Below are 72,089 nucleotides of genomic sequence, written 5' to 3'. Positions count from 1 at the left end.
GTACTTCTGTTTTTAGTTTTTTGAGGAAACTCCATACCGTTTTCCATAGTGATTGCACCAATTTATATTTCCACCACCAGTGCACAGAGGTTCCCTATTCTCCACATCCTCACCAACACTTATTTCTTATCTTTTTGACACTAGCCATTCTGACTGGTATGAGGTGATATCTTATTGTGGTTTTGATTTGTATTTACCTGATGATGAGTGATGTTGAGCATCTTTTCATGTGTGTCTTGGCCATTTATATGTTTCCTTTGGAAAAATGTTCAGGTCCTCTGCCATTTTATTTTTTAAAATATTTTATTTATTTATTTTATTTTAGAGAGAGAGAGAGAGGATGAGCAGGGTGAGGGGTAGAGGGAGACAGAGTCTCAAGCAGACTCTTCACTGAGTGCAGAGTCTGACACAGGCCCAATCTCAGAACCCTGAGATTATGATCTGAGCCAAAATCAAGAGTCAGACACTTAACCGACTGAGCCACCCAGGTGCCTCAGCCATTTTTAATCAGATATTTTGTTTTTTTGGTGTTGAGTTGTATAAGTTCTTTATATATTTGGTATACTAACACTTTTTCAAATATATTATTTGTAAATATCTTCTCCCATTCAGTAGGTTGCCTTTTGTTTTATTGATGGTTTCCTGTGCAAAAGCTTTCTATTTTGATGTAGTCTCAGTAGTTTATTTTTGCTTTTGTTTCCCTTGCCTGAGGAGACATATCTAGAAAAATATTTCTATGGCCAATATCAAAGAAATTATTGCCTTTATTCTCTTCTAGCAGTTTTATAGTTTCAGGTCCTACATTTACATCTTTAATCCATTTTGAGTTTTTTTTTAAAGACTTAGTTATTTTAAAGCGAGAGTGAGAGAAAGGGCACACATGAGCTGGGGGAAGGGCAGAAGGAGAGGGAGAGAGAATCCCCAGCAGACTCCCTGCTGAGCGTGGAGCTTGATGGGGGGGCTCGATCTCACGACCCTGAGATCATGACTTAAGCCAGAATCAAGAGTTGGACGCTTAACTGACTGAGCCACCTAGCTGCCCGTTGAATTTATTTTTGTGTATGATGTAGGACAATGGTTCAATTTCATTCCTTTACATGTAGCTGTCCAGTTTTCCCAGCACCATTTGTTGAAGAGACTGTCTTTTCCCCATTGTATATTCTTGCCTCCTTTTTTTTTTTTTTAATTTTTTATTGTTATGTTAATCCCCATACATTACATCATTAGTTTTAGATATAGTGTTCCATGATTCATTGTTTGTGCGTAACACCCAGTGCTCCATGCAGAACGTGCCCTCCTCAATACCCATCACCAGGCTAACCCATCCTCCCACCCCCCTCCCCTCTAGAACCCTCAGTTTGTTGGCCTCCTTTGTCTTAGATTCATTGACTATGTAAGTTTATTTCTGGGCTCTATATTCTGTTCCATTGATCTATGTGTCTATTTTTGTGCCAGTACCATACTGTTTTAATTATTACAGTTTTGTAGTGTATCTAGAAATCTGGAATTCTGATATCTCCAGCTTTGATCTTTCTCAAGATTGCTTTGGCTGTTTAGGGTCTTTTGTGGTTCCATGAAAATTTTAGTATTATTTATTCTAGTTCTGTGAAAAATGTCATAGGTATTTTGGTAGGGATCACATTGAATCTATAGGTTGCTTTGGGTAGTATGGACATTTTAACAGTATTAGTTCTTCCAATCAGTGAGCATGGAATATCTTTCCATATTGTGTGTGTGTGTGTGTGTGTGTGTGTGTGATCTTCAATTTCTTTCATCAGTGTTTTATAGTTTTTGGAGTACAGATCTTTCTCCTCTTTGCTTAATTTTGAGGAAAAGTATTTTTGAGATCAATAGTCTCAAACTAGAAAAAAGGAACAGTTGTTGATTTGTTCCAATAAAACAACCACAGCTGGAAATACAGCTCCAGTTATGGTTACCACCTAATTAAGTTTATGATAGTACACTCTCATGTTTCAAGACCCGTCTTTCTTATCCATAGGCCAAACAGATGAGTTGAATGGGGATGTGGTAGGACTCTGTCCTTGATGGTCACAGAAATCTTGGCATTCTCTCCAAGAATGTGCTATTGCTTTTTTTCACTACTATGGTGGAGAGTGGAAGTTCTAGAGACTCCTATTTGACATTTGCTACTGTAATCATCCTTAGTCCATAGGTCAGAGATCCAGTGTGAGGATTCTGCCAATTGCTGAGTGTGTCTCTTCCAACTATGCTTTCCAGAGTAGAGGAAATATAGGGTAATTTGGGGCACCCATTGGCTTCACTGTGAGACTGATCAGAGCCAAACTGTCATTGATGATTAGATCTCATTTCTCTTCCTTAAACCTTATGTAGCCTGGTAGATTACAGTGGTAGTTTGGATTCTCAGGGAATAGTCACTGTCTAATAAACACTGAAAAATATGATTACTTATCTTTCCCCAATGTGTATCACTTTGTAAATTGGTTCATGTCCTTTTGGAGAAAGCTAGGAGGAAGATGTGTAGTTTAAATTATTGAAAGTGTAGCAGGATCCCTACTCAGGTGGACCCATCCTCAATTTCTATAAGAGGCTCTAGGTCTATAAACAGGTTCAAGCCTAGAAGTTTGTTGAGGAGCCATCACTCTTTTATGGTGATTCAAGAAAGAGTTAGTTTTATCAAACTTAGAACTTTTCTATTTAGACAAATGAAATATGGCTTTTTCAGGTTCCCTACCTATTTTAGTCCTAGAGACACAATGATTGGTCAATGCCAAAGAGCTCTGCTGGTCAAATAATTCTGGCTACTGTTTCAGTTCTGTGTTGTTATTTTCTTTTAATAGTATCCATGCCTATCCCAGGTGCTTGAAAAAAGTGTGTTCACTATTCTGTGTTGTATATTGCGGTGTTCTCTCTATGTCAATTAGATACTGTTGGTTGGTTGTATTGTCCAGTATGTCTGTATTCTTGCTGATTTTTGTCTAAAAGTTCTATGAATTGCTGAGAGTAGAGTATTAAAGTTTCCAGTTGTAATTGTGGTTTTTGTTTCACTGTTTTGGCAAAACATACATAGCCTCCCACCCCTGACACACACACACACACACACACACACACACACACACACAACTTGTACTCCATGAAGAAAATGTTACTATTAGTAAATCAGGAAAAGTATGACTTGATGATTGTTGAAATTCTGAGTTTTTGTCATTTTCTTTCATATTTTGAAAACTAATGCAGATACTTTGGTTCGTGTATCACATTCCATAATTTATAATTTATTGATTCTTTGATTTGAAAATTTATATTTTCTTTTTTTTAAGATTTTACTTATTTTATTTTATTTTATTTTATTTTATTTTTTTAAAGATTTTATTTATTTGACAGAGAGAGCACAAGCAGAGGGAGAGAGAGGGAGAAGCAGGCTCCCTGCTGAGCAAGGAGCCCGATGTGGGACTCGATCCCAGGACCCTGGGATCATGACCTGGGCCGAAGGCAGCCGCTTAACCAACTGAGCCACCCAGGCGTCCCAAGATTTTACTTATTTTAGAGAAGGGGGGGGAGGGCACGCACACACATGGTGGGATGGGCAGAGGAAGAGAGAATCTCAAGCAGATTCCATGCCCAGTGCAGAGCCTGTTGCAGGGCTCAATATCATGACTTTGAGATCAGGACCCTGAGATCATGACCTGAGCCAAAACCCAGATTGTGCCACCAGGTGCCCTGAAAATTTATATTTTCTAACATACTCTCAACACTTTCTAAAAATACCAGGATAAATGAAGTCTTGTAATTTTTGGCCTTTTTAGTCTTTATTTTATGGACGAATATAGAAAGCTATGGTTATTTCCCTGGGTGGAACACACTGTGGCTTTTAAATGTATTAAGATAACTTTGATTTAAAAACAGCGTGTCTTAATATCTGGTCAGGCAATAGCTATGAATTCATAGTTTAAGCCAATTTACCCTTCCTGTTGAATACACATAGCAATGATAAGTAAAAATACATTTATTTAAAAATTAAATGCAGGGGTACCTGAGTGGCTCAGTCGGTTGGGCGTCTGCCTTCAGCTCAGGTCATGATCCCAGAGTACCGGGATCGAGCCCTGCATCGGGCTTCCTGCTCTGCGGGAAGCCTGCTTCTCCCTCTCCCACTCCCCCTGTTTGTGTTCCCTCTCTCGCTGTCTCTCTCTCTCTCTCTCTGTCAAGTAAATAAATAAAATCTTTAAAAAAAATAAGTAAAAATTAAATGCACATAGCTTTGTTCAAAAACAAGATAAATATTTTTGTAGAAAAGAACAGAAATGGCCAGTAGTTAACAGAAGGCTAATGGTACATGTTTCTTGGGCTTTAGGGACCCAAAAGGTGAAAGGCAATGGGAATTCAATTGTTTTGGACTAATGTCAGTCAATATTGCCTTCTGTTTGTGAGTAGTTAGAGAAAAAAGTTGATGAATGAAAGTTGGAGGCTGTGGCTAGGGTTCCTTGCCAAGGGAAGCAGGCTGAAAAAGGCTGCCACAATTGCCTAGCGTTATACTTTGGTTGGGATGATAGGAAAGAGAAAACAGTCATGTAACCAGGATCTGGATCATGCTCTATTACGGTCTTTGATATCACTCCAGTACTAATGTGAAATAGGAGCCTTGAGGTGCCATTATAATACATGGTTGTAGATTGGAGGTCTTGAGGGTACAATGTAGGCAAGCATAAAACTCTTAGATACTGAAGAATGAACACAGAATAAGAAAGGAAGCAAAGTAAACTACCACTAAAGATAGGCATGCAAATTAAAATTTTAATGCATATGAGGAAATCTATTTCCAAGACATGACCATCTCAAGGAACATTTGGGACATGAGTATATACATGTCCATGAAATTCAAATAACAGAATGATTTGAAGATGACATTAAAATTAATATATTTAAGATCAAAGATAGAAAAGTAGAAATACTAGTTAAAAAGAAATTTATGAAACAAATTCAGACTGATAGGTATTTCTGTAAAACAGATGGAGATAGTAAAAACCAATTAAAAATCCTAGGAATAAAAAGTATTGAGAAAAGAATGAGCTAATTGGAAAATTGTACTGAGAAGTCATCTGGAACCTAGCATCGAAATAAAGAAGTAAAAAAGATAAATGGGTATTTAGAATGATGGTGGAAAGTAGATTGAGGGCTCCAACATATGTCTTATAGGAGTCCTAGAGTAGAGAATTGAGGAAATTGTATAGAATAACAGCTACAGTAGTTTCAGTTGTGCAGTAGTGGGAAGAAAGAGAAAAAGAAACAGTTAAAATATGTGAGTAAATGTTATTAACTACTCTGTCTACTTTTTTAAAAATTAAAAAAAAATTTTTGGGACTATAGATCTAAGCAACAACAACATGGAAAATATAGGTGGGGAAAGGGTATTTGTGGTAAGATTTTTGTCTTTTTTGGGGGGGAGAAAAACATATTAAACAATTTTAGGACTTCTTAGAAAAAAATATTTTCTTAAGTATGCATGTTGAAAATGTAAAGGTTATCACTAAAGAATAATAATAAAATTTATAACTTCCAAACCGTGAGATGTACTGATATACATTTTAAGTCATTTTTCTTCAGCTGTTCTACTCCTAGAATAGAGTCATGACCTTACTCGCCTTTCCCCCTCTGATGTCCTACTGGGACTTCTCACTGAGTAAACCCAATTGGATACCAGAGGGAAAGGAAGCTGGATGATGTGCCCATATAGATCAACATTTTGGGACACAGAGTAGAATGAAGAAGTGGGAGAGTTGATCTGAGGATTTAAAGAAACATATCTGGTATGACCTCATTGCAAAAATAAATCCCAGATAGAATAAAGGCCCATATGTGAAAAGCACAACTTTGAAATTATTAAAAGATAATATGAGACTATCTTTATATCAAGGGGTATGGGAATATTTCTTTACCAAGATCCCAAAAACATACATTGCAAAAGACATACGGATGAAACTATTGTAAAATTAATTTTTTGAACAGTAATATGCAGAACAATCAGAGGTAAATAACAAACTACCTATATAACACACAAAGGATGGCTATCCACGATATGTAAGTATTATGAACCAATAAACTTGGCCAAATAACCACTAGAAGATGTAAACCATTACATGGTAGTTAAAGTGAACTGTTTGGATCTTTACATATCAACATGGATAAATCTCAAGACAAAAATACTGAATTAGTGTGCCTGGGTGACTCAGTCGGTTAAGTGTCTACCTTCGGCTCAGGTCTTGATCCCAGCGTCCTCGGGCTCTCTACTAAGCAGTGGGCTTCTTCCTCTTCCTCTGCCCCTCCCCCTGCTCCTGCTTGCATGTGAGCGTTCTCTCTCTCTCTCAAATAAATAAAATCTTACAAAGATATTGAATTAAAGAAAACTCATGAGATGATTAGGTATGAAATACATTTATTATGATTAGGAATGGAATAATTCCATTTGTGAAAATTAAACTAAAACTACAATACATGCTATGTATTGTTTTATAGATAGATATGCAATAAAAGTACAAACAGATTAGTTATAGTAAAGAAATCACGTTAGTTACTTGTAACTAGGATTGGAGGGGAATGGGAGTGGGGAGTGTAATGTAGGTGCTTGAACGTAATCTCTAATGTTTTATTTCTTAAAACTTAAATATGACAAAATGCCAGTTTTACTTAATTCAAGTATAGGTACATTGCATTATCTTTTTTTTTAAATAATATTCTGGGCTTTAAAACATCTAAAAAATAACAAAAAGGAAGAACACTCTATTCATGCAATACAAAAATACTTTCTCAGATATAGGAGAGTGATTAGGGTCATCATGAGATCACTAATTTTAATTCTGTAGACTGAGTTCATGATGAAAGTTAAGGAATTACCTTTGTGCTTTTTCCACTCTCACTGTTTCTCTGGTAGTGGATGCAAACAAGCAAGAAGTATTTCCCCCCTGTCTTTCCCTCCCGTAGCAAAAGAGTATTAAACATATTCCCAGGAGTTCAGGAACTGAGCAGCCAGAAAGTGGTTCTTAATTCATGCATAAGAGTTAACTGATTTTTTAATTCAATAAGCAACATGTACAAAACAATATTCTGGGCTATGTAGATAAATACAGAAATGATCTTAGAGGAAAAGCAGGTGGCAGGAAGTGAACATTCACCAAACACCTCTTGTGTGGTGGGCCCTAAGCAGGAATGTAAGTGCACAGACTACTAATGTAGAGTCCTTTAAATCTGTTTTAAAATATATACTTAGTATTTATTTAATTTTGACAGTTAGAAACTTGTTTCTGATCAATGAAAATGGAATTCTTATCTTCCAAATAGGGGACTTATTCCATAAACTAATTACCACAGCACTGAACTTGTTTGCAGTTGCGTCTGTTTTAGTCTTTTGTCGTTCACACTGCGGGGAAAGAAACACCTCTCTTGGACGGCGGCGGGGAGCTTCACATTTTGTTTAGAGTGTATTTGAAATTTCTTTCTTCTGTCTTTTCTGTTAGCAAAACATTTCCTATTATTTGTGGGATTTTATTCTTTCTCCAGATTTCTTTTCTTATTTTCTGAACTGTAAAGCTAATTGGGTGACATCAAAACTAAAAGCAAGATTCTAAGGCTCAATTCTTGATTTTGTTACTTCCTGTTTGACCTCTCTTGGGCAACATACTGACTTTTTAACATTCCAGTTGCCTCGTCTGACAATTGAGATGATAATAATACCACTTAGCTCAGAGAGTTGTTGCCTGTGGATTAAAAAAATAGGAAACAACACATCTACGTCACTTCAGCAAGGAACAACATTAAACCTGCAAGTGAAACTGATGATTTTTTTTTTTAAGATTTACAATTTAGATGATAAAGCAACTCTTTTGTTCTTGGAAAATAGTACTAGGCCACATAGCCCTGTGCTTCAGATTTTGTGATCTGACACCTGAGGCCATGTCTGCTGTTGACTCTCCAGCCTGGGGTGTCTTTCCACTTGTACTATGCCATTTTCATCCGGCTCAAAAGGGGCCCATTCTTTGGAGAAATGTCTGTTCATGTCTTATGCCCATTTTTTGACTTGATTATTTGTTTTTTAAGCATGGAGGACATCAGGAGAAGGAAGGGAAAAATGAAGGGACGGGAATCGGTGGGAGAGATGAACCTTGAGAGACTATGGACTCTGAGAAACAAACTGAGGGTTTTGGGGGGGGGATGGGTTAGCCCGGTGATGGGTATTAAGGAGGGCACGTACTGCATGGAGCACTGAGTGTTATATGAAAACTATGAATTGTGGATCACTACATCAAAAACTAATGATGTATTGAATGGTGACTAACATAACATAATATAATAAAATTAAAAAAAAAGTGGCCCATTCTCTAAGGAGTGCTTTTTAAAACTTCCACTTGAGGGCACTGTCTACTTCTGTGGGAATTGGAATACCACAAATGTCCAGTTATATCAAGAACCTTTTTTTGGATGCTTGATTTAATTCATGCCATATTTCCAATGTATTCTGGGGTCGTGTTACTTCTCCTTATTGATTGTTGCCCCAGGCGGATGCCATCCTGACCTATGCTAAGCACTTTATATTAGACATTTCATTCCATTGCATTAATCTTCTCAAATATCTTGAGGGGAATACTTGTCCCAATTTTATAAATGAGCAAATAGCCTGAGAAAGGTTAAGTAATTCTCCCAAGTTGTCCTAACTAGTGTGTGTAATAAAACCCAAACTTAAGCCTCAATCAGTCTAACTACAAAACTAGTTGACATTCTTTCATGGTGTCTCTCTTTTTAATGTATATACATGTTTACAAATATGGGTGTGTATGTATATATATAGATTATACATCTATATGTGCATATATATGTGTACATGGGTGTGTATTTGAGCATTTGTGTATATATTTATAATGTAAGTGTAATTTAAAAATTTAGTGGGCAAATATTATATATAATTATATTTAGACTACATTTTAAGAAGTAAATTTAGATTATACTTTAAAACCAGTCCAAATTAAGTATCCTAATAAAGAAAATACACAGATACAATTGTTTGCCTGCAGAGGAAGTTCTGTTTTCTTGCTGAATAATAATGCAATAAATGTGCTAAAGCAGGGCCAGCACACCCAACTGTTTTATCACATTGTCAAGCTATAATAAAACACCAAGTTACTGTCTAGAAACAAACAATATTGTTATTGTTACCAAGAGTTGCTTTAACTAATAGGAAAGCATCCTGGCCCATTTAATAGGTGAGTTTTCCCCCCCATTTCTTGTAAAATTGAATTAGGTAAAAACTATAATATTATTTGTGTTTATAGAGAATTAGTTCCTGGAGCAGACTAAGCCACTAATTCACATAAAGTTAACTATTTCCCAACGTAAGTAAAAGCAAAAGACATAGTATGCGTTATTATTCCATTTGTATGCAAATATGTAAAAATTCCTCCAGGTAACCTGGTTGGTATTTGCCACCTCTCCTTTTTTAAATGGTGCCAAATCGAATGCTCTTTTTTCAAAATTTTCAAACTTGAACAATCTTATTAACAGAAAGGTGACTGAGAAGAGCATTGAAATAATTATCACAATAATTATCACTTGAGCTGTATATAAGTGAGCAGTTTCTTCATAACCAATAATAAGCATTTATCGAATGCTTGTTGTGTCTGGGGCATTGTGCTGAGCAAGTGTGCTGCCCTATTTGAAAGGAGGGCTTCATGTGGGAAGAATAGAAGGTATTCCCCGTCTGAGTTCGGACTATGGGATGAGGAAGGTGGACAGCAGAGAAAGGGTAGGCCCTGACTGAGATGTCCACATTTCTCAAGACTTTGCCTATATGATGCTTTGTTACATGCAATATAGTTAATATGCTCCAGGCATTTCGAGGAGAGAAATGGTCCTAGGTAGCCACAGAATTGCCTTTCTTCCCATGTCTTGGTAGTTTAGCAAGAAGCTTGGCTCAGCAGCTCTGAGTTAGTACAAGCAAATGGCTGATGCTAGAGGCTAAGGGCCCCTCCCATACCTCATCATTTCTAATAGGATCGCTTCTCTTACCAGGAAGCCACTATTGGTTTTTGGTAACCTGTATGTTGCCTGCAGTACTGTTTTGTCCTCTTTTCCTGTATGCAGAGGATTGGGAAGTTAGATTCCTTCTCTGGAGCTTTCCCATGTTGCATGCAATATAGCTCTGCCTGCCCTAAGCACAGCCACCTCTGTGCGACAAACAAGAGTTTAAGAGATTGTGTATGTTCTGCTACTTCTGTGTTTTTTTAATTAAAAGGAACCATCATATTAATGCTGCTGATGGTGCTAATGGTGTGTGTGGTTGTGATCTCTTTACATTGACACATTTATTTATAAAATGCCATGTGTGAGCAGTTAGGGCAAAGACCACCAAATCAGTTATAATTAGAGTCACAACAAAAATAATCTTTTCTTTGAAGTCTGGCCTATCACCTGTGCTCAGAACCAAAGGACCAACTAATTCACAACCTGTGAATTTGTCTGCATAAATATTCCAATGAACTGACTGTTCTGTCCATGCTTGTTGTGAAGGGACATGTTGAAGAACCCAGATTGTGAAACAGACTTTAATTCAGGCAGATCAAAGTGGAAATTTTTTGAGAATACATCAGCAGAAGAGTTAATGTTAGATAATAGGTTATAAATTTTAGCAGTGACCTTTAACACTCCAAGAGCAGGAATTGCCGGAGGCTTGCTACTGTCTGTCGTTGCCTCAAGTTCTAGGTGAACAAGCTTTCATTTGGTCCTCCAGAGGGACTACTGATGAAATCGCTTTGAGAATGTCAGAACCGGATAGAACGTTTCACACACATTACCCCTGACAGGCAGACCTGGTGGGCTGATGTCAAAAACATAAAACCACATCCTAGACTTTTTTTGAAATGCTTTGTCTGTCCCCTCTACAAATATAGAGCCATTTAAGATTAAATTCCTGGCTGAGACCTCGATGCCAGAGGACACGTAGGGTTGATAGCATTGGTCACTGCTGGGGCTTTGAGATGGAGATGTTGTTTTCCAGAACCTGGAGACCAAAAGGGAAAGTTATGACATTTACTTTCCGTAGAGAGAGATATAGTTCTGTGAAAATTTGAAACACAGGGTCAAACCAAAAATAAATATGCAAAAAAAATTGCTTGGATTGTAAAGCCTCTTTGGCAATGACAACCATTTTAGCTCAATGAAATATATAACTGAGTTTTCCCGCCATTTAAAAATGTACTTGTTTAAAAAAATTAAACAACATAAAAAGACATATAATAAAACATAACTGTCTTGCCTCCTTCTCTTAGTCCTTTTTATTAATTTCTTTTGTATACTTCCATAATTTTTTAATGCAAATATAAGCAAATAGGTATTCTATTTTATTTTTATCTTCACCCTCCTTTTATATGATTCGAAAGGTAACACCTTGTTTTATTCATTTAACAATGTATACTGTATATTGTATATTTCCCTATCAAACTCAAAGAGATTCCTTGTCTTTTCCCTTCCTCCCTTTTAAAAATAACTCCATAGTATTTCAGTGTATGGTTGTAACAATTTAAATAGTTTCTCATTGAAAGCAATCTGTGTGGTTGCTAATTTTATGCCATTGCAAACAATGTTGCAATGGATAACTGAATATATGTCATTTTGCTTGTGTACAATTATATCTTTAGGATAAATTCTGTAAAATTGAATCCAGGTAATTTATAGTTTTGAAAGATCTTGCCAAATTGCTCTCTAGGTTAAGCTAATTTTTGGTCTCGGCAACAATTTATGAGCATCTTAACACAGTGTGTTAGAAATATTTTGGTTTTTAATAGATATTTGAGGTATCTGGATAAAAATCATATCAATGAAATTTTGATCTGCATTTCTCTTAAGGAAGTTAAAAACCTCTGTTCAGATGTTTAGGGGCCATTTGTAGTTATTTCTTTTTCTATGAACCATCTGTGCATATACTGTGCTCATTTTTCTATTGGGTCATTTTTTTTTCTTATAAACTTTTTGTAAAGATTTTATTTATTTGACAAGAGCGGGAGAGAGAGAGAGAAAGAGAGTGAGAGAGCTCACAGGCAGGGGGGAGTGGCAGGCAGAGGGAGGGGGAGAAGCAGGCTTCTCGCTGAGCAGGGAGCCCCATGTGGGGCTCAGTCCCAGGACCCTGAGATCATGACCCGAGCCAAAGGCAGACGCTTAACCCACTGAGCCACCCAGGCTCCCCCTCTTATAAACTTTCTTAAGAATTCTTTCTATGTTAGAAAGATTGATATTTTATTTCTGATGTATAACTTTTTCATCTATCTTTTGACTTTACTTAGGGTGATTTTTTTGTTTTGCAGATTTGTTTTTAATTATAATTTTTATATGATAAAATACATTAATCTTTTCTTCTATGGCTTCTGAACTTAGAGTACAAGTTAGAACGTTTCCTAGAAGGGCGCCTGGGTGGCTAAATGGGTTACGCATCCCACTCTTGGTTTTGACTCAGGTCATGATCTCAGGGTCTTGAGATCAAGCCCTGCCCCAGCTTCACACTGGGCATGGAGCCTCCTTGAGATTCTCTTTCTCTCTCTCTCCCTCTACCCCTCCCCACCCTGCTTACTCTCTCTCTTTCTCTCTCTCAAAATAAATAAATAAATAAATAAAATCTTTAAAAAAACACTTCAAAGCAATAAAATAATTGTCCCAAGTTTTATTCTACTGGCTTGATATATATAATAATTATAATTATTAATATATATAATCTTACGAAGATATTAAAATAAAATAAGATATGTATATGTAAATGTAAATAATATAAAAATAAATGTACAGATATAAAATAAAACATAAGAACACAAATAAACTGGGGCACCTAGATGGCTCAGTTGGTTTGGTGTCAGACTCTGGATTTTGTCTAGGGTAGTGATCTTGAGGTGATGGGATGGAGCCCCACGTCACATGCATGCTAAGTATGTATTCTTTCTAGTTTTTAATATTTATTGTTTTTTTTTGTGTGTGTGGCCTAATAATGTTCTACTACTAATATATTTCAAATTTTTGCTTGTATCTCCTGTATTATTTTGTGCTTTAAAAGGTTGTCATATTATGCGGTATGTAAAAGTTAATGACTTTAATATATTCATTGTAATTTGTATTTGTTAGATTTACAAAGTATCCTTTTTAACTTTTTTTTGGACTTTTAATACATTGGCTGGAATTCTAGTTCATCTGATTCATCGATAGTTATATCACAATCCCTATCTTTTCTTTTTTCCTGCATTGTGTGGTTTATACCTTTCACTATACTTTTATTTTCCAAACTTTCTGAATCACTTGTTTTAGCAGTATCTGCACATACGGCACAGAAGTAAGTTCATATTTGTAGTTGGATATGAAGATTGTGTTCTGTTTTTCACTGAGTTATAGACTTTTATGTTTGTTAAAATGGGAGATATATTCGGTTTCATTTTAGCTAATTTTAATAAAATCTTTTGATTTAACAATGACTACATAAATGAATTACCTCTAGTCTGACTTTGAGGCAGAATAGAGAATCACTGGCCTTGGTAGTAAGAAAAACTATGTTGAATCATGTGCTGGCTTATAATAAACCTTTCTGCCTGGAAATTTTCACTCATATTTTATTGGCGCAAGTAAATTATTACCACATTGAAGTTGAAAGCAGAGGGAAGGGGTGAACAATCTTATCTTTGACCTGGAAACATGAGACCAGGAATATTTGTGCATAATTTATGATTACCATCTGAAGTTGTTTGACATTTTGATTTGTGATTTTCAAGCTGACTACATAGGTAGGTTATTTAAGAGGTCTTGGTTTGAGGACTAAAATATACAAGAGGAATATGGTCTAAATACTTTTTGACATTTTCATTCTGTCAATGAATGACTTGTATTATATTCTTTACATCTGTGGACAAAATATATTTTGGATATGGAGAAATTTTGAATTTCTAAAATACTTGGTTAGTGGGAATAGTGATGATTATAACAATGATAACAATGATGGTAATAATAATGGAGAAGATAATGATAGGAAAAATATTGCCTGAGAAATGTAATTGTAGTATGGAAAATGGCAGAACTTCATTTAAAGGCCAATAAGATTTATTTTATGGCACTAGGAGATAATCTTTTTGGAATAACAGCTTGGAGCATTGACCAGAATGCTTTTACTCCTGGTTTATGGAACAATCTCTTTCTTTGGGCTCACTTTCTTACAATACATAATTTATGTTTCCAATTCACATTTTTCTTTTTCTTATTATTGTAAGTACTTTTGTTGGAATTTACTTGTTAGTATTATTTTAAACACAAGAGCCGTTAAAACTGTACATCTACAGCCTTAAAATTTTGGTAACCTTAAATAACACTTTGCATGGTACCTTCACCACAGTAAGTGCTCAAATTTTATTTGTTGAATGATTCCCTGTAAAAAGGAATTTTATGACTGAAGAGGAATTGTACTCTAGGTCTTTTGTCATCTTCCACCTAACAGATAAACCAGCAAAAGAACTAAAATTTCAGAGAAAACATGTTCGTACCTTGTGTTCGCTAATTGAAATTAGTCATAATGAAATTCTGGGTTAGGTCAGACTTATGTAATGACACAGAAAACTATTTTTCTCTAGTGAACCTTAAAGAAACTGAGAGAAAGTATCAATTTGCTATTATTGATTGAGCATTTGATATGTGCCAATAATTTTATCCTATTGATAACTTAATGAAGTAGGAATTGTTATATTTATACCCGTTTTCTGAAGAGAAAACTTTCTTGACTATTCAGCTAGCAAAATAATGGAAGTATGATTTGCACTCAGAAAGTCTAACTCCAGAACCCATTATGTGAGAGATGACCTTGCCACCATGACTGAAAAAGTTTGCATTTTATTCCAAGATAAAATTTACAAAGCTATAAAAAAAGAAACACTATGGGGAATAAGGACCTTCGTGTTCACTTTGTAGGTTTGAATTTATAAAGCTAGCTGTCTGTTTTTTTCCTGTGTGTTTAACATGCAGTAATATCTCAGTGCTACCTTAATTATATACCAATTGCTAAGCTCCTGATAACTAAGAACCTGATTAGTTTAAGGGAGTATCATACTTTTTCACTCACTGAGACTCTAACCTAGTAAATTGATATCTTTTATTGTTTATAAACTACTACATCTGAAAAGATTATATACATTTTATTGCAGATGTAAAGACTGGGGAACTACTGTCAGCTATAGTAAACAGTGGATTCAACTTAATCTTATTAGTCTTTTCATGCCAGAAAAGAGTTAATTTTTGTACATGGTATGAGGTAGGGGTCCAGCTTTATTTTTTGCTTGTGGCTATCTGTTTGTGCCAGCACCATTTGTTGAAGACTATTCATTTCCTATTGAATGGTCTTGACACCTTTGTAAAAAATCAGTTTACCGTAGGTGTTTGGTTCATTTCTGGATTTTCAGTTCTATTCTATTGATCTGTATGTCTGTCCTCATGCTAGTACCATAATGTTTGATTACTGTTGCACTGTTAATCTTGAAATTAGGAGTACAATTCTCCCTTCTTCCTTTCTTCTTTTTAGTTTTGTTTTGGCTATTCTGGGCTTCTTGCAATTTCATATGAATTCTAGAATCAGTTTGTTAATTTCTTTTTTTTTTTTTTTAAGATTTTATTTATTTATTTGACAGAGAGAGACACAGTGAGAGAAGGAACACAAGCAGGGGGAGTGGGACAGAGAGAAGCAGGCTTCCCGCGGAGTAGGGAGCCCGATGCGGGCCTCGATCCCAGGACCCTGGGATCGTGACCCGAGCAGAAGGCAGACGCTTAACGACTGAGCCACCCAGGTGCCCAGTTTGTTAATTTCTAAAACAAAAATCAGCTGGTATTTTCATAGGAATTGCCCTAAATCTGTAGATCAGTTTGGGGTGTGTTGCCTTCTCAACAATGTTAAGTGTTCTGATCCATGAACATGGATGACTTTCCTATTTATTTAGATATTCATTACTTTCTTTCAATAATGTTTTATAGTTTTCAGAAGTAAGATATGAGTTTCTTTGGTTAAATTTATTTTATTCCTTTTGATGTTATTGTAAATAGAATTTTTATTTTCACATTATCTGTTGCAAATATGTAGAAATATAAATGATTTTTGCTTTTTGATATTATATCCTGCAAACTTGATGAATTCATTTATTCTAATAGTTTTTTAGTGGATTCTTTAGGATTTTCTCTGTATAAGATCAGTCTGTCTATGAATAGTTATTGTTTTACTTCTTCCTTTGCAATCTGGATAGTGTTTATTTTTTGACCTGTGAGAACTTCCAGTATAATGTTAAATAGAGGTGGCAAGAGCGGGTACTTAGTGTTGTGCCTGATCTTGGGGATAAATATTCAGGTCTTTCATCATTAAGTATGAGGTTAACTGGGTTTTTTCTAGATGCCGTTTATCAGGGTGAGGAAGTTCCTTTCTATTCCAAGTTTGTGTAGTGTTGTTATCATCCAAGGCATTGGATTTTGTCAAATACTTTTTCTCTGTCTATTGAGATGATGGTGTGATTTTAAAAATTCTCTTAATATTACATACTACATTAATTAATTTTCAGATGTTACACCAGTCTACTGTGACGGGATAAATCCCACTTGACCATAGTGTATAATTCTTCTCATATGTTGTTGGATTCAGTTTGCTAGTATCTTGAGGATTGTGCATCTGTATTCATAAGAAACATTGGCCTATGGTTTCTTCTTTTGTGTAGTTTTCATTTCTTCTTCTTTTCTGCTTTCTTTGCCTAATTTTATTATCAGGGTGATCCCTTTCAAATGAGTTGGGAAATGCTACCTCCTCTTCTGTTCTTTGAAAGAGTGAAGAATTGGTATTATTCATTCTTCTTTGAATGTTTGGTAGAAATCAGCCATATTGGCTTGGGCTTCTTTGTGACTAGTTTTTTTTTTTTTTTTTAAATTATGGACTCAATCTCTTCACTTTTTATAGATCTATTCTGATTGTCTATTTCTTGTTGTGTCAGTCTTAGTAATGTGTGTCTTTCTAAGATTTTCTCTATTCTAAGTCATCTGATTTGTTGATGTGCACTGTTCATAGTGTTCCTTCATACTCCTTTTTATTTATGTTAAGGTTGGTATTTATGTGATGTCTGCTCTTTCATTTCTGATTCTAGCAATTTGAATCTTTCCTCCTTTCCTTTTGGTCAAACTAGGCAAAGATTAGTTAATTTTTTTGTTGATCTGTTCAAGGAACCTGATTTTCTATTCTCTGTTTCATTAATTTCCATCCCAATCTTTTAACTTTTCTCTTGCCTGCTTTAGGTTCAGTTTCTCTCCTCTCCCCAATATCTAAAGTTAGAAGTTTAGATTTTTGATTTGAGATATCTGTTATTTCTTTTTTTAAAATATAGGCATTTATAGCTATAAATTTCCCTCTAACAATTCCTTTAGCTGCATCCCATAAGTTTTGATATGTTGTGTCTTTATTTTCATTCATTGCAGGGTATTTTTGGATTTACTTAATTTCTTCTTTGACCTATTGGTTGTTTGAGAGTGTGTTTTTTGATTTCCATATATTTGTGAGTTTCCTTAATTATTTTTAATGATTTTTAATTTTATTTCACTGTTGAGAGCACATTTTTAGTATTATTTCTATCCTTTAAATGCATTGAAGTTTCTTTTATGACATAGCATATGGTCTATTTTGGAGAATGTCTCATGTGCCCTTGAGAAAAGTATATTCTGTTGTTGGATAGAGTGTTCTACAGATGTTTGTTAGATCTAGTTGTTTTATAGTGTTCAAATCTATTTTTTGGTTGATTTTCTCTTTAGTTGTCTTTATTATTATTGAAGGCAGGATATTGAAGTCTTCAACTATTATTATTGAATTGTCTATTTCTCTCTTCATTTCTGTCACTTTTTGCCTTATATGTTTTGGTGCTCTGTGATTAGGTGCATGTACATTGATAATTGTATATTCCTGTTAGATTGACCCTTTTATCATTATAAAATATCTCTATCTCTAGTACCATTTTTTAAAGTCTATTTTGCTTAATACAATAGAGCTACTCCAGTTTTTCTGTGGGTTGCCCTTTGCATGATGTATCTTTTTCCATCATTTTACTTTTGTGTCTTTGAATTTAAAGTGCTTCTCCTGTAGACAACATATAATTGAATCATTTTTTTAAATCCAGTCTGACAATCTCTACTTTTTGATTGGCTTGTTTTATCCAGTTACATTCAGTGTTATTATTGTTACAGTTGCATTCATGCCAGCTATTTAAAATTTTGTTTTCTATGTGTCTCATGTCTTTTTGTTCTTTTATTTCTTCTTTTGCATTGAGTATTTTCTAATGTAACATTTAAGCTTCACTATTGATTTTCTCACTATACTTTTTGAGCTTTAGTGATAGTTCTAGGGTTTACCATATATATATATATATATTTAAACTCATCAGAATCAGCTTCAGGTTATGCTAGCTTAACTCCAGAAATATATAGAAAATACTACTCCTATGTAACTCTATTTCTTTTCTCCCCTTTTTGTGGTATTATTGTTATACATGTTATATCTATTAATGTTACAAACCCCAAAATACTTTGTATTAATTATCAGTTTAGCATCTTTAGCTATTCCTTTAACCTGTAACATTTTTGCTCTCTTCTACCTCCTCTGTGTTGTTATTAGAAAATATATATTACATATATATAAATAATTATAAATAACATATAAATCACATATGTATAAAAATTGGTTTTTAAAATCAGTTAAGAGAGGAAAGAAGAAAAGAAGTAAGAAGAAAAGAGAAAGAAAAGAAGAAAGTTTAAAAAATATGCAGTAGTAATGTCTTTTACTATTCTATAATTACACCTACTGGTACTCTTTGTTCATATGAATGTGAATTACCATCTGGGATTACTTGCTTTCAGCAAGGCAGTTCTGCTAGAAACAAACAGTTCTGGTATTTTTTTTTTTTTTTATTATGGAAAATCTTCATTTCACCTTCATTTGAGAATAAGTTTTGCCAGATATGGGATTCTTAGTTGACTTTTCTAACCATTGCCTTTTGACTTCTGCTGAGATTTTTAGCTGTTAATCTTATTGGAGTTTCATTTAAGTGATGTTATTTTTTCTCTTGCTGCTTTCAAGATTTTCTCTTTGTCAGCATTTTTAGTAGGGTGTGTCTGTGGATCTTTGTGTTTCTACATGGAGTAAGTTGACCTTTCTAGATGTGTAGGCTATAGTTTTTCAATAAATATAGAAGTTTTTAGCCATTATTTCTTTGAATATTTTTTCTCATTTCTTTCCCTCCTCTCATGATATTCTTATTATACATATTTTAATGTTCTTAATGTTGTCCCACATTTCTCTGAGTCTCTATTCATTTATCTTCATTTTTTTTCCTTCTCTGATTAGCTTGCATAATTTCTGTCAACCCATTTTCAAGTTTGTTAATTCTTTCTTCTGCCATTTCATATCTGTTGTTGAGCCCCAGTGAATCTTTTTTATATCAGTTATTGTACTTTTTAGCTCCATAATTTCCATTTGGTTATTTTATTTTTTATAATTTCCGTCTCTTTATTGATACTGATATTCTTTATTTGATGCAACATTGTCATTATATCTCTTTTTATTTCTTTAATCATGCTTTCTTTTAGTTCTGTGAACAAATTTTCAATGGCTACTTTGAAATCTTTTCTAAGTGGTGTAAGTCTTTCATTGGCTGGGCTGTTGCTGGGCAAGGAGAAAATCTTCCTCCTCCCCCTCCTCTTCCTCCTGGTAGAAAGCATAGGCTTCTCCCTGTTTGAAATGCAAGGTGTGCCTCTTCCTGTTGATTGTGCAATGGGCTACAAGAGTGGGATGGCATGAGAGCTCCCCCTTCTGGCTTCCCATCTCCATTTTAAATGAGGTTTATTGTATTCATTTCCATAACCACAACCTCCATTATTCTTGAGGGCACCCTCAGGTTTAAACTTCTCCATGTGCAGTTGCAAATGAAGCCAGTTCCTCTGGGAGGAGATCAGCAGCCATCTGTTTTACAGTCTGTTCTTCCCCCAGACAAAATCTCTGAGTCAGCGCTCTGGAGCTGGTAGTGGAGATGGTGGAAAGTGTTTCTCTGAGTGACACTCTTGCTCTTGGAGCTGAGTGCTTGGGTCTGTGTTTTGTGGGGTGCAGACAGCATAGAGATGCAAATAGAGAATATGGAAAGCAAGGGGGAACTCTGTGGCATTGGATCAGAATTACAAATATGAGGGTAAACATCATATACACACATATTAATACACACACATCCCTATACATACAGGTTCATTTGTTGGTTTTTCTGGTTCTGTTCTAGTTTTGGAACTTCAGTGAGGCAGAAGAGCTCCTATATAGTTGTAATAGTTGGGCTAATAATATGTGGCTGACTTACTTGATGTATTTTGCATTAAACCAGAGGCAAAAGCTAATTCCTTGCCATAAGACTGTTTTTGCAAACTATATTCCCTTATGGGTGTAGAAGACCAGATAAAAAGCATGAAATTAATTTTTATTAGAGAGGGCAAAAACTATAACCTCTTCCTGATGACTTTTTCGAAGACCACATGAGTAGAGTTTCAAGGTTAAATATAAATTGAATCTTGGAGAAATTGTCAGGTTTTTACAGATACAAATTTTTCTTTTTGTGTAGGGTTGGTGATTTGCATGAATCCCAATTTGGCATATGTTTTTCACTACACATTAATGAACCATTCACACTATATGTGGCAGAAAGCAGTGGAAAATAGAAAGTAATTGACATTAAAATGAAGTTTTTAATCTATGGTGGGTATAGATTTGCATTATTGTCCTTGTATGAAGAATGAAGGTTACTACTTCTTCCTGTCTGATAAATTTTCACATACCTGAGAGAGGGAGAAAGATAAAGAAAGAGAGATAGACAGAAGGAGTATCAAACCAAGTAAAAAAATTTTGTATAAAATTTTGAGGTAATAAAGGGAACTTAAAAAAATCAAATTACTATTGGGGCGCCTGGGTGGTTCAGTCAGTTAAGCATCTGCCTTTGGCTCAGGTCATGATCCCAGCATCCTGGGATCAAGCCCTGCGTCAGGCTTCCTGCTCAGTGGGGAGCCTGCTTCTCCCTCTCTAGCTACCCCCCCCACTTGTGTTCCCTCTCTCACTGTCTCTCTCTGTCAAATAAATAAAATCTTTAAAAGAAAATCAAATTACTTTTTTGTGATATAGTTTATATAAAACAGTGCTTCAAAATGATATATGATACATAATGAATATTATTCATATAATTTCTTAGTTTTGTTTTATTTATTTATTTAATTTTTTTTTTTTACAAGTTGGAAAACCGTTTAATGATCACTCACTAAAATCCATAAGAGAACTTTAAATGTTTACAGGGATAAACTTTTCCACTACTCTTGCTATCACTATGTTCTTCATTGTAGAATATCATAAGTCAAAAGTTTCTGGTTGTTTCATCTACTTAAAACCAGATGGAAGAAATAACCTAAGTCATAGCAACTTCATGCTTCAGTTTGAAACTGCCCAAGCTCTCTTGGAAATGCTTTCTCTCTGAAAGCTGCTTCCCTGTCTAGAAGATGCTTAAGGCCCATGTACCTTTTTTCTTCCAAATAGCCAAGAGACCGTTAAATGCCTCAAAATGCCCAAAGAGGTCCCAATATTTAGTCAAGGCAACTATGAAACAGGTCGCATGCTTTTTAGATATGATGAATATCAGAGTTCTGAGAAAGACATTAAAACCATCATGGAATTCTTGGAGGGCTGAGATATTAAAGCACCAGGGCAAAAGTCTCATGCAATAGGAAGGAGTTTGGAACCAGTATTTCTTCCTTCAGTACGAGGCCTTTGTAGGCTCTGGTCTAGAAGAAGATGATTTTTTTGTGCTTTGAGTTGGGATTGGTATTTGGCCCTTTGACTTGAACCTCCAAACAGCCTCCCTCCTGTGTTTGGGTTGTAGTGGTGGCATTTCTCCCCACTTTTCACACACATCCAATGCTTCTTCTATCACCTCCTTGATGAAAACCCTGTAAATACCAGACATAGCAATAACAACATTCTGAGACACAGGTGCCAGTGATGGACTGGATCAGTCATTCATTCATTCATTCATTCATTCATTTATTTTAAAGATTTCATTCATTTGAGAGAGAGAGAGAGCAAGCAGGAGGAGAGACAGAGGGAGAGGAGAAGCAGGCTCCCTGCTGAGCAGGGAGCCCTTAGTGGGTGTTGGGGAGCTGGATCCCAGGACCCCAGGATCAGGACCTGAGCCAAAGCAGACTCTTAACCGATTGAGCCACCTGGGTGCCTCTGGATCAGCCTTTTAATGGCTGCCAAGGGGAAAGCTGACTGGTGATACATTTCATAAAGGTTCAGTAGCTTCTCAGAAAAAGAAAAAAACAGGATTTATATCTTTTAAATCTCATCTTCACTTTTTGCTTCTTTTCTCTTTTTTCTTTGGTATCTATTTTCATTTTTTTGGCTGCAGGAATAAGTAATGATGAGTCTTCCTTTTTACTGCTGTTAAATCTAGGATGTCCTGACTCTTGAGCTTTCCTTCAGCCGCGGCTTTTTTCTAGTCCCCATCTCCATTCCCATCAGTTTCCTCTGGGATTCCATCTGTAAATGTAGCCCCAGGGCCAGGGGCAGGGGCTGGTTCATCTGACTTTCCTGTCTCTCCACCTTTCTCGGTGGGTGACTGGCAGGCATTATCTATAGTGGCAAGAAAAAGAGGGGAGAGGTCATGGTTCTGTCAGACTCTGGAGTTGGGGGCACGCTTGGCCTCTTAATTTCAAATAAAAATAATCCACATAATATGCTAATCATATGGAAAATGTAAACATACCACATTTGTTGTTGAGTTTATTAGTGCTCAGATATTTCTGCATATCAAAAGAAAAATAGTAAGTAACAATAATTGTTTTTAATACTTACCATGTTCATTGGTTGGAGGAATTAACTTACTTGTTAATCATATTCTGGAAATATTTGGGGCTTATATTTGGAGTAGCAAATTTCTGTCCAGTGGAAGACTCTGGAGGCCTATGAAGTATGAGCTAAGAAAAACAAGGTTGTTCAGTACAAGTATTTCCATGATTAAACCTTTAAAAATGTCAATCAAAATCGAGTTATTATTTCTGAAACTGGAAAGATACAGTGTGGCAAATTCCCCATAGTACATACTCTAAATTTTGCCATTCAGGTGGAACTGTTTGAACACCCACATTTTGTGCTTTACTTTCTTCCTGTTCCTGAGTTCATTCCCTTTTATTTCTATTGGTAGCTCTTAGATTGATCCTCCCTGCTTTGAATAATTCACTATCTAAATAAAAGTAACAACATCAAAGCCTCTCAGACTTAATACACTCCATTCCAGCTTGGGCTCCCACGGGTTGATCTGAAGGAGCCTGAAGAATTAATCACCCAGGATAAGAGCCTCAAGGTTTTCATACATTTAATGCTCAAGTAAGTCACTTTCAGAAAAAAAAAATTCTCTTTCCCTTTTGTTTTTGTGTTTAGTTTTCTAAACACTGTCATTCTGTTTCCACTTCAGCTCCGGATCCCCGGGATGTCTTGGCACCAAACACATGTAAAACAAATAAACACCTTCTTGCACACTCTAACAAGTGTAGCAATTAGTCTCTGAGCACAGCTTGCTCTCCACCATGGCAACTCATTTGGTGCTGGTTGTTATCGTAGGAGAACAACTTTGAATCAGCAACATTTGTTTGATTCTGTAGTTTTCACCCCTGTCTGGGTGGTGGCTTCCTGTACATTCCTTTCAAAATAGCAAGTTCTACACTGGTATGAAATGAGCTGCTACCCAGCATACAACACTTAACTCCTGTGTGTCACCTTGTCACACTTTCATGGAACTTTCAGCAGTGGGTGATCTTCGCTCCATATGGGCTGTAATAACTACTTGCTGTGGTGTGAATTACAGATGAGTTCAGTCTGAGTATTTTTTCCCTTTTCGTTGTATGATAGTATTGGCTTAAAATAGGATTAATAATCCTTGGTATATATTTATAAGCAGCCTGCATTCTGAGATACAAAATAGTATTTGGAAGTACCCAAGTGGTATCTTTAGTGGGTAAGTGAGAAAACACTTGCTTTCATTTTATGTATGCCACAGAGAGGCTAAAGATTTTCTTTGAGTTGGTGCAGAAATTGGAAGGTTGAACATAAAAGTCCCTGTCTGTGGCATTATTTGATATATTATCCTACCTTCCTAAATGATTTTATTTCAGAAATGATGGATTCTTTTTGTGGGGGAGGGGCTAAGGCATGTTAAAATATGTCTTTTGTTCTGAAATACAGTGTTGTAAGTTATGGCACAGAATGTGCGTTTTCATCAGTAATATATAATATACCGTATTTTTTTGTATGAATTAGTATTATTTGGAAACTGAACCAAATGTTTCTAGCTACAAAAAATTGCTATTGAACTTTGTTTCAGGGTACTAACTTCTACCTTTTCTCAACATTATTAGTCAAATTCCCTAGATCTTTTCTTCAGCAATACAGGGTACGTGTGAATAACAAAATTAATAAACTCTCACTAGGTTCTAGTCCCAGCTCTGTGGCTAAGTGTGTGACTTTGGGTAAGCTGAGTAGCCTTTGGGATTCAATGCTTCACCAGTTATACAAAATGGTTACACTAAGTGGTTTTCTAAAGCTCTTTATGGTTCTAAAATGCACTGTTTTTATTCCTACCAAACAATTCTTGCACTTGGAGGATTTGATTCTAAGTGATATCATATGGAACTCTGCTTTATTTTTCTGTGTAAATTATGAAAGAATTGAACTGTTAACATCTAACAACTATTTACTGTAACTCTACTTATGCTAGTCATTGTGCTCGAAGCTAGATACAAGTGAGTACAATAAAAACACACTTGCTGCCCCACTTTCAGGGAGATTATGTTCCAGCGTACAACAGATAAACAAGTAATCAGGAAAATAATTACAGATCGTGGTAGGTGGCAATAAGTAAATAAACAAAGAGCTGAGATTGAGAATAGTGGGTATGGGAAGGTGATCCTTTCCATAAGGTAATCAGGGATAGCTTTGCAGGTTTTGGTTTCTTTAGAAATTTTGGTCACAAGAAAAGCCACACCAACTACTCTTGCTTGTATGATACCATCTCTTTGATAGGAGAAGATGGTGGTGTGGGAGGAATATGAGATGTGATTTCAGAGAAGGTGAATGGCAATGTACTGGTGCCTTGTGCTCACCATGTGTTTTGGACAAGTCTCTTTGTTCTTCTGGACGTGTTTCCTCATTGTTATGGTGCTTATAGGAGCACTTACCCACCAAACTCCCGAGGGATTCAGAAAAACTTTGCAAACTCTCAAATGAGTGCTCAGTTTTTTTTTTTTTAAACATATCAGTGAGAGAAAGATTTAAAAATCATCAAACACCTTTTCCTCAATTCTTAATTTTAGCAAGAAGCAAGAAAAGCCATGAGGTAAACAGGCACAGTGGAAAGGCCAAGCAGGAATGCAGAAAAGTAGGGTGGTGAATGAAGACAGGTTTGCTGTGGTCAAGTGATATCTACAGTTTTCTTCCTTCTTTAGTCCCATTTCTACCACTATATCCGAATAGTGTTCCTTTTTCAGTGGAAGGGATTTTTGCTCTTTTATTCCATAAATTGTGAATAAGGCTTTCCTTATAATTTCCTTATTGGAATAAGCTAGAGTTTAAGTAGAATGTAGTGCTGGGATCTTTTGTAGTAACATTGAAAGGCCTGTAAATATCACTTGTGAAATAGTCATGTAATGGACAGCCCTTTAATTGGAGTGGCAGCATAAATTCAGAAATAGCTATTTAGAGTGTTCATTTCCCCATGTGAGAATTTATCATAGATACCATCTCTTATGTTTCTTGTTACAAACTTCATCAGGTTTTCTCAGTTGCTAAACCAGTAAGAGAAGCTTCTTTATTATATGTTTGCAATATAAAGGAGAATCTCATTTCACTCACTTTCTTTAAAATGTTACTATCAAAATGCCAAGCCAAGTGTTTAGTCCTGATAGGGCTGCATTTGATAACAGCATTAGCACATCCTTATTGGTTCTGCATATATAGCAAAAGCTACAGAGTCCCTTGGCAAGACTTATCCAGTTTAGTCTATGGTATCTTTAGGATGTCTGCATCTATAAATATATAAGCCAGGCTTAGGCTTTTAAAGATACTGATTAAGAACCACAGCCATATTTGCTTTAGGAAGAGAGGAGTGATTTTTGTTGCCATGTTATACAAAGTTGTAGGAATCTACAAACTTGTGGGAATATATAATAGAGCAAGTTGTTTCCAAAAAGTTTCCATTCTGGTGGGTTAAACATTCCCTAAATACACACTAGCATTTCAGAGTGCTTTGTTGTTAGGCAGTGTTCTCTGGATGAGGATGTTTGATGAATACCTATCAAATGCTATGCAGAGAGATTGCATAACAAATATCTGATTTCAAAGATGGTAGGAAATTTTAAAGCCTGCACCCAACAGTTATAAATAGAAGAGCTCATTTTATAGGTGGTGGGTATTTTTCTGGTTGTCTTAGGCAATGTCCGTTATGGTAATCACAATTTATATATTTGCAGTCGATTGTATCATTAGTGATACCTTCCCCCATTCATCCTTCCTTTTTATTCCCAGCACAATGATTCTATGATAATGTTGTACTTTTGCCATTAAGAGGTTAAAATTGTGATTCAGCCAAATACTTTGAGACCTGCAAAAATATGATTTACATTTTCTAAAGCATCCTTGGGAGGTTTTAACATTTGTTGATTTCCATAAAAAGTACCTGTTACACACAGATACATATTCTAGTTCTGTATATTACTATAGAATATCTTTAAAAGACTGGTGAGAAGAGAAACAAAAGATTAGTCAACCATGTAACTATGTACAAACATTTCTCTGTATCCAAGAATTAATTACTTTTCCAAGACTTCACTTTTTTTTGGACAAATAATTTCCCTTCCTAGAGAAAAGTTAGGATTTTATCATCATGTGCATGGGACAGGAAAGGGGGTGAAGAGATATTTGAAATAAAACGTGAATCAGAATTTTTCTAAATTTTAAGAAATTTTGACAAAACCAAATAAAACATACTTACATATTTATATTTTCTAGTCTTTGTAAAAAACTAGAAGAGACCATTATCTTGGGGTTTTAAGTGGACTCTCTTCAGAGCTTTGAAAGTGCAGATGTGCATTTGAACTCAACTTTTCAACACAGAAAAGCTTAGTCTGCAAACCATTGGTGTTCAACTTTTGGGGATGATCAGAACTTTACATGCTTTCTCTTTTAACTGGCCTTAAAATAAGATGGTCCCTTAAGTCATCTCTTCTGTTTGTGAAAGGGGACATGTATAGATGTCTCAAGTGAATTTATCTTTCTAAAAAAACTTTATTCTACTATAGTTAATATACAGTGTTATATTAGTTTCAGGTGTACAATACAGTGATTCAACAATTCTATACAATATTCAGTACTAATTGTGGTATTTGAGCCCCTTCATCTATTTCACCCATCCCCCCACCCTGCACCCCTCTGGTAACCATCAGTTTGTTTTCTGTAGTTAAGAGTCTATTTCTTAGTTTCTCTCTCTCTCTCTTTGTTTTTTCCTTTGCTCATTTGTTTTTTCTTAAATTTCGCATATGAGTGAAATATGGCATTTGTCTTTCTCTGAATGACTTACTTTGCTTAGCATTATACTCTCTAGATCCATTCATGTTGTTGCAAATGGCAAGATTTCATCCTTTCTTATGGCTGAGTAATATTCCATTGTATATGTATACCACATCTTTTTTTAAAAAAATATTTATTTATTTATTTTAGAGAGAGTGCACGGGGGTAGGGGCAGAGGGAGAGGGAGAGAGAAACTCAAGTAGACTCCACATTGAGCACATAGAGCCCAATGCAGAACTCAATCCTACTGCTGGGAGATCACAACTAGAGCCAAAACCAAGAGCCAGACACTCAACTGACTGCACCACCCAGGTGCCTCAATACCACATCTTTATCCATTCATCTGTCGATGGACACTGGGCTGGTTCCATAATTTGGCTATTGTAAATAATGTTGCAATAAACATAGGGGGCATATATCTTTCTGAATTAGTGTTTTCATACACTTTGGGTAAATACCCAGTAGTGAAATTACTGGATCATATAGTAATCCTATTTTAATTTTTTGAGGAATCTCTGCACTATTTTCCACAATGGCTGCACCAGTTTGCATTCCCACCAACAGTGCATGAGTGTTCCCTTTTCTCCACATCCTCCTCAACACTTGTTTCTGTTTATGATTTTAGCCATCCTGACAGGTGTGAGGTGATATCTCATTGTGGTTTTGATTTGCATTTCCCTGATGATGAATGATGTTGAGCATCTTCCCCTGTGTCTGTTGGCCATTTGTATGTCTTTTTTGGAAAAATGTCTACTCAGGTCTTATGACATTTTTAATCAGATTCTTTTTTTGGTGTTGAGTTGTATAAGTTCTTTAATATCTTGGATACTAACCCTTTATTGGATATGTCATTTGCAAATATCTTCTCCCATCTACTAGGTTGTCTTTTAGTGTTTTTTTTTCTTCCTTTGCTGTGTAAAAACCTTTTATTTTGATGTAGTCCCAATAGTTTATTTTTGCTTTTGTTTCCCTGGTCTCAGGAGACATATCTAGAAAAATGTTGTTATGGCCAATGTCAAAGAAATTACTGCCTATGTTCTCTTCTAGGATTTTTATGATTCAGGTTTCCCATTTAGGCCCTCAGTCCAATTATTTTTGTGTTTGGTGTAAGAAAGTGGCCCGCCCGGTTTCATTCTTTTGCATGTAGCTGTCCAGTTTTCCCAACACCATTTGTTGAAGAGATTGTCTTTTTCCTATTACATATTCTTGCTTCCCTTGTCAAGGATTAATTGACCAAAAAAGTGTGGGTTTATTTCTGGACTCTTTTTTCTGTTCTATTGATTTATGTGTCTGTTTTTGTGCCAGTACCATACTGTTTTGATCACTGCAGCTTTCTGGTATATCTTGAAGTCTGGGATTGTGATACCTCCAGTTTTGTTCTTCTTTTTCAAGATTGCTTTGGCTCTTCGGGGTGTTTTGTGGTTCTATACAAATTTTAGGGTTGCTTATTCTAGCTCTGTGAAAAATGCTGTTGGTATTTTGATAGGGATTTCATTAAATATGTAGATTGCTTTGGGTAGTATAGACCTTTTAACAGTATTTTTTCTTCCAACCCATGAGCATAGAATAACTTTCCATTCATTTGTGTCATCTTCAGTTTCTTTCAACAGTGTTTTATAGTTTTCAGAGTACAGGTCTTTCACCTCCTCAGTGAAGTTTATTCCTAGGTATCTTATTATTTTTGGTGCAGTTGTAAATGGGATTGTTTTCTTAATTTCTCTTTCTGCTACTTCATTATTAGTGTATAGAAATGCAATAGATTTCTGTATATTGATTTTTATCCTGTGACCTTACTGAATTCATTTTTTAGTTCTAGTAGTTTTTTGGTGGAGCCTTTAGGGTTTTCTATATATAGTATCATATCATCTGCAAATTGTGGAAACTTTACTTCTTCTTTACCAATTTGGATGCCTTTTATTTCTTTTTGTTGTCCGATTGCTGTGGCTATGACTTCCAGTACTATGCTGAATAAAAGTGGTGAGAGTGGACATCCTTGTCTTATTTGTGATCTTAGGGGAAAAGCTCTCAGTCTTTCATCATTGAGCTTTCACCATTGAGTATGATGTTAGCTGTAAGTTTTTCATATATGGCCTTTATTATGTTGAGATATATTCCCTCGAAACCTACTTTGTTGAGGGTTTTTATCATGAATGGATGTTGTACTTTGTCAATTGCTTTTCCTGCATTTATTGAACTGACCATAGGGTTTTTATCCTTTCTCTTATTGATGTGACATAGCATGTTCATTGATTTGTGAATATCAATCCATCTTGCATCCCAGGAATAAATCCTACTTGATCGTGGTGAATGATTTCTTTAAATGTATTTTTGGATTTTGTTTGTTAGTATTTTGTTGAGGATTTTTATTTCTATGTTCATCAGAGATTTACCCTGTAGTTCCCTTTTTTGTAGTGTCTTTATGTGGTTTTGGTATCAGGGTCATGCTGAAATAGATTGAATTTGGAAGCTTTCTTTCCTCTTCTTTTTTTTGGGGAGGGGGGAATAGTTTGAGAAGAATAGGTATTAACTCTTCTTTAAATATTTGGTAGCATTCCCCCTATGTAGCTGTTTGTTCCCGGACTTTTGTTTGTCAGGAGTTTTTTGATTACTTATTCAGTCTCACTGCTAGTAATCACTCTGTTCAAATTTCTGTTTCTTCCTGGTTCAGTTTTGGGAGGTTTTAAAATTCTAGGAATTTATTCATTTCTTCTAGGGTGTCCAATTTGTTGGTGTATGTTTTTTTCATAATATTCTCTTATAATCATTTGTATTTCTGTGGTGTTGGTTGTTTTCTTTGATGAGTCTGGATAAAGATTTATTGAGCTTTTCAAAGAACCAGCTGCTGGTTTCATTGATTTCTGTTCTATTGGTTTGTTTGTTCGTTTTTGTTGTTGTTGTTTTAGTTTCTATTTTGTTTATTTCTGCTCTAATCTTTATTACTTCCTTCTTTATACTGGTTTTGGGTTTTGTTTGTTCTTATTTTTCTAGCTCCTTTAGATGTAAGTTTAGGTTGTTTATTTAGATTGTTCTTGCTTCATGAGGTGGGCCTGTATTGCTATGAGCTTCCTTCTTAGAACAACTTCTGCTGCATCCCAAAGATTTTGGGCCGTTGTGTTTTCATTTTCATTTGTCTCCATGTATTTTTTTATTTCTTCTTTGATTTCTTGGTTGACCCATTCATTGTTTAGTAGCATGTTATTTAACCAGTATGTATTTGTGGTTTTTCCAGATTTTTTTTCTTGTGGTTGACTTCTAGTTTCATAGTGTTGTGGTCAGAAAACAGGTATGGTTTGACTTTAGTCTTTTTGAATTTGTTGGGGCTTGTTTTGTGCCTTAATATGTGATCTCTTCTGAAGAATTTTCCATATGCACTTGCAAAGGATGTGTATTCTTCTGTTTTTGGATGGAACGTTCTGAATATATCTGTTATATCCATCTGTTCCAGTGTGTCATTCAAAGCCATTGTTTCCTTGTTGATTTTCTGTCTGGATGATCTATCCATTGATGTAAATGGGGTGTTAAAGTCCCCTACTATTATTGTATTAGTGTTGATTACTTCACTTACATTTGTTATTAGCAGTTTTATTTATTTGGGTGCTCTCATGCTGGGTGCATAAATATTTACAATTGTTATATCTTCTTGTTGGATTATTCCCTTTATGATGATATAGAGCCCTTCTTGGTCTCTTGTTACAGTCTTTGTTTTAAAGTCTATTTTGTCTGACAGAAGTATTGCTACCTGAGCTTTCTTTTCACTTCTATATGCATGATAAATGTTGTCCATCCCTTCACTTTCAATCTGCATGTGTCTTTAGGTCTGAAATGAATCTCTTGTAGACAGCATATAGAATCTCTTGTAGACAGCATATAGATCGGTCTTGCTTTTTTATTCATTCAGTCACCCAACTCTTTTGATTGGAGCATTTAGTTCATTTATATTCAAAATAATTACTGATAGGTATGTACTTACTGCCATTTAGTTACTTGTTTTATGTTCATTTTTGTAGTTCTTCTCTGTTCCTTTCTTCTCTTGCTCTCTTCTCTCATGGTTTGCTGGCTTTCTTTAGTGATATAGTTGGATTCTTTTCTCTTTATTCTTTGAATATCTATTACTGGTTTTTGATTTGTGGTTACCATTAGGTTTATATATGATATCTTATGCATATAGGAGTCTATATTAAGTTGATGGTCACTTAAGTTTGAACCCATTGTTTACTCCTCCCACTCCAGGTTTTAGGTATATCGTCTTATACTTTACATGCTTTTATTTTGTGAATCCCTTGACTGTTTTTTTTTGAATATACTTAATTTTACTACTTTTGTATTTCCTACTTTTCTTACTCTTACTTATGATCTTTCCTTTCCACTCAAAGAGTCCCCTTTAACATTTCTGGTGGGGCTGGTTTAGTGTCATGGATTCCTTTAACTTTTGCTTATCTGGGAAACTCTATCTCTCCCTCTATTCTGAATGATAGCCTTGCTGAGCATTCTTGGCTATAGATTTTTTTTTCCGTTAATTAAAGCCACTCTCTTCTGGACTGCAAAGTTTCTGCTGATAAATCAGAATGGGGTTTCCCTTGTATGTAACTGTTTCCTTTACTCTTGCTGCTTTTAAATTTTTCTCTTTATCATTACTTTTTGCCATTTTAATTACTATGTATCTTGGTGTGGACCTCTTTGGGTCGATTTTGTTGGGGTCTCTCTGTGCCTCCTGGACCTGGATTTCTGTTTCCCTTTACAGATTCAGGAAGTTTTTAGCTATTATTTATTCAAATAAATTTTCTGCCCTCTTTTGTCTTTCTTCTCCTTCTGGGATCCCTATGATTTGAATGTTATTATGCTTCATGGTATCAGTGAATTCCCCAAGTCTATTTTCATTTTTTGTATTTTTTTCCCCCTCTCTCGTTCAGCTTGATTGCTTTCCATTACTCTATCCTCCAGGTCAATGATCTGTTCTTATGCGTCTTCCTGTCTGCTCTTTATTCCATTTTGTGTATTTTTAATTTCAGTTATTGAGTTCTTCATCTCTGGTTGATTCTTCTTAGTTTTCTGTCTCTGTTAAGGTCTTACTGAGGTCCTCCAGTCTTTTCTAAAGTCCAGTGAATATCTTTATGACCGTTACTTTAAATTCTCTATCAGACATATTACTTATCTCCATTTCATTTAGGTCTCTTGCTGTGATTCTGTCCTGTTCTTTCATTTGAGACTTATTCCTGTGTCTCCTTGTTTTGTCTAATTCTCGATGTCTGTTTCTATGTGTTAGGAAAGTCAGCTATATCTTTTGTTATTAAAAGTAGTGGCTTTACGAAGAAGAAGTTTTGTAGTGCTCTGCAGTGCAATGTCTCCTGTTCACCAGAATCTGGTGCTTCAGGATTGTCTCCTGTTTATGTTGTATGTGCCTTACTCTTGTGGCTGAGCCACTTTTGCCTTTAGTCCAGTTATCTGCAATGGCTTTCTTTGCCTGTTGCAGGCTGGATTTATTCCCTATGTTGTTAGTGGGCCAGTCTGGGGCTGGCTTGGTCATGAATTGAGTCAGACCAAGTGTTTGCTAGAGATGCAGTATCACTGAACTATAAGGCACTTTCCCTGTGTTGTTCCCTGGGGAGCTTTCATTGGTGGGCAGTGTCTGCAGTCATGCCAGATGTCTGCCCCCAGCTCACTGCCCTAGCCCACTGGTTTCAGTCAGACTGATGTCTGTGGTTATCTTCCCCTCTTCCCTGGGCAGGAGTCACTCTGGAGTGGTGCTGGCCCTTGTCGGGGTTGCTTGAATACACTGCCAGGTTTGTGGCACTGCTTTGGAGGGCTCTGGCTAATGGCTATCTTAGAGGGAGCTCTGGCTAATGGCTATATTAGACGGGTCAGATCCACAAGAGAATGCAGGGCAGGGTGTGCCATTAGCACATTAAGTGTAGAATGTCAGTGCTGTGCTGGTTCCCACAGGTGTTCGTGTGTCTAGGCTGGGGGGAAGTGGTGCCTGCCAGCTCATTTGTTCCTGGTGAATCTTCCCAAAGATCCCTGCTCCCCAGCACAGGCTCTGATACTAGTACACAAATCTCCCTCCTGTATACCCCAGGTGTTTTTCAAACTGCTGCTTCAATGCTGTATCTCCAAGGGGCTGTTTGTTATGCTGTCTCTTCAAGTGCAGGGACTCAGTTTCCCCTCAGCCTCCCAGCTCTGCTCGAGCCCAGCCTGCTGATTTTTAAAACTCCAGGTGTTAAGCCCCACTGATTATAAGAACACTGATTTTAGACTCCTCTGGTTTGCAAAGCTAAATGTTGTGGGGATTCATCTTTCCTGTGGCCTGTGCTTGGAGTGTTAGGTGTAAGGGTCTTTTTCTCTCCCCTCTCAGTTCCTCTCATGTTCCTCCCTCCCTTGGACAACCCTGCAGTCTCTTTATCCCTTGACCACATCTCTGCTTTTCCTACCCTCTTCAATGTTGCCTCCTCTCTACATTTAGCTGTGGAGAGTCTGTTCTGCCAGTCTTTGGGTCATTTTCTGGGTTATTTACACTGATGTGGGTGTTATCTGGTTGTATCCATGGGATGAGGTGAACTTAGGATGCTCCTACTCTGCTGTGTTATACTGAAGTCTTTCAAATGAATTTTGCTATAAAACCAATTCTGTTTAACATTCTGGTCCTAGCACATTTTGTGAAGGAAACAAAACAAAACAAATTTAAGCTAATTTTTCAAAAGGATTAATTCCTAAAATCACTTATTTTGCAACACTTTAATCTGTATATAAAAAATAATCTTCTTTCTTCTACTTTTCTCAAAGATTTTTTTGAGCAGCTGGTGTATGTTGTGTGTGTGAAGGTCTACTATATGTATTCAAGTGTTGATGCTTCTGCTTAGCCTTAACTAGTTTCGAGCCATATCTGTTTACCTTGAACTTAAGTGTCAAAGGGAATATACACAAAATTTTGAAGTTTATTCTTTGGGAAGTTAAAAAAAAACCCTGAATAAATGAAAAAAAAATTTGTGTAGGGAGTATTGACTTTGTTGCTCAATAGTCTTCTGCAATTTGATTCTTTTAGTTGGCTAATTAGTAATTACTAGCTACATTAAGTAATTTATTGTCATGTGCAAAAGCATCCCTGTTTTCATAATTAAACTAGTCAGAACATCATTGGTGTAAAAAGAAGCACAGTTTTGGAATTCAACACATACTCAAAGGAGAAAAGCTTGAGTAGGTACATTGCATAAACAATAAACAAAATTTAGACTAAAATAGTTCTGATATACTGTCTGATCTTTATAGGACTGGATGAGCGTACCTCTCAAAACAGTTTTGTGATACAGCAAATTATTATTTGCCTAGTTGAAGTAACTATGGAATGGAGAAGAGTTTGGGGGAAATTTATACTTGACAGAAGATGTTCTCAATATTTCCACAACATCTATTTATAAACTCAGTATTTTTATGGAAAATAATGTTTATGGGAATGTACTGTTGTTCTATGAAACACACACACACACATACATATACATATAATAAGTCTGTTGTAAATTTAAGCATAAAATGAGGGCTAAAATTATTCTCTGTACTAAGCAATACCAAAGCAGAGGGCAAGTACTATTAATTAAGATGGGTGAGAAGGTCCCATGGACAAAATAATTGAGCTTCTACTTTGGCTAGGAAGTCTTCTCGGAAGTCTTAAAGATTAATCTTAAATAATGAAGATGACATCTGAGAAGATGTCACATGGAGAAGGGCGTTGCAACTGACTCTACGTTTGGATGTTAAAGGGCATATATGAGATAGTATTGTAACACTCTGTGCATTCAATTATATATCAGTGTCCTTTAAGGTTGGGGTGGGGATTGTTTTTGTTCTATAAAGTATTTGCTAATTCAACCACCCTGAATAAAGACATAGGAAATATTTCAGGCCAAGGGAGACCTGACTTGTACCTGTTTGTCACATAATCGCCCCAATCAGCTCTCTTTTTTGTTCAAATAAAAGCAGAAATGAGTATTACTGCCATTTATTGAGTAACTAATATCTTCCAGGTACCTTGCTGTGACTTTTTCAAAGGACTGCATAATTTCCCCTATTCTCCAAATAAGGAAATAAATTTGTCCATGTAGCAGAGACCTAAGATAATATAGGTTGCCGATGATAGTACAGAAACACTATCAATGAATTATGAAACCTAAACTCAAGCTGTATAAAGTTATATTCAGTCTCTGTTTTCAGATTCAAGAATGGGGAGTGCAGATGTTGCAGGAAGAGAAGCATCTTGATAAACCTCTATTTTAATCATCCTTAACATCCTGGTGACATTTCCTTGGCTTCTATAAAACTGTACTTTTCTGGTTATCTTTCTCCTTTCTGACTGCAATTTGTTTACCTTGGATTTTGACTGTTCTTATTTTTAACATCTCTACCAACCCAGTGTATTCTCCCAAGGTGATAGCAATCATTTTGCAAAGAGACAAAACCTATTTTATGTCTTTAATTATCATTACATTTGTAGAATTTAAATTTTTTCCCAGGTCTTGGCTATCACCTGTGCTGCTATTCTTTATTTCACAACTGTGTTCAGAATAAGCCAGCAGTTACTCCAGCAGCTTCTCAAATTCAGTAAGTCCGAAACTGAAAATATGATCCCCACATCTTCCTATTTCCCAATACAAATATTCTCTTTTTTAGTTTCTCTGCTTTTGTCTCTGGTACATGGAGACATTTTCTCATGTCCCAGAACATTTCAAGACATTTTTGTTTCTTTTTTTTTGTCTTCACATTATTAAATCTGTTTCTAAGTTCTATAATTTTCCTGTCAATTACATCATTGATGTACCCATTTCTTTCCTTTTCTAGCTCCAAAATTTAGGCCTTCCAAATCTATGTCCAAATTATCTTTCAATGAGCACTCTAATGTCTTTCCTCACTCTTTTTCTTATAGTCAAAATATCCTCCTTTCTCCCCTAAGAATATTTATATATATATTCATCTCCCAAAACTCAGCTTAGTTCTATAGATTCTTCTCTGATGATGCCTATACACCTAAATCTTTGCTTTGTGTAACAGAATCCTAGATCTTAGAAATGAGACCCTGTGGTTTAATCCTTGAGTTTTTATTTCACATTGTCTTCTCAGATAAATTGTAACCTCCATTAGGTCATGAACTGTGCTTCTTTGTATCCCTTTGATAATTAGAAAAGAATTAAAGCATTGTGGGAACTTAATAAATACTATGAATTGACCAAAGGACTTTTTCAAGACTACAGAGGAAGAATAGGAAATATAACCAGATCTCAAAATTGGATTCCGCATTGATTTAGTATGATGTGTGGCAGTTAAAAACATAGATTATAGAACAAGGTATATCTCAAAGTTTATACCTTGGCTCTCCTACTTGGCTGAATTAGTTAAATCCTTTGTGTATCAGTTTTCTTATTTGTGAAATGGGGATAATCTTATCAATATTCTGCTATCATTGTGAATATTAAGTGTGATAATAATATAAAATTACTAAGATTATATATCGCTAATACTATAACTGGATATTTTACATGGTATCTTATTTACTATCTTATTATAACCCTTTGAAGGACATTGAGTTAAGTGCTATTATTATCATCTTCATTTTACAAAGAAACTAAGGTTTAGAGATTAAGCAACTTGCCCAAGATTATAACTCATAATCAGCGGGATAAAGATGTGACTTAAAAACTTAGGCCCCAATCAAAAAACTTTAATGTATGTAAGCATTTAACACAATGACAAGCTCATATTACATATTCAATGAGTGATAGCAGTTTTATTAGCATGAAGAATGTCTTTGCGTAAGATTTGAGGGTCTGCTATTGACTGCTATTGAATGAATGCATTCTAATCTTTCTATTATTATCACATACTTTGATAAACTCTATGCTAATATTTTAGCAAGACTGTCCTATAGTGTATTCCCCAGTAAATGAAACAATTAGGAAATTTATCATTCCCGGTCCCATGACCAAACAGGAAATCAAACATACTTTTCTCTAACAACTTCATAGCATCAAGAATAAGTATTCCATATACTCATTTGGTTTCTATTTTTTTTTAAGATTTTATTTATTTATTTGAGAGAGGGAGAGAGAGAGAATCTGAAGCAGACACCGCATTGAGCATATAGAGTCTGACGTGGGGCCTCAGTCCCACTACCATGAGATCATGACCTGAGCTGAAACCAAGAGCTGGATGCTTAACTGACTGAGCCACCCAGGCGCCCCCCTCATTTGGATTCTAAAGGAGAAATACTTAGATTGCGGAATCTAAATCTTAGTTGTGGAATTAGCTAATATTGTGACCATGAGTATGTTATTTTTACCACTCCAGGTTTTATTCTTCCCATTCCAAAAAAGGGGCTTGAGTTACTTATTTTCTATTACCTCTTCCAAATATTTTATAATAGGCCTAAATATGGAATTAAAACTCTGGGTAAAAATACATATTTGTAATCATGAAAAAGAAAGGACAACTGTAGGAACATTAGTTTTGTGTTCAAGTATTTCAATGATTATAGCTCTTTAACATCTGTCTCCACCAACATTTTTTTCCTTTAATTATTCCAACTGAAAGCTTTTTCCTTTTATTTTTTTCTGAAAATAGCCTGCAACCATCTCAGAGGAGGGCTTGCACATCTATAAGTTGTTTTAGTCCCCACCGCACCCCTTCTCTTGTGATCAAGAGAATGAGAAAACAGAATGCAAGCATTTGGCAGGATTGCCATATTAACACTATTTGCTGTTTGCAGCATAGTTCTCCAACCTGTTTCAAAACAAAATTATTAATAATTCATTAGAACCTTTCTCTTCATGAGTAATTAGTCAAGTAGCACTGGAAGAGGTTCTAAGGGGAAGATATTCACAGACCAAGAAGTCAAGGGTGTAAATTATGATCATGATTATTTTATTTCAGAAAGTGACAGCATGTACTACTTATTTCTGCCACTCAGAGGCCAACAAGGCAACACTGATGATTTACCTGAGATGTGCTCATCTGTTTACACTTTTACATTCAATAAAGCTGCGCAGTTACTATGGCAACTGGAAGTCTATAGGGTCTGTTTCAAAACCTGTGTTTGGCAGTTTATGTGCATAAATCTTCTACACACTGATGTAAGACTCCAGTCCTGTGTTTTATTAATTTGTATTTTCTTTGTATCTCAGATGGTGTTTTATAAACTATGAAGTCCAGAAGAGGTTGGCTAAAGAAACAATTTGTCTTGAGAGTCTAACCTTGGAGCCTTAGAGAAGTCTGTTGTATTAGCATGAAAATAAAGCACAAAGCTTGGCATTTCAGATATAGAAACATTTACACTAATTTCTTCTACAAACTGGGCCAAAGCATTGGATCTTTTGCAGTTCAGTTTCCTGAGCAGTTCAGTGATGACTCCTCTGACCTGGAAGGTGGAAAACCAAGTACTGGTTTCCAAAGGAGAATGAGCAACAATGGAGGGTGTTTTTCTTCTTAATATTGATACATAAAACTGTATACTAATAGCTGTGAAATGATGAACTATTCTGGTACAGATGAGGTTACATCATTGCTACCCAGAAGAAGTCATTAGAAAAAGCTCAGCTAACACATATGACGAATACAGCATCAATACATCAGACTTTCTCAATAGACTCTTTTATTTTTCAAAGTGTCTTATAATTTTCAATACTTTCTCCAGCAAATATTTGAACTATATTGAGGAAGTGTGGTCAGTGCGGGTGAGTGTGGCCTATTTGAACATGCAAGTCTTTAATGTGAGATAGACATCGATTTGAAATCTCGTTCTTCTACTTCTTACAACTTGACCCTTCTGAGCCTCTGTTACCTCATCTGAAAAATTCAAGTAGGAATATATATTTGCTGGGTTATTGTTAGATTTGCTGTATAGATTAAATGTTTTTCAATTATGAAATAAACATAATACAAAATTTACGATTTTAACCATTTTTAACAGTGCAATGACAGTAAGTACATTTACATTGCTGTACAACCATCATCACCATCTATTTCCAGAACTTCTATCATGTAAAACTGAAACTCTGTACCCATTAAACAATAACTTCTCATTCCTTCCTCCCCCCAGCCCATGGCCACCACCATTCTACTTTCTGTCCCTATGAATTTAACTATTTTAGGTATTATATATATGTGGATCATACAGTATTTGTTCTTTTGTGATGATTTATTTTACTTAGAATAATGTCCTCAAGGTTCATCCATGTTGTAGCATGTGTCAGATTTTTCTTCTTAAGGTGAATACTATTCCATTGTATGTATATATTACGTTTTGTTTATTCATTCATCTATCAATTGACACTTGTGTTGCTTTCACCTTTTGGCTCTTGTGAATAATGCTGCTGTGAACATGAGTAGAAATATCTCTTCAAGTCCCTGATTTTGGTTCTTTTGGGCCTTACATCCAGAAGTGAAATTGCTGGATCATTTGGTATTTGTACTTTTAATTTTTTGAGGAAATGCTCAACTGTTTTCCTCAAATGTTTGCCCCATTTTACTTTCCCACTAGCAGTGCAACACCAACACTTGTTATTTTCTGCTTTTTTTGATAATCACCATCCTAATAGGTGTGAAGTGGTGCTTCATTATGGTTTGATTTGTATTTTCTTACTAACTGGTGATGTTGAGCATGGTTTTATGTGCCTATTAGCAGTTTGTATGTCTTTTGAAAAAAGTTTTTCAGGTCTGTTGTGGGCTGAATTGCTTATATGTTGAAGCCCTAACCCCCAATGCCTCAGAATGTGACCATAGTTGAAGATGAGGTCTTTAAAGAGGTAATTAAGTTATAGTGACATCTTTAGGGTGGGCCTATTTCAACATGCCTGCTATTCTTACGAGAAAAGGAAATTGGGACACACATATGAACACACAGAGGAAAGACCATAGGGGGAGAAGATGGCTATCTATGAGTCAAAGAGAGGCCTCAGAAGAAATCAACTTTGCTGACACCTTGTTCTTTGACTTCTGGCATCCAGAAATATGAGAAAATAAATTTGTATTGTTGAAATTACTCAAGTATGTGGTTTTTGTCATGTCAGCCCTAGTAAACTAATACAAAGACTTTAGCCATATTTTTAATTGAGTTGTATTTTGTTGTTGTTGTTGTTGAGTTATAGGAGATCTTTGTATATTCTGGATATTAACTCCTGATCAGATGTATAATTTGCAAATATTTTCTATATTTCCATGTGTATAGGTTAAAATTTAAAGATGTGTATAGATTTCATAGCTCATAGGTAACAACAAATGATAGCTGTTGTCAGTAAATGTACAAATGCACACTTACTACAATTTGTAGTCTTCTTCTTTCTCTATTTTCCTTTTTTACTGTGAAAATGATGGAACAAATGAAAAAAGAATATTTTAACATAATGGAATCTGTGGATATCCATAGAAAAAGTATTGTCCACTACAGATGACTTGGCACAAAACAAGTTGGTCAAATATAGTATCTGTTAAATATTAGAGTCAAAGAATATATCAAGCTGAAAGGAAGAAACATTCTGGGATATGTACAGACCAGTCATATAGATAAGCTAAGTGAATAATACATAGTGTCCTACATGATTCAGTACTGTAGAAAAATAGTTTTAATATGACTCAAATCCTCTGCTTTGATTATGATGTGACCAATTTAATATACAGACTATAGTAGACAAAATTAATATGATAATTGGAGGGAAAAAAAAGACACCAAATCTTTAGCATTGAAAGCATACTGTTTTTTCTCTGCAGAGAATTACAAGTACAAAAGCTTATATGTGAAATTTATTTACTAGTTTGTGTGAATATTTTCTGTTGGGGAGAAATGTGATTAAGTGGTCAAAGAAGTTGAAGTTAAATGCTCTTATGCAAAACAAAGACAAAAATAAGACAAAACAAAACAACCAAAATAAATAAATAAACAACATTTCTAGCTTTATATTTTAAGCCACTTGTTTTGCCCTGGGTGAGTAAAGTAGAAATACTTATTTTGAAATTGTTAGTGAAATATCACTTTAAAAAAGTTCTTTTTATATATATCTACTTGTAAACTACAGAGATTACTTTTAAAAAAAAAAGGATTTTGGGGGGCCACATAACAAGTAATTCTATTTTAGTTTTGTCATTTGAAATTAGAAATTTAATAATGAAACTTTTTTTTAAAGATTTATTTATTTGAGAGAGAGGGAGTGAGAGAGAACATGAGAGCAGGGGGAGGGGCAGAGGGAGAAGCAGAGTCCCTGCTGAGCAGGGAGCCTGATGTGGGGCTCGATCCCAGGACTCTGGGATTATGACCTGGGCCGAAGGTAGATACTTAACTGACTGAGCCACCCAGGTGCCCCAATAATGAAACTTTTGAGAAAAAATTGATAAAAGACTAAGATGAATAAGATGAATTAAACCTTATTGCTGGAAAAAGAAAAAAAAAAAAAAAAAGAAGACCAGGGTGTCTATTGTCACCACAGACAATGCAATAGGGGAAGAAGTAGTTAATACTGGCTTGAAAATGATGGAGAGTTCATAGGAAGGGTGGTTCGAAAAATTTAGATAGCATTGGAAGGAGATGTTTCAGGGTGAGAGAACCAAGGTGTGAAAAATACAGAGGTAGGATTTAATATGATGAGGTTGATAGAGTTTGATTCCTAGAAGTGCTATTCTGAATTCCTCAAGGTCATTCTATGTGAAGAGCTGAAACTGGCAATAATGTTGTCTTTTGTGTGTATTTTTATTTCTTTAAGGGATAAAATAGTAGCTAGAGAGATTAAATTGTGCTATTTATTTAGTGTCTAGATTATTGTGGGTCAGGATTTAGTGAGTTGTTATTGTGTTTTACTGTATGTTGTAAATATTTATCTCAGCCTGTTTGCACAGTTCTTTAGAAATGTTTGATTTAGGGGGATGGGGTAAATGGATGACGAGCATTAAGGAGGGTACGTGATGTGATGAGGACTGGGCTTTATATGCAACTGATGAATTATTGAACTCTACATCTGAAACTAGTGATGTACTATATGTTGGCTAATTGAATTTAAATAAAAAAAGAAATGTTTGATTTACGTATGTCTTTCTAAGATAGGATTGCATAATTAGTCATATATGACAAATGGATTTCATTAAGTATTTCAATATGTGGTAAATCGGCTGTATGAGAAATATGATTGATTTCTTTCCATCTGAGGTGTATTTCAGTTGACTATACATTGAAACCGTGGCTGACATGAGTTGTCTTTTTTGTTTTTTCTTATCTGTGCGTACTTTGTGGTTGCATATTCAGTGATAGGAGGTATGCTGTACCAAGTGTGTTTACCAGATTGTGTATGATAACTCCATTAACTACACTCTTACATAAATTGGTGTAGCAACAAGTAAATATTATCTGTTTGGTAAGTACAAGGACCTAAAATCTAGAAAAAGATAATTTAAAGAAAGCTATAGCTTGAGATAGATTTAATAAAGAAATGAGTTATTATATATGTTGAAAAAAAACTTTAAGTAAAGTGCATTTGGCTTTAGTTTTTGAGCTTTGATTTGGTAGCTTTATTTTAATACAACCTTTAGTAATTCTTTTAAAAATAAAAGTTGAGAGTTAAAAGAAATCCACTTTACCAAAATAGAGTAATTTTAAGAATTACTTTAATTTCAAATTAAAACTTAGTAGTGAAAGAAAAAAAATTCTCTTATGGGTTTTTGTGGGTGTTTGTTGCCACAGTGATGAAGCTCTGGCCTGAAGTTGTAGTATTATATTTACTATAAAATTATGGATGGTCATGTACATCATAGATGATGAACTTATATGAATATAAAATTAACATTTTTAAGTTTGATAAATTGATTATTTTATTCTAGGAGGAAGAAAAGTTATGCTACTGCCTTCCTTTGATTTGACTGTCTTATTGCTTTTGCCATTCCTGATAATGTTTGGAAGAAACAGACTAATTATTTAGGAAAGCATTCAGTTTGAGTAATGTATGCTGAGTTCTCCAGAGGGAAAACACATTTAATTATTTTGACCAGAATAACACTTAGTTTTATCTTATCACTGATATCTTCTGAAATTTCTCTGGTCATAAATTATTTTTCTCAAGATAGATAGAAAGTATTAGAGCATTTACCGCCTCATTAGGAATTCTATCTCAGAACATGTGTGTCAATGTGCTCCTAGCTAAGGTCAGTGCTGGAGAGTGCTAACCAACTCTATATTCTCTTTGTTGTAATAACTCCCAGCAGATAGAAAAGAACCATAGTCTTAATCTTAATTGACTTTTCTCTTTAATACTCTAAAATCCCCCAGCATCATCTAATTTTAAAGAAATAGGTGATTCAGTAGTCAATAGCACTAAAGATATCTGTCCCCAAAACGACTAGTCTGGAACTATATGAAGAAGTCAACTCCATCTGGAGTTCAATCACACTTTCCCATATGGTTAATCACCAGCTGCTTATGAAGGAGAGTGTTGTCAAGGCTGGTAGGCCTGAAATTAGCTGTGCATCTGCATTTTGGCTATAGGCAAACCCTGTAAGATTAGAGTGTATGAAGGCAAAGATAGCTATGACTCCTTTATTCCCTATTTTTTTCAATGTTAAAAGTGCTATATTAATAAAAGAAAATGTATCTGAGCTGGTAAGCAGTTTGTATCACTTTCTGAAATCCATACTGAGGATGAATATAATTAGCATGTGGCTAGGCTTGAGTATATTAACACACGTCTTGAGACTTTAAAGCTGGCATATGCAAGTTTCTGAATTTTATTTATGTGACTCATTTTCCTCTGACACATTTTTTTTCCTGATAAGGATAATAGGTTTTGATTGTTTAAAATTATGTTTGCTTTGTTTATAATTCACAGGTTATATCCTAAACTTTTTGAAAGCTAACTTGGTATGGGGACCTGGTTGCCTTAGCCTATTAGAGAATGTTTTTGAATGCCTGGAAGTTAGTACCAGTGATGTTTTTTGTTTGTTTGTTTGTTTTTTTAAGCAATGATTATTTTTGATTGATGCCTATTTGAAGATATTTAAAACTTACAGACCCTTAAATGATGATTACTGAAATTATCAATAACATCTCTATTTTGAAGTTTTAGCTTTTTTTTTTTTTTTTTTTGAGTGGCATTGGTAGTCTTAGCCATAGATAGGAATAGGAGGCAAACTATTATTCCATTTTACCCAAGCAGAAAATTGAATTTAATATCTGGTGTATGTTACACAGTGACTATTTGGTTAGGGATATTGGACCTCGTTTCTTATCCCGTGAAGTATTATGGGAATTAATGCCTTTAGACATTTGCCCTGAATTTCTTATGATGAAACACTAGACCAGATCTTTTGGAGGAATTTTTATCCAAAGTGGCCATGAGGATGGGAATCATTTATCTGTATTTTGACCAGTAATCAGTGTCCATGTTTATTGTTTTCAATGGGAGATTCTCCCCCACTTAATGGTAAGCAAAAATCCTGTAATGGAATTGGAATGAAACTGTGATGACTTTTGAAATAAATGATTTCCAATGGGAGTTATGATTTAATACAAAAGGATGCACAAATCTTTGAGGATACAGCTTGGTGATCTAGACACTGATGATTTTAAAGTATCTGTGGGCCATTCCACTCATTTGTGGAATGTGCATAGGAGATGGAAGGAAGGAAAGCTTTAACAAAAATTACCATAATGAGAGCAACACAATTTTTGAATGAGAATAATTTGAGGATACATTTTGGCAGTTTAGGTGAGCATCCATATGTCATGTCAAAAACTTGTCATGCATATGCATGTTGCTAGATGGTTAAAACACTTCACCAGGGGACTTTTCTTCTTCCAGTGGTCAGTCTTCAATGATAAATTCATACAGGCTTTTCCAAAGAAGAAGCAAAATTTTTTTGAGTAACCAGTTCTAACATTTTTGTATAAAGAATGTGACATAGTAGCCACTAACCGATTTGGATATACTTTAACATTCTCACGTATGTCACAGTAATTTCATTTTTGTGTAGTCACCTTTACTGCTACACTATATTGTGTGCTATTGCTGTAATATTCCCATAATATAGACTTCATCCAAATCCCCAACACCCCAAATTCTCCTTATTTCCTTTAGATACTTTACCTTGGAATTAGGGCATTCTGCCAAAAAATAAGTGGCATAATTTGGTTTTGATCACATGATCCAAATAAGCAAGTTTCTCGTGCAGTTAACTAATAAAGGTATTAGCACAGTTCCCACTCCTGTTACTTTCCTAATTATTTAAAAATTTTTTCTCTTTATTTAAACAATTGGCTGTAAAACCTTAGAAGCAAAATCATTTATCTATTAAATAGGAATTTAAATGCTGGAAGAAGGAGAAAAAAATGAAATAGTTTTAATAGGATTTTAAACATTTTGCTTCTAAATAATATCCTCTAAGGAAATGTAGTGTTAAGAAATGATCCATGAGTGGCTTCTTTATCCATTCTGTTACAGTGGCTCAGCCCCCTTGACATGAGCTGATGTCTACTGATGCTTACTATATGCCCTGCACATGTATTAAATCATTTAATCCTCAAAACAGCCTTCTATGATAGATACTATTATCATCCTCCCTATTTCACAGATAGGGAACTATGGCACAGAGAGTTTAAGGAACTGCCCAGTGTCAGTTGATTAGTAAGCAGAAAAGCTGAGATTTGAACTTAGGCAGTCTGGTCCCCCAGCCTATGCTGGATTTTGATATTGTAGATGGCAATGGATGGATTAAAAATGATTCTTTCAGAGGTCATTTTAGTTTGTGAAAATTCTGGAAATACAGAGAACAAGGGTCATTTACTTCTGAGCAGGGGATACTTCAGATATCCATGTAGAAAGAAAAATGTGCCAAAGAAAGGCTCAGTAAGAGCAGGTGTGAGACACAGGAGGATTTTTTTATAGCATTGTTGCATCATCCTTTTCACAGGTAGCTGCTGTAACTAACCCTGATGATGAATGATTTTGTCACATCTCCTTGTAAAGATTAACTAGGATTTCGCAGTAAGCAAAAGTGCCCCATGATGCAGTCAGCTTTAAACATGCTGCAGACCCAGATGCCACAAAACTCAATTGTGAGAGTTCCAGTTGTAGTCTTTTTTGTTTGTTTGTTTAGAGCTCTAAATACTCTTTATTTTTTTTCCAAGTTTTATTTAAATTCCAGCTACTTAACATAGAGTGCAATATTAGTTTCAGGTGTAGCATTTAGGAATTTATTACTTACATACAACACCCAGTGCTCCTCACAAGTGCCCTCCTTAATCCCCATCGCCCCTTTAACCCATCTCCCTGCCCACCTCCCCCCTGTAACCATCAGTTTGTTCTCTAGAGTTGAGTCTGTTTCTTGGTTTGCATCACTTCCCCCACCCCACTGTGTTCATTTGTTTTGTTTCTTAAATTCCAATATGAGTGAAATCTTAGGGTATTTATATTTCTCTGACTGATTTATTTCACTTAGCATTATATTCTCTAGTTCTATCCATGTCATTGCAAATGGCAAGATTTCATTCTTTTTGATGGCTGAGCAATATTCCATAGTAATACATACACCACATCTTCTTAATCCATTCCAAATGTCTAGCATGTCTTTTCTTATCTTCTCTCTTCTTTCTCTTTGTGCCACAATCATGCAGAGGCCTGAAGCCAAGGTTAACATGCTGGGAGAGGAGCATTAGAGAAACAGAGGAAATCTAGTATTCCCCCTTCTCCAAGGCTCAGTATCAGTCAGGGCTGCAGGAGGGGAGACAATCCTATTTTAAATTAAGTTCAGTGTATTGATCATTACATGGACAGGATGTTCTAATTTTTTAATCTATCCTGTGCTTTGAATTTAAAGTGGTTGTACAACTGTTGAAAGTCATGGGTCCTACAGATTTTTAATCTAGGGTCAGAAAAAAAATCTTTCACTACTGAATAAATTTTAAAGGGGCAGTGGGAGTCAAAAATAAAGATGTATTTTGATTACATCCCATATGTCATGCTTCATTAACTTGTGTAGAAAGAAACCATCAGGGGAAGCAAAAGCATCTCTAACTACATAACTAATAAGCTAAAATGTAGCTACATCAGATAGGAAGGGAGCCCAATAGACTTGTGGATGCTGAGCTGCATGCAACCAGGTAAAAACTGTGGCTGCTTTTATATCTCCATTCTTTTAATCAGTATTTTAGATGGAGTAAGGTAATATATATGAAAGTACTCTGCAAGTTATAAAGTTGACAGAGATGCAAATTGCAATTTTGTGTATTTTTTATATTGAATTATTCCAATAATTATCTTTATTACATTTATTTCACAGACATTTGTTTTCTGATGCAGATTCTATCCTTTAAAGGACTGCATTGTTTCATTTATAATTTCTGGCTTGTATTAGGGACATAACTTTTTTTTTATGTAACATTTTACAGGAGATCTTGGTAAGGTTTTCAGATGTGGATTTTTAAGTTTAATTACAACACTGATGAGGAGACTGAAATAATTTTGAATCCTGTTGAAAGAATCTAGACAACCACAATCTAGATTTTTCTAGTGAAAAATCACTACAATAAAATCCATATATTTTTAGCTGAGATTTTGTATATCCAATGCCAGTAGAGTTGACCCATTAGAAAATAATCAGATCACAGATTTTTTTAAAAATTCAGTATAAAATTTTAAATTCAATATATAACTTTTGGTATAATCTAAATTCCTTTGTGGAACAAGGTGAGATAAATAAATACATAAATACATCAACTAGATCTACAATATGGTGGTATTTGTGTACATTTTGAATATACAGAATTATAATTTTGCATATATTATATATAATTTTTATAGATTATATTAGAAGAATACACAAATAGATTAGAAAGTTATATATCAAATTTCTGGTAGCAATTACATAGGATTAGAAGGTAAGGTATTGGGAGGGGAATGGGACTGGGGGAGAGTTTCAAAAAAAGACTCCAATTTTATTTGTAATATTTTCTGTCCTTTAAGTAGTGAAATCTTGAATGAAAAGTAACAAAGTACTAGTAATTAATCCTAGATGGTGGAATCATGGGTGTCTGTTATTTTTTTTTTAAGCTTTTGCTTATTGCTTATTCTTGCTTATTCTTTGCTTATATTGCTAATTCTTCAGAAGAGTCAAATAAGTGAAGGCACTATGAAACATAGTGTATAAGCTGTGCTTTCTACTTTGGAGGAATTTATAATTTAAAAATGAACAAGCCAGCCTGAAGTGGGACAGATGGATGGTGAATGAAGACCTGAAAAGAATGTCTAGGTTGTACACACCATGAGATATAGAACTGTTTTTGTCATTGAGTCCTCAGCACCTTACACAGTGCCAGATATATGGTAGAGGATCAATAAGTACATATGGGTCTGATCTGAGGTCAGAGATCCAAAGAAAAAGATAGACTTAATTAATAATCCTTATGCAGGTTATCAGTTGCCATAGCATGTGTATAATCTGTTGCCATAAGGTTTGAGAAGCACATAATGAACTGCAGTCTCCCAGACTATAGAAAACCATGAACCTGTGAAAGATGAAAAGAATAGTTAAATAAGTTACTATAAATGAGAGAGCTATAAGGTATTCCTGACTCACCTGCAGCCTTTGCATATTTTTACTACCAGAACGAAATTGCTCCATGTCACCTCCTGGCTTGGAGGTGATGTGTCCTGTTGGAAGTGTTCTTTGAAAGCCACTTGAATTGGAAACACCTGTAGTGATTTTAAAACATGAAGTCTTCTGATCGCATTCCAGACCAACCATATCAGATGCTCTAGGTGCTTCTTGTTGAGAACTGTTTGGTATGGAATAGTGATTTGATAGTAGATCCTAGCATGAAACATTAGAATGGCACAGCCTCAAAGTCCTCAATTGTGAGACTATATTTCAGGAAGTATGGAACAGAAGTCCTATAGAATTAAATAAAAACCTAATGATTTAAGAGAGTGAGAAGACAAGCCACAGATTGGGAGAAAATATTTGTAAAAGATATATCTGATAGCCGTTATCTAAAATATATAAGGAACAACAATAAAATTCAACAACAATAAAATGAAAACCTCAATTAAAAAATGGGCAAAAGACCTAAATAGACACCTCAACAAAGGAGATATACAGATGGCAAGTAAGTATATGAAACAATGCTCCACATCATATGTCATTAAGGAATTGCAATGAAAAACAATGATGAGATGCCACTACACACCTATTAGAATGGCCAAATCCAAAACCCTGACAACACTGAATTCTGGCAAGATATGAAGCAATAGGACTCTCATTCACTGCTGGTAAGAATGCAAAATGGTCATTTTGAAAGACAGTTTAGTGTTTTCTTACAAACCTAAACATACTCTTACTACAGGAAATGGCACTCCTTGCTATTTACCCAAGTGAATTGAAAATTATGTCTACACACACAAAACTATACATGAAAATTTATAGAAGCTTTATTTGTAATTGCCAGAACTTGGAAGTAACTAAGATATTCTTCAATAGGTGAATGAATAAACTGTGGTACATCCAGACAATGGCTTATTATTCAGTGCTAAAAAGAAATGAGCTATCAAGCCATGAGAATACATGGAGAAATTTTAAATGCATATTACTAAGTGAAAGAAGCCAATATGACAAGTCTACACACCTTATGATTCCAACTATATGACATTCTGGAAAAGGATGGAAAAATATCAGTGGTCTTGGGAGGAGTGAGAGAGATATGAATAGGTGAAATACAGAGGATTTGGGGGGCAGTGAAACTATTCTGTATGATGCTGTAATGCTGTATACATGTCATTAGACATTTGTCCAAACCAATGGAATACCAACAATACCAACAATAAACCTAATGCAAGTTATGAACTTTGGGTGATAATGTGTTAATGTAGGTTCATTGATTGCAAATGATGTATGACTGTGGTGTAGGATGTTGATAGTGGGGGAGGGGAACATAGGGAGTACATATACAGGAATTCTCTGTACTTTCCACTCAATTTTGCTGTGAACCTAAAACTACTCTAATTAAAGTCTGTTATTTTAAAAAGCCCAATGATTGATTCCTTCATTTATTTATTCATTCATAAATATTAATCACATGCCCATTGTGTGATTGGCATTCTGTATAGTATTAGGCAAACAAAGAATGCCAGTTTAACTGAGAGAGAGATCAGTAGATTATAATGTGATGTGATAAGTACTGCAGTTGAAATAGAAACACAATGTTTCAGTGGTCACTAACCCAGCTAAAGAAAAAAGAAAGGCGAAAGGAAAAAAAGCTACTAACTCAACTTCAGTCAGTTGGAGAAGTTTTAGAGGAAGTAAGAGCTGAATTGAGTATTGAAGTATGACTATGAGTTTTCCAGTTGAAGTCTTTCAGGGAAAGGCAATAGAAGCATTAAAATATGAAGAACTCTAGCAGTCATGAAATATGATTGATCAACTCTCTTGAATGTCATCTACTGGCCCGCTATCATCATTCTAATTGTAGTACCATCGGTTATTTTCTTGATGGTGAACCTCCACATATGTAATGGGTAAATGAAGATACTGATGATTATGAAAATTGGTATTATCTGGCTTAGGTGTAGAGAAGAAATTTACATTAAGATATATTAAAATATTGTCAATTTTTTCTTTTAATAAATCTGAAATGTATGTTTTTCTAGCTATCCTAATTAATTTACATAGTTTAGATTTAATTAGACTAGAATGGAATATAATGGAGTCTCTGCATTTGTTCAGTAAATAAATGTTTTAGTCAATAGATTGTTTTTTAGCAGGGTGTTTGCTTATGATGCTCTTTACATCAGTGATGAATCCAATCTAACATCTTAATGGAAGGGACTGTTTCCTTTCCAGCTAATGTGATAAACACCAACAGTTCAGCAATAACACCTTCATTACATACAGTGAAGTCTAATAGTAGACCAGTTGTACTCTGTTGCTTATCTTTGGTTCAGTGGACTTCAGCCATTGAAATAAACTCTTTAAAGACAAATAAATGGTGTACCTGCAGTGTGTGTGAATGCTATTACCGTCATAAACTTGGACATAGCTTTTCACAGAATCATTCAGGGTGGCAAGGGCTCTAAATTTGATTTCAGTTAACATTTATTGCTATATGCTTGGCTGTGTGGTGGGCACTTACTATTATTTTTATTCTTTTTTACTATATGTTATCAGTAGGGAACTGATGCTTTTATATTTAATGTAGTCTTACATTATGATTTTGGGAGCTGAGTGTGGTCACCTTCCTTTACAGAATAAGTTTCCTCAAATACCTCTCTTCCCCACATTCTCTTATGCAATATCCAATCTATGCAATATCATAAAGATGGTGATTAAAAGGGAAGACTGTTTTCCATAATGAGGTATTTAGTGAACAGAGTACATGGTGGATGTTGAAAAAATAAATTCTAAGCAAAATGATGAAAGAACACAGAATACGTTAACTCAAGGAATTTGGGGTAAGCTGCTGGGCAATAATAGAATAAAAAATAATGAATGAGGGCTCAAGAGATGTCTAGACTTTTTTCAGTTCAATTTTACGGAGCATCTTTTTTGAAAAATTACAAAAACATTTTAGGCATTTTAGGATCCACTATCAAAACAGTTAGTGGTAAACCAACAAAGCTAACTTTGTTTTACAAGAAGTAACAAATACTTCTTGTAAAAGAGTCTTGACTATCCTTGATGACTTTCACAAATGATTTTTAAAGAACCGTTTTAACCCATTCACAGAAACATCTGTTGAGTAAGCACCTGGCACTGTGGTACGGAGGTGAAGGTCAGGTGCCCGGCCTTCAAGGAGCTCACAAAAAACTAAACTGATCATTACAATAATGTCCATAACAGCAGCTTACTGTGCACTCTGAATACACCAAGCTTCATTCCAAACATTTTACACTTATGTCCTTTCAGCTTCACAATAACCCCAAACTATAGGAGCCATATTAATTCCATTTTGTGGATGAGACTCACAAAGGCACAGGGAGGGTGAAGACACTTGCTCAAGAGCACACAACTAGTATAAGACACAACTGAGAATTCCACGAGAATCTGTCTGCCCCCAGGACCCACATGGCTTACCAATTTGTTCTTCCACCTTCGTATAGGATATAGAGTTAATGGCTGTGATACATGAACTCCCACAATAGTGAGGCTACCTAGAAGAGAGGTACCTAATTCTAGACAGAAGAAGTAACATGGGGGTATATAATACATTAGAATTTAAGGGGAACTCTAAGTAGTTCATGTGGCTTAAGTATAGAGCTCATGAATGTTAGGAAAGGGAGGAAGAGAAGTTGGCTGGGGCTGGATTATGAGGGTTATGGGAAATTGTGAAAGACGGGTAGGAGAGTAACATGTTTGGATTGCATTTTAGATAAAAAGGGAACAAAACAGGGAGTCAAGTGGAAAGGCTAGTAGCATCCAAACCAGTCAAGAAGTGGTGAGGGCCCGAACAATAGCAGTAGAAATGAAAAGTACAAAAAACTTTTTTCAGACATAGTACTATGAAAGAAGCGACAAACCTTGGTGACATATTTAGTTTGAGGTGAAGGGACAGAAAGCAATAGTCTCTCAGGTTTTTGGCTTGGAGGACCGGGTGGATGGTGATGCTCCTCCCTTAGTAAATCTGGTGTGGGGAGGGGGAAGAGAAGGTGCTGGTTAAACTTGGAATTCACTGGTTTGAGTTGGCTGGTTATGTCGATCTGGAACAAAGGCTACCCCAGCCATCATCAGCATATGGATGGTAGTTGAAGCCAGGGGTTTAGATGAAGTCACCCAGGGAGAATTCATAGAATGCCAAGCATTGAGGCCCCATAGAGGAACCCTGTGCAATAGTAAAATTATCGAAGGGCAGGAACATGAGGACCCTGGGAAGGAGTGGCCTGGAAAAGGATGAAAAGCAGGAGGAAGTAGTATTGAAACAGTTCCTCTTGGTTGAGCACAATAGCACATACAGAAGAGGTGCTAGTTCAAAAGCCCTGAATACTAGTTATAGAAATAATTCTATCTCTAATTTCTTTAAAATTACTTTCCCAGACGTTCCTGTACTTACTCATTAAAACACTTCTGATCTCAAATCCTCTGTGATTCCTCTCAGGTCAAACTCTGGATTCATGGGAAGGTGAAGTTATGCATTCGTAGGAGGAAATACCATAAGCCCCAAGTAGAAAATGTCTTAACAGAGAGCATTCTACGTAAGATACCCAGAAGAATTTTCCTTAATTATCCCTGCACATTTATAACCTTTTCTCAAGTTAAATGACATACTCTACTACCATGTTAGGTGTAGACAGAGGCAACAGATAGGGAGAAAATATCTCACACATCAGGAGAAAAAGAAATGATGAAAGGCAAAGTTGGGCATAATTTTCTTTTGGAACCTGAAACACCTGCTACATTTCCTGGAGCCTAAAATGGCTTCTGTTGCTTTCGCTACTGCTCTAACCATCTGCTGAGCTGCAGAGAGGTGGTCTGCAGCAGCTGAAAGCCGCTACAAATGCTTCAAGTCAGGCTTGTTGGCACAGTAAGGAAGCCAGCGATGTGTTGGTGCCAAATGCAGGTCCTGTTTCTTTCCCTTTGCTGCCATGAAAAAAATTAACCAAGGCCTTAAGAGCTGCCATTGACATAAATATGATTTAATGTCTTTTTAGCATTTTCAGGACCACAGCATTAACAGAAGCCTTGGAGATGTTTAAGAGTGGAGTCTCGAAAGTAGTTCTCTGGCAAGGCATTTTAAAGCAGATGTCGTGAGCATACTTCAGTGCAGCTGCCTATTAGGTGACAGCACTTCAAATGCATAGAACGTGAAGGAAATGTACATTCTGTCTTCTCTATAGGATGGCAACCAACACCTGCCTTTCTTAAGTGTGGGACCAGATTTCCTGGTCGTTGCCTGCTCTGCCTTTCATGTTCTATGCTTCTCTCCGGCGTGAAGAAAGCCCTGATTAAATTAGGAGAGCTGTCAGTATGAACCTATAGATGCAGTATCTGTGCAATCGTTTATTTACATAACTATCTCTTTGATTATACAGGGAGCCTCTTGAGACTTGGGGCCAGATCTTTTTCGGGTCTAAATCCTGATTGCACTTCTTACTAGTTGGCGAACTTGGGCAAGAGGCTTAGATGCCTTGAGTCTCAGTTTCTTCATGTGTATCTCACTGGCTTTGTGATGCCGAAGGATGCTCCCGTCTTCAAAAGTACCTAATTGGGTGCCTTGCACATGGTAGGTGCTCAAAAGATGTCTATGGAATAAAAGACATAGAAGCTCCTGTTGTAGGGTGAATGCGAAAATTTGCATTACATGTTTGCCTTGTAATTGTTTGAAGGCTCTTTCTTCATCTGTGAAGCAAGGCTGTGGCTAAAATGTGAAGGGATATGCTGGCCTGCTAGCTATTTGGTTAGTGAGAGAATTCAGAGGAATCTTACCTTACCGATCCTTTAAAGAATTGGAGAGTTTGGACATGATCCCTGTTTTTACTCTTTATTTTTTATTTTTATTTTTTTGAGAGAGAGAGAGAGGGTGGTGGGTGAGGGACAGAGAGAATCTTAAGCAGGCTCCATGCCCAGCACAGAGCCCCACTGAGCTCAGTTTCACAACCCTGAGATCATGATCTGAGCTGAAATCAAGAGTTGGATGCTTAACTGACTGAGCCACCAGGGTTCCCCATGATCCCTGTTTTTAGATCTCTATCTGTATTCCCTTTTCTCTGTCTCACCAAAATGTACTTTTGTTTTAAGACACTGTGCACAGCTATCTGCTTTTTGGAAGGCTAACTTAAAAACCAATTCGTATTGGTAAGTGGCTAAAAATGGCTTAAAACACTGCTTTTTAAACTGTGTTCTGATACTTCCTAGGGATTCTTCAGGGAAGTCTAATGAAGAGCTGCAGGGATTTGGAGTTTCAAACCAGTGATTCTGGGTACTCCACCCCTAACCCTAATTTTAATCAGAAAAGTTCTACTTTTTATAAAATAAGTTACACATATATATGTGTATTTTCTGCTTAAGTACATACATATATATTTACTTTATTAAAGAATACATTTTACTGTTTTTAAAAAGATTAATCTTTAAAGATGATTTATGATTACTGACTGGCTTATCTCCTTTCAGCTCATGTACTTTTGCCATGAGACTCAATAATTTTACTAACAGGGATTCTAATCCTAGAATCCTAGAAAATGATAGGAAGTGATAGTCACTAGGGATCACCATGTGGTTGCTAACATTTACTTCAGTTCCTTCTTTGATAGGGTTAATAGATTGGTAATAAAGCATTTGACATGGAGCGTTTGAACTTAGCAAAATATATCATGTATTCTCATGGATAAGAAGGATAGGTATGAATCAAGTGTCTTATAATTAAGTGAATAATTGACAGAATATTAACCAAAGGACCTGATTTATAGATAAACACCCATCTGGAGAGAAATTTCTATTGACAGTCTTAGGGTTGTGTTCCATAGTCTTGTCATATTCCCTCCTTTCAGAATTTGTGACTTGGGTGAAGCTAAAGAGGGAAGTCTCATCAAATTTGCAGATAACAAAGCTAGGAGGGATAAAGAATGTGTTGGATGGCAGAATTAGGATCCCAAAAGATCTTGACAGGGTGAAACATTTTGAAGTGAAAAAACATAATGAAATTTAACAGGGATAAATATGAAGTCCTGTACTTGGGTCAAAAAACAGAAATATAACTGCACTTTCTGGGGATGATGAAGTTGTAGCTTCTGAGCAGAATGTGTAAAAAATGCTTAGAGGTATTAGATGACAGTCATATTTCTAGAAGTCAACAATGTGATGTGGATGTCCCCAAAGCTACTGTGAGTTTAGGGGATGCATCAGTTGAATAAACAGAATGTAGAATGAAGATGGGCACATACCCGCTTTTCTTAAGACTGCTCAGATTTTGCAGGAATAATGTACTTCTCAAGGTAGACAAACTGAAACACGTTCAAAAGAAACTGAATGTAAAGCCTTCAAACTCTGTTGCATGAGAGGGTTCTGGCCTGAACTTCAGGGAATAGAGCTATATGGCCCAGAGACAAGAATAGGATGTATCAGGGACTCCTGGGTGATTCAGTTGGTTAAGTGTCTGACTTTTGGTTTGGGCTCAGGTTGTGATCTCAGGGTTGTGGGACTGAGCCTCGTGTGGGGCTCCGCACTGAGTGGGTCTGCTTGGGATTCTCTCTCCCTCTTCCTCTGCCCCTCCCACTCGTGCTTTCTCTTTCTCTAAAATGAATAAATAAATCTTTAAAAAAGAAAAAGAATAGGATGTACCAAAGGCATCATCTAAAAATATTTAAATTGTTATCATTTAGAAATTTTTGGTGTGACCAGTGGGGAGAAGTCAGATCAATGAGAAATTTCAGATTGATGGACAGTAACTCAGTATAAGGAAGAATGTTTCAGCAATAAGAACTGTTTAAGAAGGGTGCAGTCTCCATGAGATAATTTGTTCTTTTTTATTATTATTTATTTATTTGAGAGTGAAAGTGAGAGAGAGAGAGAGACCGGTCATGAGTGGGTGGGGGGGGGAGCAGAGGGAAAAGCAGACTCACCGCTGAGCAGGGAGCCCAACGTGGGGCTCCATCCCAGGACCCGGAGATCATGATCTGAGCTGCAGGCAGACGCTTAACTGACTGAGCCACCCAGGTGCCCCTAATTTGTTCCTCTCAATGATGGTACTGGATTAGACTGGACTGCCAGTGTCCAAATGTAGAACAAATACATTTTAAAAGATGGTCTAATGTGGTCACTTGTGAAATCTCTCCTAGCTTGAGATTTTATGACTTATAAGATAATTTAAGACACAGTAACAACCAGGTAGGATGATGTTTTAAGGCAAAATGGCTCTTCCTTCACTTTTCACCTTAGATGCAACTTCATAATTGCCTCTTTCCCATTTTAGCTAAAAACGTATTCAGATTTTTAAATTTAGGATATTATCAAAATTACCTTACCTTTTGGGGTGCCTTGGTGGCTCAGTCGTTAAGCGTCTGCCTTCTGCTCAGGTCATGATCCCAGGGTCCTGGGATCAAGCCCCGCATCGGGCTCCCTGCTCTGCGGGAAGCCTGCTTCTCCCTCTCCGACTCCCCCTGCTTGTGTTCCTGCTCTCGCTATCTCTCTCTGTCAAATAATAAATAAATAATCTTTAAAAAAAATTACCTTACCTTTTTACTTTTCAAATTTTTATTTTTATTTTTTATTTCTTTAAGATTTTATTTATTTACTTGAGGGAGGGAGAGAGAGAAAGAGAGAGCGTGAGGGGAGGAGCAGAGGGAGAAGTAGAGGGAGAATCTCAAGCAGACTCCCTGCTGAGCACAGAGTCCAAGTGGGCTCTATCTCATGACCCTGAGATCATGACTAAAATCAAGTGTTGGACACTTAACCGACTGAGTCACCCAGGCTCCTCTACTTTCCAAAATTTTAATTTTAAATTCCACAATAGAAAAATGTGACTGAATGAAACAATTCTCAGATTCCAGACAAAGTTGAGTGCTTTAGAAAGCAAGTAATAATAAAATTTGAAAGAACCGCTTCATGAAAAACTCTGGATAATTAAATAAGCAAACAAAAACAAACCACAATAGTGTTGCCTTCTAAAATGTTTCACTTCACAGACTCAATTTAGAATAAAAGATATTGAAAAGAAATGTCTTTATTTATTTTCTAGGTAAGAGGTACTCTGATATCTTTCTTTTTTTTTTTTTTTAGTTTTTCTTTGACTCTGCCAAGCCATTGAAACACCATAGATCTTTAATTAGGTAACCCAGCAAAATGCAGTCTCCTAACAAAGGAAAGTAGTGATTGTAGATACGCCAATCAGGACTCTTAATTGCAAATAGTAGAAGAGATTCATTAATGGTGTGGAACTTGAGCATGCATTCAGAATTACCTGGAAAGGTTGTTTAAACACAGATTGTTGATTCAGTAGGTCTAGAGTGGGGCTTAGTAGTTTAAATTCCTAATAAGTCCTCAGGGGATGCTGCTGGTACTGATTTTGGACCATACACTGAAGATCATGTGTTAAAAGATAGCAGAGGTTTTCAGAATTCTTGGGAGGTCTAGAGGAACAGACTGGAGGCCAAACTTTTAAGAACAATGCCTCATACTCTACTGGGCTTGATGAGGAAAATTTTGCCTGTTCTGTTGGTACCATCAAGCTGTGTATTTCAGGAATTAAGTTTTTCTGCAACTACTAGTGATGCCAGGGATGATGCCAATTCTGGAGCAGGAATTCAACTTGTGTCCAGTGGTCCCTCCAAAATCCAGTTGTCTCTGATTTTACCCACCCCATGTTCCTGTAGTAATGAAAAGTCTTCCCCACGAGAGGTCAGGATGACCTGACTGTTGGAACCAAGATTACATAAGGTTATGTGGCTGGGTAGGAGAAAGAAAGGGGGCTGGAGATTTTGGTATTTTCTCCTACATTGGAGAAGCAGGACTCATGTTTGTAGAAACATACATGTCAATATTAGAAAATTCTACTACTACATTAACCTCAGTAGTATACTTTAAAGCTTAGGTTAATTTATGGACTTCAGATTTCTAGTTCTGTGGGACATCTGAACTCAGGGTGAGCAAATCTCTTCTGGAAACTGACATGGGTGATGCTATGCAAGTGAAGCTATGCAGGTTCTTCTAAATGTGACCCAATTGGTATTCTATAAAGGCTTTTATAGTGAGAAATGATTCTGCATACCAGGTATTGTTCTGTGTGCTAAGATATAAGGAAATATAAGACATGAATCTTGAGTTAAGGAGTTTGCAGTTTAGTAAAGGAAATAGTCAAGTAAATGGAACATTTCAATGTAGACACTATTTTTATATATGCAAAGATTAGATGGCAGAGAAAATATGGGCTTATGTAAGTTCGTTTGTTCAGAATGGTTTGTATGTACATACCTACAGTTATTGTGAGAACTGTAAATGTTGATTGGACTGACCTTAACTCTTCTTGCTTCTTTTCCATCCTATAAAAACTGTGAATATGGATGTATGTATTTTGGATTTTACTTCTCATTATAAGTAAACATAGAACACTGCTTCAGATACAATGCACATGCCATAGACCAATAAACTGTTCAAAGGCTACATCTAAACTGGGAGAGCACAATCACTCATGATATGGGGATGATGAGTCAAGTTGGCATTCTTTTCTTTGTTGTGTTCCATTTCTTATATTATTGAGTTCATGTAACCCGAATTTATTAAGCAGAGGAGCACTCTTTTTAATGTGCAGAGTGTAATGACAATGATTTGATACTAAGAGAGTAGAGAAAGGTCTTGTAGTTTAATCTGGAGAGTGTATGTGTGGGTGCTTTGTTGAAGGATAGTGCACCTAAGCAGAGTTTTCAATGAAGACTATCAGTCAGGAGAAATTAGGGGACAAGAAATTCATGGGCAGAAGTCTAGAGGTGTGGAATGGTATGTTACATCCAGAGGAAATATAGGCACATAAAAACCTTGCATGACGAGGGTCAAGGGAGAGGGAAGGTGAGACAGAATGAGCAGAGGCTAGATCCCAGTGGGTCTCTTTAGCTATAGTAGAACATCAGAGAGCACGCTCCAATATCCCACTGACCTTCTGATGGGAGAACAGTGAAACTGCAGAGGTGAGCAGAGACAGACCATAGAAAACCTCATCTGCCACATGAGGGTCAGTGTGTGTCCTTCCTGTGGTGGTGGCTAATCATCCTCCAAAATGTGTTGTCCCTTATTCCTTTTGATATTCCAATCCCCAGAGGGTTAGCTGGTCATGTGGCTGCCCATTGAGGTGCTAAATTTTCTGTTTTTCATTGAAACTAGGTATGGTATGGATTGAATAAACAGCAAAGTTTGTGAAGTGCCTACTTTATGCAGGGCCCTATTCTATGTCTTGAAACACAGAAAGACCAGAAATTGGGATTTTCATACCACTAGCCTATTTTTCTTTTAGCTCCTCTTTTCGTCTTCCTTTTCTTCCTTCCACCATCTTTCCCTTCCTCTCTCTTTCCTCCCTTCCTTCTTTTCTTCCTTTTTCAAGGGTTACCATTTAAAAGGATGAAATGAGGGGCACCTGGGTGGCTCAGTTGGTTAAAAGTATTGGACTCTTGGTTTCAGCTCAGGTCTTGATCTCAGGGTCGTGAGATTGAGCCCTGTGTAGGAGCTCAGCACAGAGTCTGCTTGAGATTCTTTACCCCTCCTCCTCTGCTTCTCCCCCTGCTCATGTTCTCTCTCTCTCTCTCAAATAGATAAATAAAATCTTAAAAGAATAAATAAATAAACGGACAAAATGAACAGATGGAATTATTAAACCACTAATATTCCCCATCCTAATCAATGGGCTATCTGGAATTGCCTTTTATATATTCACTAATAAAGTTGACTTTATGAGACTACATCATAAATGTTTCCAAGAAAATACTATCTTGCTCTACTATTTCTTTTTAGTTACTTATTTAGTATTTAAGGTTCTAAGAATTGAACAAAGAAAGAATATATATTTAGTGTTTCTCATTGTATACATCACCAGTGACCCTTTAAACATTTTTTTTCATGGTCAAGAACATTGGTTTCTGTAAGTAATGAGTTTGCCATTCTTACGTTAAAAGTGGATGCTTTTTAAGTTCCTCTACCTTTATCATTTTCTGAGTATGTATAAGCTCTCTGCAGTAGTAAGATTTATTTAAACATATTACACTCTAATTAATCATTTATGTTCCCGGGCTTAGTGAAGATTGTTCCTTTTGGCAGTTCAGTTTCAACCAGAAATTTACAAATGGAGAGACTGGGTGAGTCTGAAGTGGCTTTGTTTCTTTACACGGAGAAAGGCAGCTTGCTATGCCATGCTTCTGCCACACAGGGGCACTACCTGCCTTCTCTTTTGTATCGGTCCTCTACAGCAAGAGAATAAACCCCTAGAAACTCATTTTTCATTACCTTTAAAAGGAAAACAATATATTAATACACAAAAAACCCCTCAGAGCTAGTGGCCACTTATAAGTTATACGTGATTTTTAAGCTAGAGAAATATTTTCCTGAGGAGATTATCATAGGCCAGCAAATCCTTTACATCTTCTCAAGACAGAAGCAATTATTTTTTTCTAGCCATATCAAATTTCCTTATGTAAAATACTTCGATATTTTAAGAAAAGCTATGACCCTTACTTTAATAGAATTCTGGGCCGAATAGGACTTGGGGAAACAATGCATCTCATTGGCAGCAACTGCCTTCCGAAAGAGAACACGCGACTCTCATCAGAGAATAGTTGCACTAGAAATATGTTTTGAAAACGTGGTCTCTATTCCCTGCTGTTACTCCCTGTCCCCGTCTTCTTCCCGCACCCTCCCCCTCCAAATTGCTGATGCATATGCTCTTGCTGCTTCCTGAACACACATAATTTCAGAAAGAGGAAAGAAACCAGGAAGAACTAGAAAGAACAAAACACTAATAAGATCCTCTGTTTGTACAATACTCCCAGTACCAGTGGCACCCGCTTGATTCCTCATATCTAATACAAGGTAATGGAGATGATTATCCAGTCCAGTTTGAGCCTGAATCTAAATATGATCCTAATTAAGATCATGATCACAAGATTCACACACGCACAATACTTTCAAGCAGAGCCTAATTAAAATAGCACTAAAGAGACAGTCTTCTGACATTTCCTTTTAGAAAAAAAGCATCAACACAGCTGCAGAGAGTTGTTCTCTAGAAGTTCCTGTAAAAAGGAACAGAAATGCAATGGCCCCCATGCAAGTGGGTAAGCCACAAGCTCAAATTAAAATGGGCAAGTGTCTTCTTTTCCCCCCATTCCTGGGGGTTAATCCCGCCTTGGCGTTTCCATTGCCCTTCAACCACCCTGCGAATGAACAGTTGATCACATATTCAGTTCGGGTTTGGGGGAGCTGGTTAATTTTCTTACATGACCTCAAACTTAGTATCCCACTTCAAAGATATTAAAATATTTTCATGCCAATTGACACTGAAAATTTATGATAATTACAATTTCTTTTTGCTTCCCTGCGATTCTTCTTTTTTCTATTTCAACAATTTCATTCCTACTTCCCCTTCCACGGTTTGCCATCATTTCCCTTCTAAACACTTCTTCTCATTGTGGTGTTCGAAGTCATTACTCAGCTCCTCTTTGGAGAAGACGCAGAACTTGCCCTGAGGCTATGCCAAATCCCTCAGCACTTACTAGGGCCACAGATAGGCTTAGTGCTGCTCCATATCTGGTACTACTGTAGGGGAATGTTTATCAGTGTAATCCTAGACAGATTTGGGAAAGTGTGAGAGCATTTATGGCACCCTGTTGGATTCTAGTTTGATATCATGATGAACATGGGAAGTTCTTTGGCGCTTAAATGGGCTCCCAGTCTATAGGCTGGGCAATCGGATCTCGGGCACTCCCTGAGGATTCACAGGTGACCAAAAGCATTTGAAGGATTTCATTCTCTAAACCAGATTAAAAAAAATGGAATTCTTTTCTACACTCTGGTTCCATCCCAGGAATTCTTGGATTTTACAGTGCCTGATTCTGGCACAGATTCCTCCGCTTTCAGCTTTTATCTTGTTTCTCCCATGTCTGATTCCCCCAGATTCATGTTGCAACTGTATTCACCAGACTGCTCCCAAATACAGGCTCAAAAAGACCTTAGTTTCCAAGCCCATCTGGATAGACATATTTATAGTTGTACCACACCCCCACCACCTTGGAATTAATTCATATACCAGAATCTGGAAGCCAGTCTGCCCAGCCAGCCTTCTGTGTTACTCTTCTAATTTCTTTTACCACCAACAAACATTGGATATCGACTCCTAATTTTCAGTACTTCCCTCTCTCGCATGTATCCCAGTAAAAGTTTTAGACGTATGATGCAGGGCGAGGCTTCTAGCTAGTCCCTCTTCCCACCTAGTACCCTATAAACTCTACCCCCCACCCTCACCCCCGCCTAGTCCAGCTCAACCTCATCAAGGAATGGAAACCTGCACTGAGCTCTGAGTGATTGGAGTTGGGACCATATTTTTCTTCCTTCCTTCTTTTTCTCTTCTGTCCTTGATAGTATATCTACTATGAGAAAAGCTAATAGTGACCAATAGTGACTACCATTTACAGAATATTTACAATGTATCAGGAACTGTATATAAGCTACCTCATTTAATTTTCCCCTAGTCCTCCACTAGACAGTGGAGGTTATTGAGAAAAGTCCTTGCATCTAGTAAGTCACAGAGCTGTAAGTTAACTTTAGTTCTCTTCCAAATCCCACATGCTTTGCACTCTGCAACACTGTCCTGGGACAAAGGGAGAAGAAACTGACAAGACCACAGTCTAGTTGAGTCAGGCATAGAGCATCTCACCATATGCAGTGCAACCTGAAATATACTCTAATGAAAAAGTAGATCCAATGTGCACAAAATGCTTTAGGAGGCAGATGAAGGAGAGAATTCTTGCTGGACCAGAGAGTGAGGGAGGGTGCTGTCATGGTGGTAAGTTCTGAGAAGTTTTATTTGAGTTGGCCTTTGAACAGGGAGATGAAATTCATGAAGTGGAGAATGGAGCCAGTATTTAGGGTTGTTTGTACATTTGTGTGTATTTGTTTTTCTGTATCTTATTGCCATTCTTCTTAAAGACCTTTTCAATCTCCTTCTAGATAAGAAGTTTCTTTCCCTTCGCATTTATGACCCCTTATTTTTCCTCTTTGTTCTATGTCACTGTGTTAACCTAATGTTTCAGACCTAAAACTACTTAGTTTATAACACCAAGTTACCAGAGAAATGGAATAGGACAATTATTTTGCACTCCACTTTTTCTTTCCTTTTGTTTTGTGTGAATGTTCTGTGACATTGACAAAGAATGGTATATTTTCTAATTAGGTATGTTGGAAGAGACACATAATGAAGGTAAAATTCCCATGGCATGCATGGAAAACTAGACATAAAATTTTCAAAGAACAAAAACTATTTTAGTTGCAAATCTCTCTGTGATAAACTATTAAGCTGGATGAGGTGCCTTGAATCATGAAAAATTATATTGGAATTTTGGAATGGCTAAAAAAGAAACATGATTGAAGTCAATGAGGTTGGAAAAAAAAAGATGGAGTACGACAGCATGAATTATTAGGGTTATTTTAAAAAAAAGAGTCAGATTATTGAACTGACAAGATATAGATAGACAAACTACATACTTGCTGGGGAAGAGTGTCCAATTATATTTCTGAGAATCAACATATGACATTTCTGTTTCATTGTCTTACATGAAATACTTTTACATGGATATTATTAGATATCTCATTAAAGATGGGGCCCATGGTTGAAAAAGTGTGGGGTTCACCAGGTTAAATAAATTTAAACAGGTTTCTACAGTTTACTCTGAGGCTTTTTTAAAGCTTTGTATTGGCTAATGAACTTAATGGTTGTCCAAGAAACAGAAATAGTTTGTAATATGTTTGACCCAAACATATTTGTAACTTAAAATCTGTGTGTGTGTGCGCGCGCACGTGTGTGTGTATGGAACATCATGCGCCGCTAGTACTCCTTGGTATCTCACTTTGGGAAATGGCAATATAAAGAAAAATAATGCAAAATAGAGTTGAAAAAAGAAACTCTTTGAGGAATTATAATTGTTCAAAATAAGAAAATATTGAAAGGAGGATTAATAAAGCATGTACCTCATCTAAATCTAACTTGTCAATCTAAATATATTGTAGAATCTCCTCTTCTTCCTTCTCAATGAAGCCTGCCATGATTATGTCAGCCTATGCCAATATCTCAAACTTCTGAATTTCTGTAGTCCAAATGATTAATCTGGGCACCTAGCATATGTTGTATATTTACTTATCTTTCCATGTATACATTCCATTTTGCCAGTTGGACTATGAGATCTTATGGAACAGAAGCCTTGTCGTGGGTTGATAATAATTTATATTGATTTTCAGGTCAATCACAAATTCAAATATTCTATTCCATCAAATCATGTGTCAGACAATGTATTCCATTTGATGTCTCAGAACAAGGATCATTTCATATACACATTTTGAAACTTAAATTTCTAGTATATAAATTGAGACCTCAGTAATTATCTGCTAATTATAATTTAAACATGGTGATAGGTACTTCCTGGTTTCAGGAAGGAAAAAAAGAAGGAACTAGGGTAGAATTTAGCCATTGAAACCAAATCATATTAAGCTATCTATACCCATAAGATGCAAACCCAAATGTTAATAGTGATGATCACTTTTGTTCAGTCTTTTTTTGGGGGGGGTAAATTTATTGTTTTAAAATTTCTATATTTTCTATGTGAACATGGCTCACATTTCTAAGCACAAAAACAAAAGTATTTCATTTCTTTAATCATTAAAATATACTCATCAAGTGCTTACTAAGTGCCAGACAATATGCTTGACACTGCTGATTCCTCAGAAATCAAGATAGACATGGAGTTCTTGGCTTCATGAAACATACAGTTTAGTGTGGAAGACTAATGTTAAATGAATAGTTAAGTAAAATTGATATGAATGCTGCATGGTTCTATCAAATCACATATATGAGATATCAAGAGTAGCTTCCCTTAGGAAATGATTTTTAAATTATGACCTAATGATAGGTAGAATTTAGCAAAGCTGAGACTTGATTAGCATCTTCAAGATCTAGAGTTAGGAAGAAAATGTTGTATTCAAGAAGCTGATACAAAACCACAGTGTAGGGAGTCAGCCAGACAGTGTCAGAAGAGAGGCCTGAAGAGGCTGACAGGGGCCTAATCACATAGGTCTGGCTAAGAACTTTTTCCTTGATTTTAAAAGCAATAGGATGACATTGAAAGATTTATTTTTTTGGCTAATGTACATCTTAGCTAGATTTTAATTTTAAAAAGCTCACTCTGCTTATAATGGAGAATAGATATGGGATGGACATAAAACAAAACAAAATAAACCAAAGAACACCAAAGTGGATAAAAGGGAAGACAAGTTAGGATGATATTGAATAATCTAGGTAAGAAATTCACTAAAATGAAAATGTCACATCTGAACACCAAAAGCTTCCACAGATAATTTGAAGTCCTCTATATGCTCTTTGGGAATTCCATGTTCTGGTGTCAACTCTGGCTGGGGTAACACTAGCTTAGGTGGTTAACAGCATAGGACCTGGACCCAGATTATTTGGTTTCAAATCCTATTTCCACCAGACCACTTGGGCTGCATTGGGGAATTTACTTATCTTGGCCTTAATATCCTCTTCAGTAAAATAGGAATAGTAACAACAATAATACTTATTCATGGGGTTATCGACAAGATTAAATGAGTTAATATATGTAAAGTACTTAGAACAGGGCTTGTCACAGAGTAAATGCTATATAAATATTTTCTCTTATTATAATTATAGTCATGGATACATTCAAAACATTTAGAGGAGAATATGTGGATTTGGTGATTAATTAGATGGGGCAGGGGGTAGGATGGTTCTGTAGAGAGAGTCAGAGGTAACTGCTAAGACTGTTAAGAAAGTAAGTGCATGATGCACCTGTTTGTAGAATGATGGAGACTGGAGGAGGAACAGGCTTGGGGATCAAGCTCATGAATTCAGTTTGGGATATGTTGGGTATGAAGTGCCTGTAAGACATCCAGGGGGATAAATTGAGGAGGCAGTGGAATATATAAGGTTAAGTTTTTTAGAAGAGGAGCCCTGATTGGAGATATACCACCAGAGAATAGATTGTAATTTGAGCCATGAGATTATAAAAGAAATGAGAGAGAGAGAGAGAGTGAGAGAGAGAGATTGAGAATAATTACAGAGGAAGAAAATAAGTTGGCCTGGGATTTAGCAAGAGTTTTAACAAGAAATGGGATGATATCTTTAGGAACAGTGTAGATTGTGACACAACTAGCATGGATTTATTTTTAGAGGTACTTCATAGAGCTTTAAATTCTGTGTTATTATTTAGAAACATTTTGTAGGGGAAATGTCTTAAAATCTATTGGTACATGATTTAATTTCTATTCCTTAGCCACGTATGGTTTGAAATGTACAGTTACCTTTCTACAGACGTGCTACCAGTCCATCTAATGGAGATCATGACTGAACACGGGCAAACAAATTGCTCCAAGGTGGCTGGCCTATGGATTCGGCTTAATTGTAGGTGGGACAAATAATTTCTGTAACTACCCATTTATCACCCATCGATGGTATTCTGAATGTTTTTTCTAAACAAAAAGTTTAAATGAATTGTTGCTACATTATGATCTTTTCTTGGACATACCTTTCTCAGCTGCTGATTATGTTGAGAAGGTTCAGTGTTAGCTGATAATACTTAAAATTTATATATTGTGGTAACTTTCTTCTGAAAATCTCAAAGCACTGTGTACGATTTGCCTCAATTATCTGATTCTATACTTGCACTTGTAACTATTCCTCTCATTCTATTCTCTGACTTTCAGATGCTTGTTATTCTCTTCCCAACTGCAATTTCCTTATGAATCCCTTTGCCTTGAAATTTTCCAAGACTGCTTAACAGGAATGCCATATTTAGCTTCTAAATGTGTCTAATTCTCCTATACAAGATTGTTCTCTTTTCACTTGGCGTCAAGGGATTGACTCAAAATAACTATCCTTTTGTTACAAAGAAAGAGGAGCAGAACCAAAGAAATTCACTAAAATGGAGGCTTCACAATCAATTTAAAAAGAAAAGTCATAAAATGTCTGAACACCAGCAGCTTCCAAGGATGGCAGTGTTGAGGCCCTCTATTTGCTCTTTGGGAATTCCATTTGGAAAAACTGATGGATTTATGATGTCACATTGTGTGAGAGGGGAGGGGATTAAGTACTAGCTTCAAATTTAGATTGGAGTCATAGCGATCGAAGCTATTATGGCTTATTTTTAGTATACACTCTTCTATAGCTTTCTTCTTTAGTGTCTTATACCATCGATGCAATTTTTATCATATACTTTGTTTTTTATACACTTGTTTTATCTCCCTTACTAGTTTTAAAATATCCTCTTTTAAGACAACTTGCATTTGTTTGTTTCTCTAATAGCCTGATACAGCCTTTTAAAAAATACCAAATGAATAAATATTAATTATGGAGCTGCAAATCTTTGTTTTGCTTTCAAAATCAGAACTAATCCAAGTAATCTTAACAAAGAGACTTAGAAAAGGCACCAACATAGCTTGTTCTTCCAGACATGCCTTTTTAAGCAGGTTGAAGTAACTTTTTACTTACCACTCCTCTCTCTTCAACAAAGGGACTCTTGAAATTGCAATATGAATAATTATTTGGAATGTTTCTCTACTGGCTTTGATAGGCTAATGCTGCTGATAATAAACTTAAAATGGTTAGTATTTACTGAGAGTTTACTGTAGCTTAGAGTATGGATCATAGTAGGAACTCAATAAATATTTGCTGAAAGAATAAATATACAAGGCAGTATATTAAGTGCTTTGTAGACTTGATCTCATTTAAGCCTCAATAAATTTGCCAAAAAAATACAATTTCATACCCATTTCTCACATTAGGAAAATAAAGCTCAGAAGGGTTATGTGTATTGCCCAAAGTTACACTGTTAGTGACAGAGATGACTCCATGAGCCATCTGGTATGACTCCACAAAATCATAGAATCTGGTTAAATCTTACATAAAGGCAGAGTACTCCCGAGCTGCAAATGTCTTCTCAGTCATAGATCCAGGGAAATTAATAAGAATCTTGTGCTCCATCTTACTCCAATCCTATCCTGATCTTTTGGGAAGCAAACCAGGTGATTTATTGTTTCACTTCCAATGGGAACAAGATCAAGTATGAAGGGAGAAAACGAGAGAAGAAACTAAAGCTATAGAATAAAGCAGACTGAAAGCATGCTAGGCAGTGTAATGTATCTCTCCATTCCACTTTATCTACAACAAAAATATTAAAGGACCTGTCAGCTAAATCATGAAAATTATTTCCATCATGACTAACCTGTAGAATCTGTCAAATTCTTTTCTTTGTCTAGGTTATAAGCCACATGCTGTGACCCAAGGCAGTTAGACGGTTTATTACATTTTCTTTTTGTCCCTGTTTAAATAAATATGCTAGTTCTTCCAAGGAAGTACTTGACTTGTTATCCTGGCCTAATCTTTTAAGCTATTATTCTCCAAAGAGATCTGGGATTTTATAAGGGTGATTTTCTGCTCTTTGTTTGTTTGAAGTTTCTGGGTATCTCTTGATACTGTTTAAATTCTTAAGAGTATGTGCTTTATCTGTGTGCGTGATCTTAACATCTCATATATATTTAATTGAACATTTGTTATTGTGTTACTAGACTTCTATAAACTACTCCACTGAACACTTGATTCTTCCAACTAATTGATAAAAATAAATCCATAATCAAAAGAATTTGATGAAAAATAATTACTAGACAGTCATTAGTTTTTTTCCCAATTAACAAAAGGAGAGGACACCTTCACTCTCATCAAAGTCAAATAAACAAGTTTCTTGACTGCAAAAAAAAAAAAAAAAAAAAAAAGGAAAAAATTGGAGCCACAAAGATGCCAGATTATTTTAATTTTAGCTGAAAAAATACAGTGCAATGATACTATATATTCTCAATTTATAATTCATGGTTATTGGTTATGACTATTACTATTAATTACATTAAAGAACCTTTGAAAGTGGGAAGTCTTAGAGGTCATTTATTCTAACTTTTTAATTTTATAGGTAAAGAAATTATTAAAGGCAAATGCTAATAATCCCATAGATAATTATTGGTAAAACAAGCTTTGCAGTTGTGAAGATGACTGATATTCCTTAGAATATTAAATTTTTACATATTATACACGTTACATTATTAGTACTTTGGTTGGGAAAATAGTGGCATGATTTGGGATTTCTGTATGAAATCCTCCTATGGTAGGTGACATCTTTTGGTAAATGAGATATCATCTTCTTGTGGCCAATAGGAAACTTTAAGTATGGAGTTACCCAATTAGTGTGGCTGTGAATCAAGTAAGAAGAGAGAAAATTATATAAAACAGGATTATTTTAAGGAAGTTGTAGTCTAGTAGAGAGATCCTCAAGTGAATCAACAAAGGGACCAGAAGGTAAGCATTGTGGAACACGATTCTCCAGATATGAGCAAGGTTTCCTTGAGAAGGCAAAGCTGAAAGTAAATTTTGAAGTACAAGCAGTTTGCTCAAAGAAAGAAATAGGAAATGGTATTTTTGGCAGAGGGAATAGAGCACATAAAGACAAAGGAACATAAAACACTTCCGTGAAATTCTAAATATTGTGTATGACCCTGTGCACTGTTAATTTATTTAACAAATTTTTTTTGAATACCTGTCATGTGCTGGATATATTTTAGGCTAAGATATAGCTGTGTTCAAGACAGAGAACATTTCCTGCTTACATTTTAGTGTAAAGAGGCTAACAGTGAACAGATATGATATGTTAGATGGTAATACAATGAAACAAAAAGACAGAGAAAGGGGGATAGAAAGAACCAAGGCATGGAGGGGGTGCATGAATTGCTATGTCAAATAGAGTGGTCAGGAAGGCCTCTTGGATAAAGTGACTGTATCCAAGAGTAAATACCTGAAAGAAAGAAGGAAGATAGCAGATATTTGGTAAGGACCCCTCTGGTCCAGGGGAGAACAAGTACAGTGACTGAGAGACAAAAACATGCTTAGTGCATTTGAGTAACAGCAAGGAAGCCAAGGGCTCCAGAGTTGAACAAGAGAAGAGGTGATGAGTGAGATGCTGAGTGAATGACAAGGAGGATAGTAAAGCATGAGGTGCAGGGGAGAGCAGCGGAGCCAGGCCATGTAGTGTCACACAATCAGTTGTAAAGATTTATGCTTTTACTCTGAGTGATGTGAAGTCTATCAGAAGGTTTTAAGCAAAAGAGCATTGTAATCTGAGTTATGTTTTAAGTGATTGTCCTGGCTGCCATGGGGGCAGAGTGGAAACAGAGGGTCCAGGTGAGAGGTTTTTTCAGTAATCCAGAAGAGTGATGATGGTGTGTTGGACCGTCTACCATCTACCAGGTGGTAGCAATGGAGGTATTGAGAAGTGGTTGGATTCTGGATGTATTTTGAAGATAGAGCCAACACGATTTCCTGATAGACTGGACACAGAATGTGAGAAAAAAAAAAAAAAAGCCAAGAGTGATCCTATTATTTTGGTTTGAGCAATTGGAAAGATGATGAGGCTCTAAGGACAGGTGCAAGCAGGAAGAGGTGGTGCATAGAAACCAGGCATTTGGTTTGGAAGAAGCTATTTTTGTGATGACTGTTAAGGATCCAAGTGAAAATTAAGTTACCACTTAATATTTGAGTCTAAAGTTTAGGGGAGACTTCAAGCCTAGATATTTAAATTTAGAATTCCTTAGCCTATAGATGTTATTTATGTCTATGGAGCATATTCATGTGAAAAGCAGTATGGTACCCCATGCTACGCAG

At 35.9% G+C, this 72,089-nt stretch overlaps 1 pseudogene; it reads right to left on the bottom strand.

The window, feature by feature from the left end:
- Positions 1 to 21,849: 21,849 nt before the first annotated feature.
- LOC116625254 lies at positions 21,850 to 55,136 on the bottom strand (annotated as a pseudogene).
- Between the last annotated feature and the right edge of the window lie 16,953 nt (positions 55,137 to 72,089).

This window comes from Phoca vitulina, unplaced genomic scaffold (assembly GCF_004348235.1).
Source record: "Phoca vitulina isolate PV1807 unplaced genomic scaffold, GSC_HSeal_1.0 scaffold75, whole genome shotgun sequence".
In the NCBI taxonomy this organism is placed as follows: domain Eukaryota; kingdom Metazoa; phylum Chordata; class Mammalia; order Carnivora; family Phocidae; genus Phoca; species Phoca vitulina.
This window is presented reverse-complemented; position numbering and strand designations above follow the sequence as displayed.